The sequence below is a fragment of the Eucalyptus grandis genome, chromosome 9, assembly GCF_016545825.1.
Source record: "Eucalyptus grandis isolate ANBG69807.140 chromosome 9, ASM1654582v1, whole genome shotgun sequence".
NCBI classification, from domain to species: domain Eukaryota; kingdom Viridiplantae; phylum Streptophyta; class Magnoliopsida; order Myrtales; family Myrtaceae; genus Eucalyptus; species Eucalyptus grandis.
The window spans coordinates 13651359-13707792 of NC_052620.1; the positions used below are offsets into that span (position 1 = coordinate 13651359).

A 56434-nucleotide genomic window follows, 5' to 3' on the forward strand; every position below is an offset into this window, starting at 1 on the left:
CTAATAATTTTTTTTGTGGCTAACTTTGATTGCATAGCAATAGCAATAACTTGCTTGTTGTAGATCTTTAATGCACGGGTGGATTATATTTCAATTTATTTTAAACCAAAATCCGACCAAGTGACCTAGTTGCTCCTATGAACGACAGGCAAAATTTCCTTCCCACTTTCTAGTATTTTTGCGCCTTCAAAGTTACCAATTTAAAACCCTAATATCTCTCTTTATTTTTACAGTCTTGCCAAACCCACAATTACATGGACTACACTAAGCAGGGTGAAAACAATTCAACTTTTCGTTAATTATAAAAAACCTTAAAAACTATTTCTGCAGAATGTCCTCTTTCGTTCCTTTTAGAGAGCTCATTTGACAAATTAACGAAATTGCTCTTTAAAAAGCTATATAAAAAAAAAAAAGAAAAAGCCTTGCAGCGACCTTTTCTTTTTCATTCTCTTCTTTTTATTGAAAGATGAATTATTGTAAATTTTCTTTGAGTCTAGTCAGTTTTATTGATGTATAATTTCGTGTCAAAATGCCGTGTGCCCAAAACGCTCATGTGAGATTATTACTTTTTGAGAAGCTACAAAAGAAGGGCCCCTAAGCAATCTTTTTTTTTTCACTGGCGAAAGAAAAGTCATCTTCTTTTTATTCTTTTTTCGAACATTGAAAAGTTAAATTAGTGAATTATTTTCTTATGCTAGTCAGTATGATCCGTGTACAATGTTGTGTTAAAAATTCGTCACTCGAAATGCTTATTTGATAAATTAACAAAGTGATTATTTAAGAAGCTAGGAAAAGACCTGTGGTGATCCCTTTTTCTTTTTCTTTTTCTTTTTATGAAAATTCAATGGTCTTCATTTTTTTATTCTATTTAGTATAGTTCCTGTAAAATATCTTAGAGAATTATTCTAATTGTCTCTAATATCCTCCCAAAAATCGGATAAAAAATCCAAAAAAGCCTTGTGACCCTCGACGAACTCGCGACGGTCAACCCTCGGACCTGGGACCTCCCAAGCAGCCACGATCTCTCCTCAGATCTTGGCTTCGAGTGTCGGCCCAACCTTAAGCGAGGGCCACCGAGGTCCTGCGACCTCACGCGAGGCGAGGGGTCCCTGTTGGCTTCAATGCCAGCACCGGCTTGAAAGTAAGCAGTCCATTCCCTCCGCATGTTGGCATCCTTGGACAGAGACATGGTGTCGCAACAAGAAACACAATCGTCCTGAGAGCACCGCTACAAGGCCCACCCCACGTCACCTCCAACTGATCTATCAGCTCCATTGCCTTTACCCACATCGGGGAAACTATGTTTGATCAGACAAGGGGAGGGAGAGAGAGAGCAACTTCACAACCTTGGGTGCTTCACTGATAGTTCCAACGGGCAATGCAGATTGTAAGGCATCCCAACAAGTGAGCTGATCATCTAATTCACCTGTCACTTGCAACATCAAAATGCTATGCTGTTTGAAGAGTATGGAGATGATATGATTGGATAAACCAACAAGTTAGGCCGAGAATTGTTAAAGCTCGAAAACTGTCCCTATGACCTGCTCGAGTAAGTTAATTAATTCAACGTGGCAAATTTAGAAACAGACATTCTTGGTGACTGAACACTAGAATCAAGTGCTGCACTGTTAAAAGATCGAGATCACTTCTATGAAAAGGAAATCAAACATTCTTGATGATCGAACACTTGATGATTTGATAGGATAAACCCCCAAGTTAGGCTAAGAATTGTAAAAGCTCGAAAGCTGTCACTATAATCTACTCGAGTAAGTTATACTAATTCAACGAGCCAAATTTAGAAACAGATGTTCTTTATTATTTTATTTTTTTATAAATCAATTTTCAATTTTCAATTTTTTTCCTTTTCTTTTTTTCCTTTTCCATGGCCTTTTCTTTTTCTTTCTTTCTTTCTCTTTTCTTCTTCTTCTTCCTTGGCCTTGGCTAGTCATTGCTCTGCGATGGCTAACGACTTACCATTGGCGAGCTCCAACCTTGCCCTAGGCCGGCAAGGCTCAAGCTTGCTAGATTATGACGAGGTTGAGCCTTGCCTAATCAAGTGACACCTGAGCTCGTCGGCCTTGGGTGAGCTTGGCTTCGCTAGATTAGACAAGGCGGAGCCTCACCACAATATAGCGAAGCTCAATCTAGCCGCAATCTGATGAGCTCGAGCCTTGCCAGCCCGGGGCGAGGCCAGAGCTCATCAATGGCCAATTGTCATCTACCAGCCTCTGGCCAAGGCCAAGAAATAAGAAGAAAAAAAGAAAGAAAATAAAAAATATTAAAAATCAATTTTTAAAAAAGAAAACATTAAAATAAAAGAAAATTGTTTTTGAATAAAGAAAGTGAAGTAGAAGAAATTATGGAAAATGTTTTCCACTTTTTGAAAAGTGGACAACATTTTCCCACTTTAAGGTATTTTTTTCCAATAACTAAAAACATTTTCTTTAAACAGTTCATTTTCCATGAAATGAACGTCGGAAAATTTGAAAAATATTTTCTTGAAAGTTATTTTGCGTAAAATGAATAGAACCTTAATTTTTGAGGCCTAAGATTAGGTTTTTGGTTTTATTTGCTTCCAAAGTTGAGTTGATTGAATATCTTTGGCGATTTTATGCTCATTTTTTTGTTGATATTATGCTTATCTTAATTGATCGGAAATCTACTTAATCTCCAGCTCGTAGAAGTAAAGTGTTCTCCCACACTTTATTTGGGTCTCTAATTGACCCACCAAAAACTGGTTAGCGACGATTGCAAAATAAATTGATCTTGCATATTAAGAGTTTGAACCTAAGTAACAAATTAGTATGGGTTTGAAAGAGTCCAAGCTAGGTGTCGAAGTAGTATTTATTAGCCAAACCTAAGGTGATTAACCATTAGGGAGGTTGCGACAAAGACCAAGGAAGGCAACACTGTTGATTGTGTTGAAATCAACAAGCAAACGGCACTTGATTATCCACTATTAAAAACCACAAAATTCAAGTAATAAATCATCAATTTTCTCCTTTATGATATAAAGGAAGAAAGCCATGTTTGTTAAAATATTTTTATTTTGACCACCTTTTGGATAGCCCGAATTTACTCTCTATTAACTTTCATACTTCTTCAAAGGTTGACTCAGTAATGTTTGGATGGAGTGAACCTTGTCCTATTGGAATAATACCAATTTCTTGAATTAGAAACAAAGATTCGATTTGGGCAAAATCAATAGCCAAATATGCCATCTATGGAGGCTAAGGGCCTCTTTCATAATGGGAAAATTCTTTGGCTATTTATGTTCTATTGTTTCTAGAAACAAAAATAAAATAGAAATCTATTTGGTAACATTAGCTAATTTTTCTACTCCCAAGAATAAATTTGGAACAGAATCAAGAAGTCGAAAAAAATTACTTCTTTATTCCCGGGACCAATTCTAGAATCAAGCTATTTTCTCTTTTTTCTTCTTCTTCTTTCTCCTCTAGTTGATTGCCGAGCTTGGCGATGGTTGGCAATCGGCTAGAGATGAGGTTTGATGACCTCGTTGGCGGCTAGGTGAGGCTCCCCAGGGTTGGCAAGGTTGTCGATTCACATCTAGTTGGTTGCCGACCATCGTCAAGGCATGGCGACCTACTAGAGGAGGAAGAAGAGAAGGAAAAAAAGAAAAGAAAAGAAAGAAAAATCTCATAAAATTATTAAAAATTAAAAGGAACTCTATGTTGCAAAGAAAAGTCAAGGGTTGTACCAAACGTTTTCCAATGCTTGCTTTGAAACTTCTCCAGGAACAAAATCAGAAAAAAAATTTGAGTAGAAATTATTCTCAAGAACAAAATGGCTACCGAATATAGCTTAAGAGTCAAAATACTCTTTCCCAACACGTGATCTCTCTCTCTATCTCTCTCCGTCCCCTTAAACAATATTTATGTACAAAGATTGTATAAAGACTTTTTAACAGAAGATAACTTTTCAACCCCTTCGAAAACTAAATTCTCGATCCACATTGTATTTGTGATTTTGAAGCATAATTACCACTGCCCCAAAATAAAATGAGTCATAAGTAAACAAAAATTTGTTTGGCTTTTTTTTACCCTTGTATGACATAATGCCGGTAGTTTCTTGAAGAGTCAACAATATCAAATATGGAGGTCATGGGAGATCTAATGTCTACAATCTAACCAAAGCTCTTTACCAAGTTAGCTCACATAACATGTCGACTAAAACCGATTCTGTTGACCATATTATTATAATTGTTACGGGGTAGCACGAAGTTCAATATAGGGCGTATATAGATAAGGGGAAATTGTCAAAAAGTTCTAAACCTATTGCATTTTTATCATTTTAATCTTAACTTTTCAATTTTGCCAATTGAATACTAAACATTTTCACTTTTTGCCAATTGAGTCAATCTGCTAATTTTGACCGAAAATCGCTAACGTGAATGCCAGCGGTGCAATGTAGACTGTCAGCGCTAATGTTGACAATTTTTAATAATATATATATATTTTAATTTTTGTTATTTTTATGATTTTTTTGTCTTTTTCTTTTCTTTTCTTTTTTTGCTTCTTCTTTTTCCTTTTGCTGAGGGCTAGCCCATTGGCCCAATCGGCCATGTTAGGCGGATTGGCCTTGCCTGTGCTCGCCTCGCCTTGTCCTGGCCAAACTTGTCGAAGGTCGGCCTCCCAAGGCTAGGTCAGCCTTGCCGAGCGTCGGCCGCGAAGGCAATGACAGGTGAGGCCGACCCTCGCTAGGCCTCGCCTAGGCGGGCAAGTCCTAGCGAGGGCTCTATCAGTAGGTCCAGCAAGGCTGGCCATCGCCCAGGCTAAGGTGGCCTCGCTGAGCATTGCCTATGTTGGGTGATGACCAGCAAGGCTCCCCTGGCCTAAGCAAGGTTGGCGTTGCTTGGCCTGGGCAAGGTTGACCCTCGCCGGGTCTCGCCTGGAAGAAGGTTCTACCCACCGAGGCTCACCCGACCATGCCTCGCCTATGGCGGGAGAGGCCGCCGGCTCGGCATGGCTGGTGGCTGACCACTAATAAAAGCAAGAAGAAGAAGCAAAATAAAAAGAAATTAAAAAAAAAAAAATAGAAAAAAAAATAAGAGAAAATAATAAAAATTCAAAAATATTATTAAAATTTGTCCACGTTAGCACTAGCAATCTTACATGGCACCATCGACTTCCATGTTAGCAATTTCCAGCTAAAATTGGCTGGATTGATTCAATTGATAAAATGTGAAAAGATTTAGAATTGAATTAGCAAAATTGAAAGGTTTATAACTGGATTGGCAAAAATGCATTAGGTTTAGGATTTTTTGGACAATTTTTCTTATAGATAAGGTATTGAGATGAAAAATCTAATAGCCATCTAATATCTTTTGTCTTTACTAGGTTTCTCCATCACTATATGGCGATGCTTGTCCCTGATTTTTTTACATATTGGACAGTTAGTTTGAAGCCTTTTGATTGATTCTCCCAACGAATTTGGACTTTCCAATACTGATGTTGGAACTTACTAAAACTATGTTTGGCTAATGTTGTGGACTAAAAAATCATTCTTATAGGGTCATGGCTACCATGATGGATGTTACAACATACTATCTCCAGGTTGATAGGGGAGTAAGTCCCGATTATCGATTCAAGCATGCTTCCTTTAATGGTGAAGCTATGATGTCAATAGGCTCAAGTTGCAGGGCCATTTCCAGAGTAATGTCTTCAATTTGGATCGTTTCTACATTGATGTATTTACTAATATATAGAAATAATGCGATAAAATGTCATTTTACTAATGGTGTTTGTTTTGACAAACGAGGAGTTGTTGAAAGCACCACTACTTTTTCTTGACCGTGTTTAGAATAGAAAATGGATACAACCTCTGGCCAACAAACTTCATTTTTGACTTGAGGACTTGTATTTTTTTCAGTCTACACATCATGTTTCGGTTCGAAGTATAACTTTTACGATACCCCGAATGGGGTTCACGTTAATGAAAAGTCGTCAGTGACGGAAAAAGACAAATTGACAAGTTCTGTATTGACTTCTATCTGGCCAGAGACTCCGCTTGTTATGATTTTGATTTTATAAGCAGATGATGACTGAAGGCTGCAAGCCAATAACTGATTCGGTGTCCTGCATTTAATATACTTGAACAACTTGACCTGTATGGAAGAGTCCTTCACGTCACATGCTAAGATTCTACGATGTTTCTAGACGGCTCTCATTTGGGTATCCCATGGGAAATTGCGAAAATTTTTGACTAATAATAGCCATTCTCAACTAATTCTGAAGGAAATTGTTCAGATTTTATGCTTATTTAACTCATTATTTCATCAGAAAATGAGTCTTGAAACAAATTTTCCAACGTGTACCGGATTCAAGTTTGTTTTTCCTCGTTGACTGATTTTGATATTTTAAGTAGCCATCTTTGGTTGAGAATAATATGAGAGAACATCCCCATGTTCACATTGTTTTATCAAGATGTGAATATTTATGTTTTCTTTGCAGCTTTAACTTTGGCTGCATCGGTCAAGTGCATTCACATATCAGATTTGATTTCTTTTCTTATTTATTTTATTAATACTTTTGAAAAAACTAATAACCACCTGTGCTTTGTCTGTTACTTACACATAATATATATTGGAAGATTCTAGCCTAACTATCCTCTTGAGAATGAGGAAAGTCCTCAATAATTTCATACAAAATTCCATTTTTTCAGACATGCTGCGTCCCATGAAAATCATTTCATCTTTATTTTTTAAAGATGACATCAACAGCAGAAACTTTGGCTCCATTCACAAGTCCTTGTATAAAAGAGGAGATCCATGAGAGCAGAAAACAACTATCTACTTCAACCACGTAAAGATACTTCTCTGCTTTAGATTTGTACACGGCAAAGAATCATGGGCACCCAACACTCTTCAATTTTGAAATCAGCGCCAGGTATGTTCCATTCTATCCTTTGTTGTTCTGATTTGATCCAGGTATGTTTGACCACCGAATACATCTAATTGATTCATCTTCTTGGGTCCACGGTTTTAAAATCTAATGTTATAAACTCGTATCCTATATCAATTGTTACATATAAATTAATAGTATTAATTGAGATCAACGACAATGAGAAATAAAAACTCACTAAATTTCACATGGTCCAAGACATAAAGGTTAGAAAGTCCCACAAAACTAATTCATGATTCCTATCTTGGAAAAAAAAAAAAAACACATGATCTTCTTTAAGTTCAATGTTAATTTTCTTTTTTATAGAAAAAGTTCACCATCTAAGTTTAATTCAGAAATTTCAATGCAATGGATGAGCCTGATACTAGTCATTTGTCAATGATCTAAAGCATACAAAGTGTAATTAATTTGTCTAAGGTTATTTATGCTCATTTCTTTTTTATGTGACAAAGAGATTCACATAGTGATTAGTCCAGAAGGCATGGCAACTAATAAAGCTTCCCAAGACAATCGCGGACCAGCAGGTTTGTCACTTTGAACTTTTAATTTGTGTTCTTAGTAAATCTTGTATTTCATGCATTTGAACTTTTTTAATCGGAATAGATTTCACGGCATACGGATGTTTATATGTGAATTCAAATATAATCTTTTCATAATTTTTGAAATCTAAAAAAATCTTGAATTATAACTGAGATAGCCCAAGAATAATTCATTTTACTTCCAAAGAGTAAATGAATGCAACATAGAAGAAGAAATGCCGAGTAAACAGTAAACGCGCATAATGTATTATTACTCGAAGTCATGTTGATGATGATACAATTGCTTTTTCGCAATTCTAGTTTCATTATTTAAAGCACTCAGTGACCAGTTGATTAAATTAATTTCCGAAAAAATTTCTCTCATCAGAGAGTTTTGTCCAAATAATCACCTCGTGAGGACTGATCATTTTCTAGGTTTACTCAATAAGCTAATTGAATTTGCAGCTGATTATCCTACAAAGCAGTTTCATCAAAAGCAGAGGGCAAAATAAATGAGTTACGAATATTTAGTTACTGCTTATCACTAAGAGGCTGCATTAGACAAATGCTTTGGAGACATGATTCTCCAACTAGTCAATTTACTTTAGTGATCCCAAAAAGAAATCATGTAATGTTGTTCTAAGCCAAAACTAACTTATCAGTAGAAATGGTTATCACTATTATGACGGTGTAAAGATAATATTGTTGAAGAAAGCTCACTAACAAGCACAGTTTCTAAGATCCATGGATGGCGGAATCTTCTTACCACAAAAACAAAACATATACATATAGATATTTGTGTGTGTGTGTGTGTGTGTGTGTAGATTTTGTAAGAAAAATTACTTCTGTTATTTTTACGAACCGTGTCAATCAATAAATTTAAGTGATATAATTCCAAGTAATGCATCGGTACGATAATATTAAGAATGCTAACAAGCTGGTATCCTATATCAATTGTAACTTATAAATTAATGATATTGATTATTGAAAACATATGATTAAGTCGATTCATTTATTTTTATCTATGTATAGTTAAGGTATAATTATTACTTGAAATCGTAGAGATAGACAAAATTTTGTATAGGCTTAATTTACGAATGATGTCACAGAATGACAATGAGGAATAAAAACTCGCTAAGAAACACATTGTCCAAGTTGTGAAAGTGAGAAGGTCCCACAAAACTAATTCATCTGATATAATAGCTATCTCCGGGGGAAAAACTCATGAATTTCATTAAGTTTAAGGGTAAATTATTTATGATTTTTTTTACCATCTAAGTATAATTAAGAAAATTTCATCTATAGATGATCCAAAAGCTTATAGACTCTAATTTATGTTCATTAAAATAAATAAAATTCCATGTATAGATGATCCAAAAGCATACAGACTGTAATTTATGTTCATTCTCTTTTCGGTAACAAAGAGATTCACGAAGAATGGAGTTTAGAAGGCAAGCAAGTTGATCAAGCTTCCCAAAATGGTCACCTTTCAACTCAAGGTTTGTCACTTTGAACTTTTAATTTTCATTTTCCGTAAATCTGGTGCTTCGTGCATTTTGACTTCTTTTAATTTGAAACATTTTAAATTTCACAGCATACAGATGTCAATAATTTTAAATTTCACAGCATACAGATGTCAATATATAAATTCAAATATAATATTTTCATTATTTTGAACTCTCTTGAATTACAATTGCGACTAGTTTTTGACTTCCGAAGAGTGAAGGAGCGCGCTCATCGGAAAAGCTATGTTGATTAAGCAGTAAACACGCAAAATGTCTTACTCATAGTCAAATCTCCTAATTTGGTATGACTTGGCTCCACAAGTTACCTTATAGTTGCTCATTACAATTGATTTTTCCGATCCTAGTTTCATTACTTACAAGCACTCAAGGACCAGTTCATTAGAATTAATTACCAGAAAAATTTCTCTTATTATAGAGTTTTGTTGAAATAATCACCTCGTGAGGAATACTTATTTTCTATGTTTACGTGATATGCAAATGAATTTGCAGCTGATTCTTCACCCAAGCAATTTCATGAAGAGCAGGGGACAAAACAAATGGGTTCTCAATAGTTAGTTACTTATCATCAGGAAACTAATGAACTATTGCGTTGGGGCATGTTCCGTTATAATTACTGCATGACTAAGTCAATTCATCTGGGTTCATTTATGTATGGATCTCTTATATTTATTATGCGAAATTGTGGAGAGATAAATTTTTGTATAGACTTAATTAATGAATTAGATCGCGGATAACATCAATGACAGTGAGAAAAAGAAAAACTCACTAAAAGATACATTGTCCAAGATCTAGAAGGTAGAAGGTCCCACCAAACTAATTCATGAAGCATTACCCATCTCGAAAGAGTACTCATGATCTTCGTTAGGTTTAATGTTAAAGTATACATATATGTATAAATATTTTGTTTAAAAGTCCACCATTTAATTTTAATACAAAAAGTGCCATGCAATGAATGAGCCTCATACTAGTCATGTGTAAATAATCTAAAGCATACACAGGAGTATTGATTTTTCTGTGATATTTATGTTCGTTTTTCTTTTAGGTAATGAAGAGATTCGTGAAGAGGGGAGTTCAAATGGCACAGCAACTGATAAACCTTCCCAAGAAGGTCGTATCCCAACTAAAGGTTTGTTACTTCGAATTTTTAATTTTCATTTTCCATAAATTTTGTGTTTCATGTATTTTGACTTTTTTTTAATTCGAAACATTTTAGATTTCACAAAATACAAATGCTGTTATATAAATACAAATATAGTCTTTTCAAAATTTTAAGATCTGAATAATATATTGAATTATAATTGAGAATACCCCAAAACAAATATGTTCTTACTTTCAAAGAGCATACGAGTGCCCTCACAAGAAAGTATGTTGAGTAAACAACGGCCCCTTCCCCTGCATTTGCGTTTCATTGGAACTTCGAGTATGTGGCTACACTTGACCTAAACAACAAGAAGTGAGAAAGCCTGAGGATTTTTAATATGCAATTTTGGCAGTCAAGACATCAGTGAAGGTCAATGAAAAATATCGACCGCTGTTTGAAGCCGCATTGAAAGGTGATTGGAAAGCTGTCGAGGAAATCCTTAATAAAGATTGTGAAGCAATCACGGCCGAAGTTATGACCGTAGAAGATAAGCACATTACCGTGCTCGATGTAGCGGTTATGGCAGCACAAGATCAATTGGTCAAGAACCTAGTCAATCGCTTTTCTCTAGATCACGAAGATTTCATTTTGAAAAGTGCCCTCTACAATGCTGCTCGGAGAGGAAGAATAAAGATGGTGAAGGCATTAGTAGACAAAGTTGATGCGGAACCTGAAAGTGTAGCCCATGCTCTTTCATATGCTATTTCAGATGCTCCTATGCATAAGGAGGTTATCTGGTACCTAGCCAGGCATGTAAAATCTGCCCCAGATTATGATACCATGAGCAGCCTTATTATGGCTGGCCATTTTGGTAAGATTTCTTACTCACTTATCTTATCTCATTTTCTTCACTATTTACTTGAATTAATTGTTTTGTTCTTGCATCCCAAAAGACATAATCTTATATTTGGCTCAACGATACCCCGGCTTAGCGACAGACAGTAGCCCGTTGAGAGACTTTGCAATTACAAAGTCTTACTTCCGTAGTGGAGCTAGACTCAGTTTTTGGGAAAAAACTATCTACAAATGTAAGTACTTCTTGAGCTTCTTTTGTTAGCTATGTACAATTCAAGCAACTCTATCCACATGGTGTTCACTCTATCCGTTTCCATTTTAAGGTATCCCTCCACGCACGGTCGATACATCATTTGACAACTTCAAAGACATGAAGATGGCTCAAGGTATTTTTGTTAATCTGCTTAATGGATGGACAAACACAACAACAAAATATTATTTAGGGACCTTATTGACAAACAACACGTTTGTGTACAAATTAATATTTCATTAATGATGTATGACAAAATTGATATCCAAAAAAATTAAGGGACAAGGACTACACCTTTGTATTCAAATTAATATTTAAATAATGATGTATGACAAAATTGATATTTAATACAACATTTTTAGAGTTAATCGAGAAGTCTGAATGTCAAATTGCTAAGTCAAATTTTAGGGAACTCAAGCTGTGGAATTCGTGTCATAAAAGGTTGACTGATCCATGTTGTTCTCTAACATATTCAAGGATTATTAAATTTAATTACATATGTGATTTCAATTTCATAAGTGTGGTGTGGATCTCTTTCTTGGTCATCAATTTTTAGTTTGCTGACATGATTCTTCTTTCCTCTCATAGAGTTTTCACCGGCACTTAGGTGTTTCAAGACATCACTCCGGAACCTTGCCACAAAACCAGGTACACAAAATTGTCATGGCATTTACAAAGGGAAAATTGGCTAAAAAGTCGTAAACCTATTATACGACGGCCAATTCAGCTTCAAATCTTTCAATTTTGCCCATTTTGATCCTAAAATATTTTAATGATTTGCGAAAGGATCACAATGATGAATTGTTAAAGGATTTATGACTACATTGGAAAAATTGAATAGTTTAAAATTGAATTGACCACCATATAATAGGTTTAAGGACTTTTGGACAATTATCCCTATTTACCAAAAAAAAAAGGACCTTATTTCATCCATGGGTAGAGATCTCTTTATTCAAAGTGTAAATCGATATTTTTAGTATATTTTTTTGAGATCATAGTTATCAATATGCACTGACTCTCGTTTCATATATTAAGATCCCATTCAATGCATTTCCATTTAAATTCTAAACGACATGCATCCATGAGATGAATTAGTAGAAATTCTCGCTTGAAAATAGAAATATTGATCCACTGCTAAATCTACCCATTTTTCAAACAAACAAAAAAGAACTGTTATTTTCCTCATGACATTGTGTGCGTTCTTCGATAGAACCATATGTTCCCTGGTACATGCATTTTGATTTTCAAGCCAGATGAAGTTTATCCATGATTTTCTTCTATACTACTATATGAACATAAGAACGTAGTGCAAATGTAAAAGCCTCTTTAATCTTTTGACTCTTCATCATGGGGAAGAGTGCTTATCTTATGTTACATGCAGTCACTTTTATCAAACGGATTGGAGAAGCGAAGTTGAGGCACAAATGCTCACTTGAGTTTGCAAATCTAGCTCTTGCTGAGATTAAGTCTCGGAGGAAAACTCATGAAATAGTCGAGTTTTTATCGACTTCAGACATTGTCCTTGACGCTGCATCTTGTGGAATCTCAGAAATTGTGAACTTATGTCTTAAGCATTTTCCAGAGTTGATGTGGGAAAGAAATTTCACAGAAAGACTGATGAAAGAAGTTGTGAAGGGACGGCATGTTGAGTTGTTTAGACTAGTGAACGCACACAAAAGAATTCCGAAATTGAGCGAAGATGTTTATACGAACTGCGCCCTGATGGAAGCAGTAGTAGCAATGTCACCAAGTTGTGAGTACCCAGATGTTTTTGGAGCAGCTTTTCTTATGCAAAGAGAACTTCAGTGGTATAAGGTCGGTTCACCTTATTCACCACCATTTTTTCTCTTTAATTTATAGGTACATTGATAGGCATATTTTATTTTTCTCCAGGTAGTCGAAGATAGGAGCTCTCCTTTAAAAAGTCTGAAGTTGCTAGAAGATGAAAAAACATACCGGGAAGGCTTTGTTGATAAATGCCAAGATTTGCTCAAAGAGGCAAAGCAATGGATGAAGGATACATCATCATCTTGTAGTCTAGTTGCGACTCTCATTATTACAGTAGCTTTCGCTGCAGCTTTTACTGTACTTGGAGGCAACGATAACAATACGGGGATCCCGATCTTTTTCAAGAAGAACTCATTCATGGTATTCGCAGTTGCAGATGCTCTCGCTCTCTTCTCCTCTCTTAATGCCACCTTGATTTTCTTAGCTATCCTAACTTCACGCTATCCAATCGAAGATTTCCTCCACTCACTACCGAAAAAAATTATATTGGGCCTCACTTTTCTCTTCCTTTCTTTGGCCTTCATGCTGGTGGCCTTTAGTGCTGCTCTGACAATTGTCCTAAGCGAACGATGGAAGTGGATTTACATTCCCATTACTTTGCTGGCTATCTTCCCAGTTGTGTCGTTCACAATCCTACAACTTCCCTTGTATGTTGAAATGGTTGAATCCACCCTTTGGCCTCGACTTTACCGTCCCATGAAAATTTGGAAATGATTTATGCTATTATTGGACAAGGGCATTGTGAACTTATCTTTGTTTACACTTCTTACCGTGGGTAAAATGGGAATATCATGGTGTTTACTTATGTTTTAGGACTATTAAAGTGTGACCTCAGCCATGCTATACTAAAGATTAATGTATGTGTCAAGTGCACAAACCTTGTCTCAATGTGTTATTTGTATCGTTCATTGCTTATTGTTGTAATAAGGTGAACCCAATTTTCCAAAGAATTGGCAACATGGCCACCACTTTTCAATAGGGTTCATCCGTTCAAATAAAGCATACATCCGCACGAATTCTCTCTACTACACGAGATGGCCACCCAACCTGTGACCCAACACAAGGAATTTCTGATGAAGCGAGCCAAGTAAACAACAATTTCTGTTCATTGGAAGCTCAGCCTTCGAAATTAGTTCTCATCCGCTGACCGTACTTGCAGCTGATCCTCTCATCCAACTCTTCGGTTTTGACCTCCGCGATCTTAACCATGTGGACCATCGATTCCCCCTGCACTTTCACAATCCTCATGCTTGGCTTCTTCTCCCCCACGTCCCTCTCTGCGCCCATTCCTTCGTACTCCCTCACTCCCTCACACAGCAACTGGGCACGGTGCACGTCAGCGCCAACACTACCGACCTCATCAGCAACATAGCCATAAAAACCCGGCGCTCCAGCCTTACCATTTTAATCTCTTTCGGGTCTCTCTGTGATCTCAGCAGCGAAAGGCTTGACTTTTCTTTGGTGAATGGCGCCGTAAATTTTCTTCGAGTCTAGTCAGTTTTATCAATGTACAACACATCGTGTCAAAATGCCGTGTGCCCAGAATCCTCATATGATTATTACTTTTTGAGAAGCTACAAAAGAAGGGCCCCCAAGCAATCTTTTTTTTTTTTTCACTGGCGAAAGAAAAAGTCCTCTTTTTATTATTTTTGAACATTGAAAAGTTAAATTAGTCAATTATTTTTTTATGCTAGTCAAGATGATCCGTGTACAATGTCGTGTTAAAGTTTCATCACTTTTCAAATGCTTATTTGATAAATTAACAAAGTGATTATCTAAGAAGCTGGCAAAAGACCCGTGGTGATCCTTTTTTTTTTTTTTCATTTTCTTTTTATGAAGATTCAATAGTCTTCATTTTTTTTATTCTACTTAGTATAGTTTCAGTAAAATATCTTAGAGAATTATTCTAATTATCTTTAATATAGGAAAATATCCTAGATAATTACTCTAATTATCTCTAATATCCTCCCCAAAAATCGGATAAAAAATCCAAAAAACACTAAGGGTGGACAATCTGTCATGTAGTGTTAGTTTTATAATATGAGCAGCAAAGGTTATGAATCAAAGAAAAACAATAAGAGGTTGATACGACTGGCTTTGCTGACTAAAATAGTAACTAGACGAATGTAGCTGGCATTTTAATGATCAACATGAGAATCGGAGAGAAATGGCAAGCGGCTAATGCGGCTAGGCTTTGTTGATAAAAGTAAATTGCTTCCCAAGGTAAGAGGACCCTATAGACTCTATAACGATAGTACGATGTTGGCTGTCGGACAAGACAAACAATATTGAAATCAACTTGACTGGAGGATATTAAGACCTTATGGAAAAGAATGACAAGAAAAAAAATTAGCTCTAGATACGCCATAAACAATTAAGCAAAAGAGTTGAAAGGTAGAATTTATATATATTTTGATTACATCAGTCTATTTATAAGACTTATAAGATGACTATCAATGTAACATACATCAATTAAAATATGTTCAATCTCAAGAGATACAAAATCAACATAAATTTTTTAATTATCTCTAATATAGGAAAATATCCTAGAGAATTATCCAAATTATCTTTAATATTATCAAAAAATTTAATTGAGAGTGGATTTTTTATAGATTATGTGAGATGGAGTGGTACCCAGGTAATGAATAAAAGTACTTTTTATCAATAGTAAGTTATTTCTTGGAAATAAAAAGGAAAAACCAAAACCAAAAGAATAAAAGCAAAGGGAAATGAGGTGGCGACCCTCAAATGGCCCACTTGCTTGGATGATAATGCCTTGTGATTGGGAGTGAAATCGCGATTCATTATTCACAACTTCGAAGAGGAAGGAGCCCTGCCGTGTCTCGCGGAGAAAGGGCCACTATTCCCGATTTGCCATTGTATGGCTGGCCATTCATGTACAAATAGTGGTTACACTCTTCATCTCTCCATCTCTCAAACTGGCACCGGATTAGGGTAAGAGCAAGTTCATTCATGCCAAACCTGGATTATTTTGCTCCTTCGCTGGTTATAATGGATACGTGACAGGTCTTCTAGGTTCAAACAAGACTACCAAACAACTCTGAAATAGGAAATACCGATGAACTTGCAACACCTATAATTGTTAACTTGCATGTTCCGATTGTAGGGTTCAGTTATCACTCTCTGTTTGAAGTACTCTGATTTCGAAATACTCCAAAGTAAGTAAAATAAGAATTGACTTACCGTTTTCACAATCCACATCTTGGCATTTTGTCCACATGCATTTACAGTTCATATCCTTTGCAGTTAAAAATCACTTCAATGGAACTCTATTGGATTATATAATCTCAAGTAACTACCGATGGGATAATTACTTATGAACATATTTCAATATTTCAATCAAGATGAATTATGGAGCAAAAGAATCACACACAATTTTTCACTGTGCTCACGTCTTTTCAAAGTTAATATACAAAGGATCTCATATTGATCAATCCACTAAGGATTATCATAAGGTACTAAAGAGCAACTTAGGTCAAAATATCTTTGGTGGCGATGAGCACATATGGAAGCATCAGATCACATCAGATCACAGTAGAAGGCAAATAAGAGGTTTTTTTTTTCTTTCTTTTTTGGTCAGAAGACATGAGGTTCAATTATCAAGATTCCACTTATTGAAAGTTTCGCAGATTTGTGAGCAAGATCTTCGATCACATACTTAGTTATACCATCATCATCGTCGGCACTTCTTTTCTCCCCATTTTCGTAGTGGAAAGTCCAACCAGCAAAATCAGATTCTGAGAACAAAGACAAGGGACTTGCTTTATAAAATGCTAGGGGCACCTGTTTCACCCTTGATTTTGATTGACACATTGACAATATATTTCCTGGATAAACAGACTATCTTAGTGGAATGCAAAAGGCAGATTTAAACTCATTGAGCATTAAAACACACACACACACACACACACACACACACAATGTACTTGACATACAAACTCCTTCCTAACATATACAGAAGATGTAAAACAGCCACGAGTTGCAAATAACAAACATAAAAAGGGAAAAAAGCCTGCCCCAATAATAGAGTCCAATCTAGCTGTTCACCAATGCAATAAAGTTAAACTAGACCGTGTAGATGCCAATTTGTCTTCAATTGAATAAGTTACACTGAGCATAAGATGTAGAAAATTTCGCGTGGTTACTTATTGCATTAGTCTTCACAGTAACTTCATCATCCCGGAAATGATCAAAACCGGGTTTCTTAGACAAATCCATGCAAGTTGAGTCATTTTCATTGCCAACAGTTTGCTCTTCCATTTTCAGATGATCCTTGGCCTTGGACTCACCGTCTTCTTGCACATCTCCACAGATATGGGTGTGTGTAAGAGAGACAGTTTATTTCTTTGGCAGGTGGGGTGGGGTGGGGAGGGGCAACCAGTGGAACAGAAGTATCATTCCACTAAATTGAAGGTAAAACTTCCTTCAAAGAGTCCTGGTAGAAGCTCAGAAAAGATATTATGGTCCAAGCCTAAAAACTCATCCTTTTATATACATCGGTATGTTACCCAAACTAACAGAGCCACCATTTCACCAATATTAGAGTTAAATCTGCTTCTAAATATTAATCTAGCATATGCCTTCAATGCATTTTCTTTTTCCACAATATCAGAGAACATATATCAAAATAAAATAAAATAAAAATGGCCTCAGTAACGTGTTGATAATGTGCCATGGGGACAGATTTGGGATCGAGCAAACGCCACGTCGTTATTACTCATCAGTTGAATCCCAAAAATTAGATAAAACATGCCGAAGGAAGGAAACAATAGTGGTTCACATTTTCTTTCGCGTTTTATGCAGAAAGGGCTTGAAATTATGTGGACCAGCTAGGTGAGTTTCCATTATTTGAATTAGTAACTTTCAGTGCTGTCTAATCAAAATTTTCTCTTTTGTTTTTTGAGAATCACCAATAATGAGCACAATTGCGGTCAGTCCACAGTTGGCAGAAATGGTAGATGTGCAAAAGAATTGAACCGTCCACCGTGCGAAGTCATCGGGTTAAGTAAATCGGACGATCAAAGCCTCTTAGGTTGTGTTGAGGATTTGATTCGATGGGCGGATAGACAGGGCCGATGCAAGAGATTTTGAACGTTACTGGTCTTTGATGAAGAAGATACAAATAGTAGTGACAAGGCAAGGCATGTATCGATAAGGAGCTCCTATGTTATGTGATGAACGAACGACAGCTCAAATGATATGTAATTTCCGGCCCCGACTTATTAAAAGATAAAAATTCCTTCAAAGAGTCCTGAAGGAAGTACAGCAGCAAAGCCGAAATAACGTGTATTGAAATGGTGGCCTAAAACTCATCCTTTTTTATACATGGGTATGCTACCCAAACTAACAGTGTCACCGTTTCACCAAAAGTAGAGGCAAGTCCGCTTCTAAATATTTATCTAATTTTCGCCTTTAGCGTATTTGCTCTTTCCACAACATGTATTGAAAGATAAAATGGCATTGGCGACGTGCTTGTATAGTAATTATAGAGTGGAATAAAATTTGAATACATTAGGATTTAATACATACGATAAAGGGGACATGATGCAATGACGCAATGGCATGAATTAGGAGATAAATATTTTAAAACGTTTCATTATATCTTAATTCATGGGTGCATGATAAAATGAATTCGTCTATGCATGATTGACTCCGTTATTGGATTCATAGAACTAGAATATTTAAAAAGAGACCTTTTATAGTTATTTCCATCGATCCTCCCCAGTGTCTTTTCAGACGAGGGTCGTGCATGAATGTCCGAAGCAGCATGGAATTTTTCACGATCTGATTGACTATGGCTGCCTAGAAAAGCTTCTCGGCCGGAGACGAACCCTGCCAAAAACCAGAGAAAGGAGACAAGGACATGGCACCCTCGTTAATCTAACATGTTTTGTACTTGGATCATCTTCCTGTGCTGATTCTTTATGTCTTGCAGATGAGAGCTCTGTCTCCATGGAATCTAAGAAAGAGCCAGGAAGACTAGGTAAACTAAGCTCTGGTTGGTCGTGAGAGAGAGAGAGATTTGCTAAAAAAGAGAAAGCATATTGCATGCACCTCAAAATGATGACGAAAAAGCTTTCATTTAAATGTTCTAAATCACTTGACGGGGGCCAGGATTCACTGATGAATCACGGGTTGGAGAACGGCATGGGAAAACTGGGTGGAGTGGAGTGGAGTGGAGTGGAGTGGAGTAGTCGCTCCTTCGTATTGATGACGATGACAATCAACCAATCTCTATCCCCCTCGATCTGCACTGTCTCTGCACGATATAAACATGAAAAGGGAAAGAAGCCTGCCCCCTAGAACAGATCCAATCTAAGCTGTTCACCAATGCAATAGAGAAGACCAAACAGGCCGAGACGAAAAAAAGTATAGAAGCAAGGCAAAAATAATGGAGGCGGATAGGAGTATGGATTACATCTTAAGCGCAGCGCCACAGAAAATGAGATGAGTTTTTTGAATTTGTAGACTTCAAAATAACTTTACATCTCTTCCCCAAGCATTTTTCCATATGAAACAGAACTAGAAATGTTAATTGCTGACTTCCTGTTGTTTTAGCCCGGACAAAGTGGAACCTAATATGCACGGGGAAAGAGTAGAGTTAAAAGCAAGACATAAAGTGCACTAGAATATGACAACATGACGTGGATCCCGTTCCTTGAAACTGGAGGACAGTCATGGTGTGGTAACGTATCAATTTCCCGAAGCGTAACCTCCTGCAATGAGAAATGTCATCACTCGTCGACATGTTAAGAAACGACAAAGAAATGTTATCCTGCCATGTAAATTGCCAATTTCTCTTCGATTGAATGAGTTTGACTAAGCATAAGATGTAGAGAATATGGCACGCTTACTCATTGCATTAGTCTTCACAGGATTAGCTTTGTAATCCCGGAAATGATCAAAACCGGGTTTCCTTAGAAAACTCTGTGCCAGTCGAGTCTTCTTCATTGCCAGCAGTCTGCTCTTCCACTTTTCAGATGATCCTTGGCCTTGGACTCGCCGTCTTCCTGCACATCTCCACAAATACGTGAGCATGAGAGAATTTATTCCTTTGGCGGGTAACCGGTCGAACAGAAGTGTCATTCCCTAAATTAATGATAAAAACTTGCTTCAAAGAGTCCTGGTAGAAGCTCAGAGAAAATATTTGAGTTCCATGTCTTGTGTACAGAAAATGAGCTCCTTAGGCTTATATCAAGATCTGCTCCTTGATATTGACTTGGGGAGGAAAAAAGAAGGTAAAAGGAAAAGAACTAGTGTTCCTTCATTCGAAATGAAATGCCTCGCACAATCTCATCAACGGACCTCTCTATCTTTGTCCAAAGCCAGAGATTCATTCGAATTTTGTGGCGCGACCAAGACATCCACTTCCCAAACGCCTCATCCAACTTGTCTGACAGAGGCAGGTAAATTCTAATCCATGTGTCATTTACTAAGTCACAGTATTGCATACACAAGAAAACTTTACGAACAAACTTCCATAAGACTAAATAACCATAGGACAGAGCAAAGAAACTGAAAATCCTCTGTATGCTATCGAAACAATAGCTTCTGCTTATATTGTCACAACTCTGTATATACAATGATATAATGTAGAGGCCTATCAACTCTTCATCTTATTCGAGTACATAACACATGCTAGAGCCCTCTTCCCTAGGCTGCGCAATACCACAGAATAAACCTCAGCAGCTGAACTTAATCACTGCGATGAATGCAGCAGATAATCCATGATGGAACCACCTCCAGTAAACTTAAATGACAGATAAAGGCTGAAAGCTTAGTAATTAATTATACTTGGAAATCACATGACTACCATAACTACGAGCTGCTGTCACTTTTTTCCGTAGAATTTGAACATGTACCTTGTCTACAAGGTGAAAACTTTCTAGATCGTTAATGTGCTCGTGCAGATGCCATTGACACCTTGACGCATATATCCACATGGGATATGGCAGAGTTGATGTATATTGCTTAGAAAATATGCAGCTGAACCGAGATTAATCATTAGAAGAGCACAGGGAGAAGCTCCTGCATTTGACTTAATAATACAAAGGGGAAATAAAATCTAGACAGAGCTCTAAATAGCTCTAAATTGCAAGGTTTCATCTCTCTATCCATAAAAACTTCTTGTCCAGAAAGGGGAAGACCAAGCGAAGAATAATTCTCCACAGAAGCAGCTGCACTTTGAAAAAAAGCAAAAGAGTCCCTAGAGTCCTCCAAACCAGTCCCCACAATGCAAACAGCAAGTGGAATAAGTAGAATTTAAATCGCTGATATGATCCCTTGTAGGTAATCTGTCCAAGATAGCATGCACATCAATTTTCTGCCATCTTAATTTCATGCTTCTACACTTGATTTGGTGAAAGCACTACGGATATGACTAGAAGAGGACCAAAATCTCGTCCTGTTGTGAATTAAATGGGAATGTCACCCGCCAAACACCAGCTTCAATGGCAGCTACAGGTCGCTTCTGGTTGCAGGCCATTGCAAACAACTACAAACAACAGAGCAAAAGTGGGATCTAGACTGAGTACTGCAACCAGAGACATTAGAATGTAAATATTGTCCACAATAACATTCAATAGATCATCTAGATCGAAAAATCTTTCGGGGTTTTTGACAATGGAAAAGCCCAAAGGTGTAAAAGAAATGACACATTCCAAGCTCTATGCCATAAGTACTTTGATGCAGGAGTGGGGGGAGAAGGAAAGAGACGATATCAGCCCTCGAATCAGATGTTGAGTGCAACAAGGGGATTTACTCGTTTGCAATAAGTGAGATCACTTCTACTTGTTGATAAACCGAAACACCAGGATCAAATATGCAACTCATCGGTTTAAGATATGGACCATTCATGTGAGTGGATGCGAAGTATAATCTGATTTGTGTAGCTGCCCCAGAAAACAATTTTCAGAAATTTTACGAACCATCCTTCATCTCATATTCAATTTAATTCACCAGGAATTTCATCTGTTGGCCACCAAAGGCAGCGGGAAATTTCTCTTCGTGGACTAGAATTCACGTCTCGGCCAATTGCCATTTGCATCCTGCATCAGTGATAATGAGAACTGTAGAAAGATGTGCACTGGTTGCATCCGGGGCAGTCGCCTACGATCTGAACCTGGGAACAGTTGACAATATCTTGAAAATGGAAACTCGATTCAGGAAGTACGAACTAGACCCTAAGCACGCATTTCTGAAGCACTTTCGTTCCCCCTGATTGATCTCCTCAAAACTGGCACCATTTGACACGAGACTTTATCATTCCACAAATGCGCTATCTTCCTCCTTTTCTGCTAAGAAATGCACCGCTAAAGCAGGGAATGAGAGGGCCGTAGAACCCAACACGCCGCAATTCTTGTTGTTTACACACGCTTGTGACGGCATGAAAATTCGCGCGGGTTTAATTTCTGTGAAACTCATGAACATATATTCCACCGTTCTTCGAGTTTACCATCCATCGCCCGAACACTATTCGCATCATTGCATTATACTAATTCTTCGTACAGGAAGGTCGTTGCTTCAGGTAAGGGCCATGCATTACCAGAGGCATGTAAAAGTGAATTTCATTCTGAAAGGATTACGGATGCTCCAGATGTTAAGAACTTCTAACTCTAGATGCACCGAGCACTCGAAAGCAAAATAAGAGCGGAAGCTTATTTCATGCCCTAAATCAATGAAATGTGACAAGATTAAAAGAGCGTTAGAGAGAGACATGCCCTTGAGAGAAGCACTTTGTGCTTCATACTTACATAGTAAAGTAAATTCTTCTATGCACGCAACACAATAAAATCCATTAGTGTATTCATAAATTAGGATAATTTAAAAGTAATATGGGTTATTAACAAACACTTAAAATAATTAAAGAAAAGACCTATGCAAATATAGTTCAATGGTATAAGACAAGTTGAAGAATAAAATATTTTTACACAAAATATAGATTTATTTGTCATTTTATATGCCGGAGGCAGAAATTTTACTAAAGATACGTGTCTAGAAAACTCGTCAGTAATTTTCACGGTAGGTTAATGACTAAAGGATCTAATTACATAAATTAAAAGTTTGTAGACTCAATCATAAATTGATAAGAGTTAGGGACCAAAATAGAATTAAATAGAAAAAGAAACCAGACGGACTCTTCTCTCTCGCGGAACAGAGTCGCACCGTTTGCTTAGCGCTGCTGCTGTTCGGGAGACGGAATCGAAGCTCTTGCTCGGTACGCGCTGAAGCGTCGGAGCTCGCATTCGGCTCTCGAATTCGTCCGCGATCGAGCTCGTTCAACCACCTTGTGATCTGTGCTGAATCGATTGGCGTCTCGCGAACATGATGTCGCCGAAGCAAACCTCGGAAGATCGAGGATCGCCTCAGTTCGGGTAAGCCTCGAATTTATGCTTTTTCGCTGCACGAATCCTGCAAAATGCTCGTTTGGTTTGCCGAGGGAAGTAATTTGATGTCTTGGGTTGACTCCGTTTGCTGTCTCCGAGGTCGCCGACGAATTGTTAACCCTTGTGCTGAAATGTAGGTTTGAAAGCGATTAGGAATGGTTTTTTTGTTTTTTTTGTTTTTTTTTTTTTTGAATTTTTTCCAACCTTTTGATTTCTGGGTTTGAGTCCCGCCGGGGCTGAGATTGCGGAAATGGGGATGGCTACTTGAATTGGTAGCGAGCGAATGGCGAGATTGATGGGATTCGTGCGGCTGCGTGTAGTGAATTCGCAATGCCGGTGCTTGTTTTGTTCGGTTAAACCGTCTCTTGGGTGCGATTCATACGGCCGCGTACTTATGTTTTTGATAATTATAAGTGATGCGCATGACCACTTCCTGTTTGATTGGTATGTTGCTGCACACATTGCTCGTGCAGTGGTTGGCTTTTTAGGAGTAAGCTAAGCTTGCTTCTAAAGTGCATAGGCATCTCATGGATTAGTTACTTGACATATATGGTATGATAGAGCTGGCAAAGACCAATGACTAGCGGTCGCATTCTTTCTGTAGGCACACACCCTTCCAGATAATTCATATATTGGGCAACTTTTTGAGAATATGGTCGGTCTACTCAATGTACCGTTACTTGACTCAGACGGGAGCATCAGTTGTGCTCTTCATCTTCTGTTGTCTGGTCCCTGCAACAATCCTGTTTTTGTTCCTGCAGAAGCCTTGGAAGGGTAGACCACTCTCTAATACTCAGGTAAAGCAATGAGGCTTTCCTCCTCATCCACTCTTGCCAAAAGAAAATGTGAACCTTTGTTGTTTCATTCTTGTGACCTGTTTTATCTAATCTTTGGGTTTCAGGTCGTACCTTCGGTGATAAATGGTGCCATAACGGCTTTCTACTTTGTTTTGTGGGGAAAGGGCTTGAAACTATGTGGACCGCTTAGGTAGGTTTCCAGAGTCTATGAATTTGTAATTCGCATTTAAAAAATTTACTGTTACTCCTTTTTTTTTGGGGAGCCGGGGGGGAGGGGAATCGCCAATAAATAGTACTGTTGCAGTCAGTCCACAGTTGGATGAAGTGGTAGATGTGAAAGGATTGATACTTATTTTTGGTTTTGATCTCAATCTGTGAAACTTGTATTTAATCTGACAAATTATTAAATGAACAGCTATTGATGTAAATTGACAATTTCAGGACGCTTTCTTTATAAGAAAACATTTTTAGTATTTCCTCTGTTTAATATTGCTTGAAAGTTCAGTACTCATGAAGTCTTTGTCTATAGACAAGTTTGCCTTTCGTGTCTCTAATGCTGCTGCCATTGTTGTTAATGAAAAAGTTGAAACCATTTTCCAAAGAAGGGTCCTTTATTTTGAAAATCTTTTATAGGTTAAAGGAAATGTTAGGAACTTCTGCAATCACGTTGCTTGTCTCAATTTTCTATTTTGTTGCTTTTTTCTTACATATTTAACTGTGTAGATCTTATGTTAAATTTTGTCACAGAAATTATTCATCAACTTCACCTTTTGTTCTTTCACTCAAATAGAGCTTTAATGGCGGAGTATTCTGGTGCTGTTCTTGGGGTCTTATCTGCTGTACTCTATGGACAAAGACAGCATGTATGGAAAAAGGTACCCTTTTCCCTTGAATGCTTGGATTTTTTAAGAGGATCCAATAGAGCGCAATGATATGAGAGATTTCATCCATTCATTGGCCCAGTGGAAAACTGCTTTGTTTGTTTTCACCATTGTTGTCAAGTGATAGAAGCATGTGATAAGCGAGTCAATAGTGAAAACAAACAATGCACAGTCTTATTCCATATATGTTAGAGAAGTCTCAGCGCATATCTATTATGTCTACAATTACTTGGAATGCCTATGCATTTGACCAGTCATAGTTCCTATCCTTCTTTTTTATTCATTATTGTGAATCTAGAAGATGGTCAAATAGTGATTTACTGCATCAAGAAAAGGAGAAGGATGAATGTTAATAGATTATTCTCTCTAGCAGGATAGACCGATAGACCTATCTGGCATGCACTGAAGTTCATTTTTAAGCTAATTGGGTGTCATAAATTTGTTAGTATGACCGTCTTGCACTATTCTTTTATAGGTTGGCCATTTGATAGTGACAAAAAAGATCTCTCAATATTGTACTCATGTTTTCTTCCTCCAATCAGTGAATATTTCTTCCTCCACAGGTTGGCGGGTTGATGGCAATGGTGGCGTCTTTCTACCTGTTGTCGCAAGGATGGGCTATGGCCTCATATTTTCCAATAAATATCCTGTAACTAATGGAATAGTATTTCATATTTTAACAGCAGGAAACTCATAGTCTTAAAGTTTACAAGCATTAGTTCTGCTCTTATTCTGCCGAAATTATCAGATCTTTATTTGTCATGTCTACCTTTTTGTTGTTAGTCCACCCGTTCAATGTGATAAATACTTCTGGCATATGAATGTGGACTTAACTTTAACATACAGTTTGGAGAAAGTCCCGATACTGGCGATCAGACAGAACACAATCTGGGTATGAAAGAAATGATACTTCCAATCTTTGCGGAATCCTGTCGGCATTGAGGAGAGTGATTGCACGACGTGTCTCACTCAAGGTTTAGGCATTTACTTGTCCGGGAATTATTTCTGTAATTTGGGATTATTCTATCTTACAAAAGCATTTTCCCAAATAAGAAACTAGCAAGTAACTACTTAAAATCTAACTGCATTGTGCCTTTTGTTCTTGTACACGTCAGAATCAATATAAAAGAAGACTTCATGCACAACAGTTGCTTCCGCGACATGCTTTCTGTTTCCTGTGGCAATGTGGGATATGATCATAGTAAGTTCTTTAGTGTGTTATATGGTGTTATGCTGGTGCTGCATGAAGCATTCATTTATTTATACTCGTGCTTAGGTTTTACAAATACTCATCTGGCTTCCCTTTATTGATGGATCATTCAGGGATCAGAGTCTGCTGATAGCAAGGATTTACCATTTTCAACATGGGCTTTTATAAGCACCATTGCTTTTGGGATTATCTTGATATTTTACATTGACAATATTGCGGAGGAGAGGTACCTTAATAAGGATTTGGTCATCTGAGATTAATATCCTGTGGGTTCTCATGGCATGTGAATTAATGGTTGTCTTTCAAAAATATGATCGTATCTCTCTGGAAAGTTGTACTTGGTGGTAGACAAACTCTTGGAGAGCACGCTTCATAGCAGATAAAAAAACCTTTCATGACCAGACTTCTACCCTTTAAACGAAAATCTGCTCATTATTTTAGGCCACATTCCCTCCTTAATCTGCCATTTCGGCATAAAGTAATCAAGCTCTTGAGTCTAGTAGCATAGAGCTGACCTTTACGAGTATCAACATTGGGCAATGCCATTTCAACTTTCAAGTGACGTAATTGTTCTCTTATCAATGTTCTTCTAACTAGACAGACCTATTCAGCCTTGTTTAATAGAATCACCATTCACATAGTAGGATCTGACAATTTTTAAAACAAGGAAAAACATGTAGGATTATATAGGATTCCTATTGAATCAGTTTATGTATTAATCTACTTTATTCAAAATTGAAATTTGCATAATTTGGTATTTTAGTTATGGAATATCTTCTGTTCTTTCTCTTTTGACTTTTTGGAGTTTTAATCTCACACAATATCATAGCTGGTAAATTTTGATGACAATTCTAGTTGATTTCTTGTTAGAAACTTATTCAGTCTTACAATGCAATCCATCAAGCATCCCCATTGATTCTAAGCAGAATGAGATTTTATCAACCTTGAGTTCAACTCTAGATGGAGGAACCTGGTCTTGTTTGGTTTTCTTTCATATTCCATCTTGGTACGGACAAAATCAAAGAACAATGGCAGGCCAAGGATCCAAGCTCCTGCCCTCTCGGAACGAGTGCCCCTTACTTAGCAGTCAGTGCAAAGAAATGTTTAGATCTGTGGTATCAAGTAATTTAAATTATAAAGCTTCACTTCTGGGGATAACTGCTGACCTGTGCCGAAGAGTCTTGAAGCACAGCCTTAAACATTGGAGGGTGCACACTGACTACTTTGCAAGACTAAAATTTGTGTCCATGGTATAATTACTTTATATAGGTTACCCACCTTATGAAATCAATTTAACCAACCAGCGAGTTCGACTATTCCAACCATTTAAATTGTTGATCAGTAAAGTACAAGCTGACTGGCTCTTACACCAGTGCAAAAGCCTTGCAAGACGATATTTTGTCATATTCTCACCATTTTGATGTTTTCACCTATCTGCGTTTGCACTTACTAAGGCGACTTTTTATGGTCTGCTCAATGATTGTCTCTTCTGAGGTTCTTTAGGCTCCAAATGCCTAGAGTTCAAACCCTGATGATGTAGTTTGTCTGGCAAGTTCTTGAGTTATATGAAGATCTGATGTTTGTTAATGTGGATTACCTTGTTGACAACTCTTACAATTTGTCTCCCTGCAGATTGCACATGGTTTTTTCTTCTCCACGTCATCTGATGGTAGCTGGTGGATGTATCATAATCATGGAGATTGTTTACCAAGTGGACTTTTCTCTTCTGGGGTTTCTAATTTGTGCCTTAATACTGGGCTTTGGTAAGCTTGGAAACTCTTGATTAACAATGAAGCAACACCAAAAAATATCATCTTAAAAGGAACCAATGTTTAGTTTGTACTGCCAAACCAATACGAAATACATGTGAAAAAGGTAAGTTTTTTGTGTAACTTAAATGGTCACTGCTCATTCATATGCTAGATGAGAAACTAATGGGCATCAAGGCCAGTATATGAGCAATAAAGTTGCAATTTACCATGGCTCAATCTTCTTAAGAAAAATAATATGTTAAATCTGGTGTATTAAGCAGAAAGTTTCAGTCAAAAGATTGTGCGAGCTATAAGCTTTTTAAAATTCTGGTTATTTTTTACCCAAAAATAAAATAAAAATCTAGTTAATTTTCTTCTTATGCATTTTCCATCTTTGATTCATCTTAACTATGAGGGAAAGTTTAATCAAGTAATGGAATTGGAGAAGCATTTTTTGCTCCTTGGTTTTTAGTTGTCAAATACATTTGAGAGATATAATAGCTTGCTGTGATCTCTAGGTTGGTTTCAAACATTGGTATTTTTACTAGATTATTTGATGTGGTGAACTAACATCTTGTCAATCTAAAGAAAGTTTAACATTCCGGGTTTCCATTTATGGGATACCTGGAGATTTCAACTAGTCAAAGCTGCTCTTCTAAGAAGAAATGTCCAGTTATTTTCTTCTGTTTCTAAACTTCTTTCTGCATTCGTAGAAATGAGGAGGTATTTTATGCTTGTAATATAGCTTTAAGCCCATTAGAAGATGGTGGGAAATGGGAGTGCCCAATTGATTATATATACACAGATGTAAACAAGCTTCTTTTTGTTAACAAACTAGCGTTTGGCATCATTGTTACTTTGCAAACTACTTCCCACACTCTGCCTGGCGTATTCCATCTAAATGGGTTTAACATCATCATTATGCACCTTTTATGGCCACAGCTGATATGTGAATAATGAATTTTGTAGGGATACATGCAGCAACTTCTTTACAGCGTCCTAGAGGAGATTCTCTCCAAAAATCAAGCCTTTCTGATGACATTTTTGGGGACCAAGTACAGATGTCCCCACTTCCAACTTGAAAGTTCTTTATGAGGTTTGAATGAATGTTGGATGAACCCATAGTTGCTCACATAGCTTTGTCTTATTGATTCCTGTGTTCTGATATAAGTTGGGACTCTATCGACAGTTGATGTGACATCCGCAATACCTTCTCTGCGAGCGTAATTGAGGTAATAGTTCTAGTGGCGTTTAATATTGAATTATTTAGAAATTATTTTCATAGGCCATAGATTGGTTGCCCCTTTGGAATGAAGTTCAACTGAAGAGAAACAATCCTATTAAGGTCACATATCGACATTGTAAGCCCTTGAAGTAACATCCATTTGACTTCATATTTCCAAATAAGTATCCGTCCTAAATTCTAACAAATTCAGACGCATCAAGCTGAGGGTCTGATCACATCTTATATCTTTCTATAACTAAAACTCTTCCTTATCTTTTTGAACATATTTTACCCAAGAATGTCATGCAGACATTCTCATTTAAGAATTTTTTAACGGTCACCGTAATTGTTTCTATTTCATTGAATAACTTGGCTGTTTTCTCTGCTGACAGTTCCATTCTTTATGCAGTGCCATTCTCGAGTTTTTTTTCCATCTGGCCTGAAATTCTGTTGGAAGATATAAGCTGCTAACTTCTCACATCAGTTGTCATGGTTGGTTCGTGATATGACCTTGCAAGACAAAGATGAATAAGTTGTCTTCTTTACCCGGTAATGAGAAGAAACTTCCTGGCATATTACTCTGACCTAGACTTAATCTTAACAGGAGCCAATTTTTGTTTTGCCGCTTTGCATCACATGGGGTAGCCTAACTTTTAGTATCTGAGACATGACGCCTGTATAGATTTATATCAAAAGGAGTTACTTTGTAGGTTGCGCCTTGTCAATGATGACCTTATTCTTCGCCTTTGGCAATTTATACAAGTGTGCACGTGCTGATCATTTGAATGAAAATGTATGAACCTTTATTAAGTAAAACTCCCGTCCATATTTTCCAAGGAAAAGAACAGCAACATCTGTGTGTTACAAGGTCTGCTTTTACTCTGGTGTAACAATGTCGTAGTACTTTTTATTAATATATTTTTAAACATCAAATGATAAGCAGTTCTCTCGTCTTTATGTCGCAATTTTTCTATAGGGACAATGAATATTGTCTACAAACTTCTATCAGATAGTAAATCTCAATTTTATAAGGTTCAATGTATGAAAATTATCCCAAGCTTTCTGCAATCCTTTTGCATTGTCCTTCCTTTATTACCCGGCGATTGTTTCTTTTTCCTTTTTGGTGTTTTGTTGTAGTTGGCTTAATTGAACTAATTAAGTGATCTGTACATGGTATGTAGCAACCAATGGAAGAAGGAGCCCAATAAAAATTTGAAGTGGCACATGAGATTCACATGAGATTCACTTGAACCCAGTTCAATTTTTATCTCAAATCAATACCATTTGAAGAATGACCAGTAAAGTACTTCTCTCGTTGTCTTATAAGGGCTTGCACGGCCACATTTGGGTATTAGGAAATACTGTAAAACGAGCGGAAGAAAAGAGCTAAGAAGCTTAGAAAGCAACGATGTGAAGGAGTCATCCAGAATTAGAACCAAAGGTGTAAATGTGTTGGATTTGCTGGGTGTCCTGTTTCCAAATCATACTCGTTTGGGGCAAATTTTGGTGACAACTTAATTAAATCCTTTATGGAAACCATGCAATCAATCTGTTCCGAAAGAATTCGAATGTAGACCTGCCGAGTCTATGCTACTGCAAGCTAGCGTACGACAAATTTGCCATGCTCGAGTTTGCCATGGTCGAATCCGACGGTCCATGTTTGACAAGCTGATAAAAAATGCCTGGAACTAATGGTTAACATGACTGTCGGCAATTTCCCTATGCACCTGGTCACGAGAGGGTAGAGCTATGGCTGATCTAATCAGCACCATCCTATGGCCCATGCAAGCTTAATGGCATTAGAAGCACATGGATATGTACGAACGACTTTTAGGTAAAAGCTTAACCATGTCAGGGAACATTTTGGGATTATCAAACGCATCCTACATGCTTCGGGAGGATGACATCATTTGTGTATCCACTAATGACGGAACACCAAATGTTCTCGTTATTTTCTACCTATAAATATTATTCATCTAATGCATTTTAATATATGATCGGCTCTTTGAAAGGTCCTCAAAACTTCTCCCGCAAGCATAGTGCATCGAGTCAATTTTCTTTTCAAATAAAGCTTCTCACTTTTTTAGGTAAAAAAATAGATAGATTTTGTCCCGTTTCAAAATCTGTTAGCCCCACATTCTGTAGCAACATATCAACCTTTTCTATTAAATAATTTGATATAAGGGCTTTTACAAGTCCGACTCAGCAAAAACCACCGATGGCCCAAATCTTTCTTTTTTCAAAGAAAAAAGTCGACAAATTGAAATGAATAGAATGTATTTGATGCTGTAAAATAGCTTATCTATTTTTGGGAAAAGGATACATCGATAGAAGATCCGATCGTTAAGATTGAACAAGACTTATGGCCCGTGCTATACGCCGGAGAACAACATATTTTTATATTGTAGTACATATAGTACATAACAAATTTGGAGATAGATAAATTAAATAAGGATCATAAAATAATTTAATATCAAATCATGCAAAAAAAAAAAAAATGTAACATGACATGACGTAAAGGAAGTGAAAGAAATTGTTTTCGAGTTGGACGACATGGTAAACAGAAGCCAAACATATGATCAACAATCAGTTTACTTTTCCTATCTTGATGCTACAACGGACGGAGTTATCATTTCATGTAGTTGGGTCATCACGAAACTTATTTATTTATTTTTGTATATTTTAAAAATGATCTTATAAATTTTCACATGTCACCTCGTAAAATCTGTTCGAATAAAATGACACCAATGCAGAAAAAATATGTTTATACATCTGAAATCATAGGATAAGTGATTTTCGGTTAATACTGTATATATCAACTTATTTGATTAACTTATTGGTATTAATTTAATATTTCAATACAAATGATAAAAGGAAAATAGATGGTACATTCACGCGTCATTTTGAAAATTTTCATGCAAGGCAACCATTTCAGTGCTATCTAGATATTTCTTATGTTTTTTCATTTTAGTCAATGTACTTTTTTCGAATGGATAACTCTTCATAGATTGCGTGAGGTGGAGTGGCGTCCAGATATTAGATAAAAGTATTTTTAATTAATAAATAATTATTTCTTCGAAATGAAAAGGCCAAGAAAAAGTACAAAGGATGGAAGCAGAGGGAAGTGAGGTGGCAACCACTAAATGAGCCACGTTTCAGCCCCCTTTATGGAGCACCGAACTACCATAATAGTGTTAGATGAGATGAGTAACATGTGACCAAATAAAATAGTTAAGAATTATTGGAAAATCTCATCTCACTTTGCTTAAGAACTACTATAAGCATAAATATAAATCATGCACTCCAATATATTGGCATTGAATCAATTGTAATCATTATACACATTAAAGAATCAGCACACAAAAAAAAAAAGTATTTCTATGTTTCCAAATGCCTTCATTATAGCTCAACAATTACAGTACCATTAATAATTTTACAATGTCATTTCCCGTGTCGTATTATCATCATCTCAATCAAAATTTAATTATTTCAATACATAATTAAAGTTCTTGAAAACGGATGGTATAGTCATTATAGTAATTGTTATATAAATCACTTTCTCGTACCTTTCACAAATGAAATAAACATCATGCACAATGGAGTAATCAGAACATCATGATTATGAAACATGAATTCCATAAAATAAAAAAAATGTGATTGGTTCGGTTCAAATTTCAATAGGCTGAAAATCATGTTACCTCGGTAGCCGCCTCGTATCCCCGGTGTCCTATTCCAACCGCCACCTTCATTTGTCGGCGTTGAAATGAAAGCCGAGAGCAGAGATTCCTGGAATAAACCGCGCCGCAATCGTTGACTTTTCTCCCGACATCCTCCGCCACCCACAAGCAATCGAGGACTCCAGTAGAACGCCGCCACGTGTCGCTCCCGCGTTCCTCCGCGTCCCCGGCGGCAGGCCCCCACCACCGGGCAACCGGGTTGACCTCGGGGTCGCCAGCACGCAAACGCTCGCGCAGCGCACGCATTCTTGTTTTCCTCGTCGCTCAGAAGAAGAAAGATTCCAACTTTTGCTCAGTTAAGGTATGCGCTCTCGCTTGGGTCTTCTTGGGTCCGGAATCGTATTCACTCCTCTGTGGAGCGAAAGGCTTCTTTCGAAGGCAGAATCGTTCAAAAGATTTTGGGTAGGATTCGGGGCGTTCAGGTTGCCAGAAAGCAACGGCAAGCATATAATTCGCGGGTGCCCACCAATCATTTTCTTTCTTACTGGATTTTGCGCCTTTTCTTGTTTTCTCGTTTTCCTTGTTTCCCCGTCTCTTCCTGCATAATTTATCATCTTTTTCACAGTGGAGCATATGCGTGTTTCATGTGCTTTGAGTTTGGAGGGGTATGTTTCCTAACGACTCTTTCAGGGTTGGTGGTTTGGTGATTTGTGCATATGAGTTTTAGCTACTCTTGTTCTTGTGGGTTTGGAGTTGTGTGGTCTTCTTGCTTCATTGGATTGGTGGGGATATGAGTTTTCGGGAACTTTAGGTTCCGGTCTGATTTTCGGGTTCTCTACATTGGGGAAGAAGTTTGAATGGTTTTCTGGGGTTGGAAGTATTTGTGTCTGAATTCTTTACTCTTGCCCAGGTCTGTCGTCACATGTTCAAGGATTCGTCGCTGGGAAGAGGCTGATATTGCAGATAGACCTGGTACAAGCCAGTTGGGTTGGGGGTTTTGCTATTGCAATTGCACCGTTTGTTTGTCTGCCTAAGACAAAGAGACTTGTTTTAAAACCTTTCATCCGTGAGAGTGAGTTCTTGTTTTGAGGAGAATATGGCTCCAGAGAGCAATCACCCATGTCCACCTTCATCGTTTGAAGCTAATTGTGGAAAGGGGAATTTGGCGGCTACAGATGATGAAAAGGGGAAGTTCTGATGAACCAGAATCAACTGAGGATAGGAAGGCCCCCAAGACACCACATGAGCTCCTCTCAGTTGTCTTCCGCTGTTGAATTGGTTAGAACGTCTTTTTTGTTGCTGCTCATGAACATCTTTAATTACCGGTTTTTTGACAATGTGCCTATATATGATTGTTTTGCTTAGTCGCCTGCAGAATTTGGTTGGCAACTGATATCATCTTGTTTATTCTCCCTAATTAGGAATTGAGACTGGAGTAGTTACTGTAAAGCCATCATCAGATGAACATCCTCGTTTTGTACCGGTGTTCCGCTCTGGAAGCTGTTCTAACATTGGGCAAAAGAAATATATGGAGGATGAGTACATCTGCATAGACAACCTTCTCGGACAATTAGGTGCAGCAGCAGAATCTTCTTGTCCTGGAGCTTTCTATGGGGTGTGTAATCTGACTGTTATGATTGTGGATGAGGATTTGTTATTACTGGTTTCATGAACAGTTTAGTTTGGCCTATCACGTCAACAGTTGGTTTATTTTATGGAATGCAACCAGATGTTTTATTCTACTGTTTCTCCATCACTTCAGGTGTTTGATGGCCATGGTGGCACTGATGCAGCTTTATTTGTCCAAAAGAACATTCTGAGGTTTATAGTTGAGGACACCCATTTCCCGGTCTGTGCGAAGAAGGCTATGAAGAGTGCTTTCTTGAAAGCTGATAGCGCATTTGCCAAAGCAGATTCTCTCGACAAGACCTCTGGTACCACCGTTTTGACAGCCCTTATTCGTGGAAGGTGAAAGGGTTGAACTTTATCCATTCTGTTTCACTTTAAATAAAATCATGGTGCATTAGTGGTTCTTGTAACTTCATTGCCAGCAGTTGATGATTCAAGCATTTATGCTTTGACCAGGGAGCAATTGCTCTTAGAAGTTCATAAGACTATTTTAGTAGGATTTGAGCATCCTCTACAGTGAATTTTGTATGATTCTGTGGATCAATTGTTCTTAAAGAACTTAGAAAATAAGATTTGCCTGGCAAACTGTATCTGTCTATACTGATCTGAGGTTCCTGAGCGAGCTTTTACTGTAAAACTGTTTCATTGAAAGATTTTAATAATGATCATTCTTTCTATCTGCTTGCTCATAATTGGAGTAACTCCTGAAACGTGCTGCTCCTTTTCTTTTTTCAGGACAATGCTGATAGCTAATGCAGGGGACTCTAGGGCGGTATTGGGGAAGCGTGGAAAGGCAATTGAACTGTCCACAGACCATAAGCCTGATTCTACATCAGAGCGACCCAGAATCGAGAAACTGGGTGGTGCTGTTTATGATGGTTATCTAAATGGTGAAATATCTGTTGCACGGGCCATTGGAGACTGGCACATGAAACGCCCTGAAGGCTCACCCTGTCCTTTGACTGCGGAGCCGGAGCTGCGGGAGAAGGTGCTCTGTGAAGAGGATGAATTCCTAATTCTTGCCTGTGATGGCTTGTGGGATGTGATGAGTAGCCAATCTGCTGTTACAATTGTGAGGAAGGAGCTAATGAATCACAACGATCCTGAGAAGTGCTCGAGGGAATTAGTTCGACTGGCACTTAATCAGAACACGCTTGACAATCTGACAGTAGTAGTTGTATGTTTTTCATCAGATCCACCTCGGCTCGAGACACCGAAGTTAAAGAGAAGCATATCCGTCGAAGGTATGTGTCTTATTCGGGATGCGATGGACAATAATTCGTGATTGGGAGTAAAATCATAATTCATTCTTCATAACTTAGAAGAGGAAGGAGCCTTACTGTGTCTTACGGACAAAAGGGCCATCATTCGCCGTCATGCCATTGTGTAGCGGGCCATTGATGTCGGGGGAAAATAACAAATGTTTGCCAGTCATATTTAGCTGAGTACATCTTAACATAAGATTTTGTTCATCTTAGATCTGCTGTACAAGTAATGGTTAATTTCTCTCTCTCTCTCAACCTAGCACTGAATTAGTGTTATGTGAACAAGTATATTCATACCAAATCTGGATTGCTTTGATCCTTCGCTGATTATAATGGATATGTAACAGGTCTTCTTTGTTCAAACAAGACTACCTAAGCACTGCTGAAATAGCAAATACTGACAAACTTGCGGCACGTATAACTGTTAACTTGCAGGTTCCATTTGCTGGGCTGAGTTATCATACTCTGTTTCAAGTACCAGGATCCCGAAATACTCCAAACTAAGTAAAACAAGACTTACTTGCAGCTTTCACAATGCACATCTTGGCATCTCGTCCAGATGCATGCAAAGATCGTATCCTTCATAGCAGGATAATGATCTCAAGTAACAAGTGGCAGGAGAATCTACAGAGTGCACGAACATATTTCAAAATTTCAATCAAGATAAATTATTGAGCAGAAGAATTGCACGAACAATTTTTTAATGTGCTCACGTCTTTTCGAAGTTAATTTACAACAAGATTTGGATAAAATATTTCTGTAAAATTGCTATAAGGTACTAAACTGCAACTTAGGTCAAAAAATCTTTGGCAGTGATGACCAGGTATGCCTGCATGAGATCACAGCGAAGGCAGATGAGAGCTTTTAGTCATCAGGTTATTCCATTCACTCGCTGACGTTTCAGAGATTTGTCAGCGTGATCTTCAGTCATATTTGTAGTTATATCATCATCGTTGGAATCCATTTTCTCCCCATTTTCATAATGGAAAGTCCAACCAGGAAAATCAGATTCTGAGAACAAAGACGAGGGCGTTGCTTTATAAAATGCAAGGGGCACCTGTTTTACCCTTCGTCTCATCTGCGGAGGGGTACAAGAAATGGTTATGGAGAGAGCTGATATCACATAATACAATTAAAGCGACAGAAAATATAACATATGATTTTGATTGATACATCAACAGCATATTTCCTGAATAAAACAGACTACATTAGTGGAATGCGAAAGGCAAATTTGAAAATCATTGAAAAGCAAAAGACCCAATGTACTTGACACACAAGCTCCTTCCTCAACGTATGCAGGACATGTAAATCAGCCATGAGTTGCAAAGAACAAACATAAAAAGCAAAAAAGCCTGCCCCCAGAACAGATTCCAATCTAGCTGTTCGCCAAAGAAATAGAGAAGACAAAACAGACCGAGACAAGAAGTACAAAAGTGAAGCAAAATAATGGAGGCGGATAGTAGTATGAATTATATCTTAAGCAACATCACCACAGATAGATGAATTATGGAATTTGGAGACTTGAAAGTAACTTTACCTCCTCTGCAAATATAGTTCCATATGAACCAGAACTAAAATCTTTAATGGCGACTTCTGTTGTCTTAGCCCGGACTGTCAAATCATTCTCCAATGATAAGACGAACCTAATATTCACAGGAAAAGGAGTAAAGTTAAAAGCAGGAGGTAGAGTGCACTAAATTATAAGAGGACGTGGCTCCCATACCTTGATACTGGAGGACAGTAATGGTGTCGTAACGTATCAATTTCCCAAAGTGAACTTCCTGCAATGCGAAATGTCATCACTCATCAGCAAGTTACAAAACAAAGAATGTTATTCTGCCATGTAAATGCCAATTTTTCTTCAATTAAATAAGTTAAATTAAGCATAAGATGTAGAAAAATTTAGCATGCTTACTCATTGCATGAGTCTTTACAGGATTAACTTCAGTATCCCGGAAATGATCAAAACTGCGTTTTTTAGACAAAAGCATGCCAGTTGAGTCATTTCCATTGCCAGCAGTCTGCTCTTCCAATTTCAGATGATCCTTGGCCTCAGACTCACCATCTTCCTGCATATCTCAACAAATATGTGTGTGTGAGAGAGAGTCTATTTCTTTGGCGGGTGGGGTGGGGATAGGCAACCACAGAAGCATCATTCCACTAAACTTAAAGGTAAAGCTTCCTTCAAAGAGTCCTGGTAGAAGCTCAGGAAAAAAAAATTAAGTTCCAAGCCTACAACTCCTGTTCTTATACATCGGTATGTTACCCAAACTAAAAGAGACACCATTTCACCAAAATTAAAGGTCAATCTGCTTTTAAGAATCAGCTCAGACAAAAATTTTAAGCTGCAACCATACAATCCATCCTTCCCACAAGACAGTACAAAATTCTCAGAAGTCAATTATTTAGAGGAGATATGTCCATCAATGGCGAACATAATGTAAGTTATCAAACCATCATGATGGAGATGCCTGTAATGTGAAAAATAACTGCATTTTTTCAAAAGAGAGCCTACAAGCCACTAAAACATGGGTCCCACACATATTGGCCTCCAATGCAGTAAAATGCCACAAATCACATTTGGGAATATTTAACAAACATGGAAGCTTTTTCCCAATCCTTCAGGTGCTCAAATAGCATGAAATACCACTCTGAATGCACCCTACGATATGCCATTAGCTAGACACCAACATCATCAATAAGTCATTACTTTCTTCCTCTATACAAAGAACCAAAAATCCAGGTTGATATAAGGCGTTGCTAAATGCAATGGCCCTTCTTTATTGACAAGCACAAATTGCCAAAGCAAGCAAGTTGAGAGGCATGCAACATTCTCTTTCAATTACATTGAGTATCCTTAAGTTCGTAAAAATCAGAATATTTTCTTTCAAGTGAGATCCATAGAATATATAGTTTTCAAGTTAGGACACTGCCCAAAAACAGGTCTACTTCATTTCAAAAACAGTATATGAATCATTAGCGTTTCACATAATGTAATAATACTACTATATTACTACTTTGACCAGTCAAATTACAAATATCAACCTTTTTCCTAAAAGTTTAGATGCATCTTATAAAATATTCCAGCCCACTTAGGAGGGGACATGGTTACATTGTGGTTTTATAGAGAGTTAAAAAGAGTTCCAGAATAGACATCCCAGGGAATTGTAAGACCACATCCACCACATAGATGGTGAGATATATGAATAGCACATATCAGATGAAATATTACTTGAATTTCCAGAAATTATTTTTAAAAAAAAAAAAGGCTAAAGAAAAATCATGAATAATATTATATGCGAATCTAAGTGCCGACACTTGAGTATTGTGAAAGTTTCAGGAGTTGTATTTGAAAAATTCAGAGTGCATGAGCCTTGAGATTTATATTAAGTAAAAGAAAAAGTAAATTGAGGCAGGCCTTAAGGTAGTGGAATTAAAAAATAATAATAATAATTAAAGCCAGGCTCAAAGCCAAGTAAATACCCTGTGCACCAAACAGTTGATTGAAGGATGCCGTCGCAAGAGATTGTGGATAAGAGCAACAATAACCAGTGCCCCAGCTGGAGGCACAGAAAGTGCTAGTCGACTAAGTTTCTTAGCAAAAGCAGCAGCCAGATATGCTGGAAGGAGGGGTGATTTTAAGCAGGAATCAAGCAACTGCAGTAAACAATTAATGTATGGTCAGAAAGCAGTCCAAAGGTTCAGAAAAGCATGAATGCTAGATAGATTGTCTCCAATTTCAAGTTCATCCTCTTAGACATTCATATATTTCTCGACAATATGAGCTAGTCAACATAAATGAAGCCAGTAAAGCATCCAGAAAATGTCAGCTTCATTTCAGGAAAGGTCCAAATCACTTTATTGGATAGCTCTACCACCTATATTAATGCACAGGCCAACGTGAACTTGCATATCAGTCATCTGAAGAACTTACCATTATCGAAGCTGGTGAAAGTAATGGTTCACATATTGCATCAACATATTCAAAGCAAACACAAATTAATAACCCTCGATCATTGCTATCTTCATGCCTCTATAACAATTTAGGGTATTCTAGGTCCCATATAAACATAAATCACATATTCAGACGAAAATTGATGTCATGCAGGACTGCTTGGAGAAATGATAGAGTCAGATACTATGATAGACATGATCAGTGAAAGATTACTTCGAAAAATTTTGCCCTGTGCTTTGCAATGAAGATGGAGGGTTGCAAAAGTGCATAAAGCTTTTCATAGAAGTTGGGATATTCTAAGCCATGTTGCGTCATTAGGATGAAGAGACTGCTGAGAGCCATGACACTGACAACTCCACCAATGTCGTACGATCTAGTTAAGAAATCACTGCAAAATTTCAGTCAACAAATTAATTGCATATCTCGAGCATGAAAGATGTCGAATTGACAAGCAAAAATAAAATATTCTAGAAGCAAACTCACCATAACATGATGGGATTAGATAGGTGAGGAATTACTGCCTGAGGGAGAGAGACTAGAACCTGCGTGTCCAAAAAGCATGTCATCTAGTTTTAAATAGAACTCTGGACGTACAGTCAATACACACTCCCATCCATCAAGAAACCATAGAAGGATAATATGAACACAAGCAATAGATTATCTAATGTCACTACTAGAGACGAAGGAGACATGGTTTTGCTAGCAATTCCACCAATCCAAGCAAGGTCATACTAAAACATTTATTCCTTACACCAAACTACTATCAAACATGGACCATAATATGAGGTTCAGGAGCCAAAGTAAATAATAGCTTAAAAGAGACAAGATTTTCCATATTTTTACATGGCAGACAACTGGTAATGAAGAATAATCGATGGCAAAGGCTCTTTCAAATTAGTTGCATCAGTCAACAGGCACACGAAACTTGTTCCAACGTTGATGTACAAAGATGCAAAGATAAATCCATCATCTTATACTCCATTTGGATGGTCAAACCATCATAAGAAGCACCATGATTCATTGAACAGTGCTACCAGGGACACCACGGAAAGTCATGCTCTGGAAACTTTTCCAGGCATGATTACAGAGGAGTTCCCAGACATACCTCTTTATATATATCAAGTGGAAGTGGCAACCTCAAAAATGAAATCCAGGCTTTCGTGAACTTCAATTTTATCTTCTTAGCTATTTTGGTGGCAGACAGTACCTGAAGAGAGAATAGATAGTGGCAAATGCCCATTTTCTATAAGTAGAAAGTAAGAAGACAGCTGAATTTGAATACTCAAAAGGAAAGGTGGAAGTGGCATATCAGAAAAATTTTAAAGGGCAGTAGATTAACCAGCAATACGTACAGAAGACTCGTGCTTTTCACTTTTAGGCTTTTCAACTTCTGGTTTTAAAGACTCGGATGTTCCACTAGCATCACCTGTTTTTTGAACCAGAGAAATTTTGAGTATAGCAACAAGAAAGTATGAACATACAGTCGAACATGCAGCAATTACCTGAACCACTCCACATCTCGCAATCAGACTTTTCATCCAGGCTGTTCAGAGAAGGGACATGTGATATGATGTAATGGATCGTACTAATTGAGCGCTTGATGCTGCAACAAGTGGTAGATTGATTACAAAGGCAGGCTAATTGCTGCTAGACACTAATCATCATTCAGTTATTAAATTCTAAGCATTTATCTGGCATGTCATAAAGTTATCAACAGTTTGATGCTCAGTTAATTACTGAAGAACCCTTTACCAGTAATTAATCTAGAAATATCCACCTGTGAACAACTACTACGACAGTCAGTTTACTCTATACTTTCTATATAAATCAAACAATTGTGGTTAATCACTGATGTGTTAAAACTTGAAACCGAAGAGCAATCACAAGATAGAAGATCATGAAGCCATGAGAAAAAGAAAATATCAAGATAGGAAGCTCTTCATTTAAGTAAGAAAAAAAGAAAAGGATGTCAACCACCAAAAAAAATAAAAAAAATAAAATCATAAAACCTTTTTCTTTTCTAATTAGGTCATGTTTTCACTGGAGACAATTTGTAATGAAGCATGACATTATGGAGAGGTCCATAAATGCTATTAATACCTCTAACATCAAGATGAATATCAGATAAATGTCACTATAAGCTAAACAGACACCAGTCCAACCACAATAAGATACCGTGAGACTTCTGGCTCAAAAGGGAAATAAAGAAAGAAACTATTGGAAAATTTCATTCTCAACAAGAAGTAATATACTGACCTAGCTTTCAAATCCCTCCCATCCTCGCCATCAGCAACACTTCTGTCATCTGATAGGAAGAGTATAAAATAATGAAGAAAAGACCAAAAGTAGCACTGGTCCCACAGATTTAGAGGACAAGTACCAAGTACCTCTCATATCTTTAGTCTCCAAATTCCTGGAAAGCTTTTCTAGTGTAATGTATGTAAAGTAGCTGCACCAAGAACATAACAAAAAGTTAACAGAATGCAATTGACTACATGAAAAAATGACACTGAAAAATAACGTTTCCAATTTAGCAAAATTTGTGGTACTGTTCCACCAAAAATTTTATTACTTGGTTGCCGTTAACCAAGGAGGGAATGAAAGTTAAACTGTTAAAGCATATATGTGTCACTGGCAATACAATGCCTCTTTCGAAAAGTAGAGAGCAACTGGGATGCCATTCTCTCTTTTGCCATCATTGGCAATATGGCGCCTTTCTTAACAATCAGAAAATAACTGCGATTTCACTTAAAGGTGGATACAACAAAATGAATGGCACAAAATGAGAAATCTATCTCCAACTCCAAGCATGGCAAAGAAGACGGATATGAGCAGCTTATCAGTGTATCATACCGAATGTCAATGTACTTTAAGTACTTGGATGAAAGCAATTCCAACAAAAACTCAACTTCTGTAGAAGAATAGACCTGGAAAAGGAAGCGGTTGAGTACCATTACGAATCGAGTTACAGAAAGATGGACTGCCGGAACACAAACATAGAGAGATCAAAGATTAGCTTACAATGCTATGCAGAAGCTGGTGGTAAATGGCTGATTGAAACCTGCCCCCTTTTCCCATCTTCACGAACTCCATTATCGCATCCAACACAATTTCCTACACAAACCACAATCCTCACAATGTAGAAGAGAAAAAAAAAAGAAAAAAAAAAAAAGGTACGCAACCAAGGAAGGTAACACCGACAATATCGACTGTATAAATCTAAAACAGCTAAAGCAGAATCCCAAGAAAGAAACGACAAGAAATTCAATTGGAAAAGGAAACCAATCATAATCTTCGAAGGCCTCGCCGAAGCTATGACAAACCAAACTAATCACACCAAACTCCACATTTTCTTCCCAGCAGCATATCAAAATACAAATAGCAGTTTCAAAAGCACTCAAATTTAAAGATTAAAAGAACCACTGAAGCTCAAACCCGCCACATTGGTCCTTCAGATTCCAGAACATCACAATTCCATTCACCAGTCACAGGAAAAACCAAAGGCACTCCAACTCAAAAACTCAAACTTTCCACGCAAACAGGAAAAAAAAACTCTCACAAGAAGAACGCCCGGGAGAAAAGCACTCACTTTGAGAGTCTCCTCGGCCTGCGCCGACACCGCGACCTCGATGAGCGAGCGGACGAACTCGTCGAACTTCGACCGGAGCCACGTCCTGTAGATCACCTCGGGGTCCGCCTGGGCGCCCGCCCCGAGGCTCGAGGCGGCGGACGGGGGGAGGTCGGGGACGAGCGGGGTGAAGAAGGACTGGAGGGAGAGGAGGGACTCGAGGGCGTGGGGCGGCGGCGAGGCGGGGGAGACGAAGGAGAGGAGGAGGGGGAGGTTGTTGACGTGGGCGCGGGAGGAGAGGAGCTGGTGGCCGAGGGCCTTGAGGTCCTTCAGCTTGTACTTGTTGTCTCTCTTCTTCCGGGTCTTGGGGAGAGCCGAGGTTGAGGACGCCATTGTTGCAGGGGTTTGGGAGGCGGGATGGTAGAGAGAGAGAGAGAGAGGGTTTTGCGGTTGCAAAGAGGAGGAGGGTTTATGAATATTTCGAGATTGCCATGGGTGAATTTTTAGAACTACTTTTTCCACCAAAAAAAAAAAAAAAACAGAGAGGGATATGTTGACTAAAAATCCTAAAATTTGTCATTAAAAAATTAATTGAATATCAAAATAAAGTGCAATAAAGTCTTTGAATTTATCAAATTTATGCAATTAAGCTTTAAAATTTGTTAAATTTATGCAATCTAATTCTTTCATTTGCCTCATTCAATTTGACTAATATAAAATATTGACATTACAAAATAAGAAAGATAACCCTATAACAAGATCATTTTGGTCTAAGTTTAATTTTCAATATTAATATTAATCAAATTAATTTTTTTAAAACAAATGTAGCAAACTAGCAAGGACATGCATGGCCCTTGCTGCCACTAGCCCATCATCATTAGAAATGGTTGACAATGGTGGGTGAGGTCGGTTGGGGTCGTTGGGCATTGGTTAGTGGCTGATGACCCTAGTCGACCACAAGTGAGAGTCATTAGCTCTTGCCTAGATTAGGCTAAGGGCGACATTGGCTATGGTGGGGTTGAGTGGCGACCTTGCCCTAACCAGTGATGGCCCTCGGCCTAGGGCCATCCAATGTGACATGCCTAAGGTTGGCAATCCTCAACGACTCACTCAAAGCCATCGCGGTCCTCTCTAGGCCGATGAATGCCGTGACACCCTTGTTGGTCCTAAGTTCAAGCAAAAAAAGAAAAAAAGTAAAGAAAAGAAAAAAAAAATATTAAAAAATTCAAAAATATAAAAATATGTCAATGTTAGTGCCGAATGTGCCACATAAGATTGTCGATGTCCACGTCAGCAATTTCAAGCCAAAATTGGTTAGATTGATTCAATTGACAAAACTAAAATGTTTAGGACTCAATTGACGCAATCAAAAGTTTAGGACTAAATTGATACAATTTTAATATGTTTAAGACTTTTTTTTTTTTTGTAATTATCCCTTTAGATATGTTGGATGCAATTCTATATCAGGTTTACATGTGGAGATTTTGTTTCAAACGGATGTGTATAACGCTTACTTGGTGTTGCTTTTGTGCTGACTTGTTGGTTCGAATTACATCGTACCTACAAAATTAGAAGCATATATGTGGGAGCATTAATAAGCCTGAAAATCGTGGACCCGTGAAAAAGCAATCAAATATATATTGGAATTTTTTTATTCAAATGCCAAATTTACTCCAGACTTCCTTGAGTAAAAATGAACATTCATTCCGACATTGGAAACCCGAACATTGGTCAACAAGTTTCCCATTTTGTTGGTAAGAAAATGACTAATGAAAATATGGTTTTTTTTTTTTAACCTTAGGCTAGGCACAATTGATTGAAGTCTCAAAAGATTTCCAATCAGCAAATGAGAGGTCGACTTTTTTTTTTTGTCAAAAAAATTGTATTTATTACTCAAAAGAATAATACATAGTCTTCATGATAAAACAAATTGAAACAGAGTATGGATACTAAAAAAGAAAAGCAAATCTAGAAAATAAGAGGGATTAATGGAGTACCAACAAAGTTAAGCACAAATTTGTTTCACAAGAACGGATCTATCAAACCAAATTGGTTGTTGATCATTGGATCTTGTGTTTTTGTCAATGATGAGCACATGTTGGAAAGTCTTTCTCCAATAGTTATGACGTTGCTAGTTGGTGGTGCGTATCTAAGTTCGGCTTCCTCTACACTATTGTCATATGGAGACAACCAAAATAGGTTAGACAAAGATAGATTTAACATGTGAAGAAGCAAATTTTTATAATTTAACGAGATGCTATTGAGGATGGAGGTAGAGAACCTGTACACAAATAGAGCAAATGGGCATTGTATCCCCAAAAGCATATTTATTAAATTCCCAAATTTAGATAAGGAGAGAATAACACCTAAATTTAGAACTAGATTGGAAAAATTCAAACCTCAAATCGAAAAATAAACCAGGAGAAAAGAGCTCCCAAATTTAAATGAGGAGAAAAGAAAAAGCAACAAAAGAACACTAAAACAAAATCAACAAAAGAGAGAGGGGAGGGCGAGACTAGCTCAAACCCTCCCACATGGCTGAAGGTTGAAGAAGACAATGAATAAAGAGAGACAAGAGAGGGAAAGACTTTTCAAATTCCTTATACATTTTGAGGTTACCTAATTGAATCCTATTAATTGAGTGCAGATTATTTTAAGGTGGATGACCCTTAAGTTAGATCATACTAGGAGGTTAAACTATTTTGATAAACAAAAATTGATCTAGTATGCAATATAAATATATAATATTCATTTTGCACTTAATTATGCTTAGTTCAGACTCTTTCAATTTATATAATTGATTAATGCCGATACTTAAATTTTATCAAGCATGCATTTTAATAGAAATAAATAAATTATAGGAAGAACAAAAAAATATAAATAGCGAGCCCATATAAAAAAACATCAAATCAAAATAAAAGATCAATCAAAGCTTCAGTCCATTTTACCCATTAATCGGCCTAGTCCAATACGCTTTCAACGCGTGTTTGGACTCGCTTTTTCGGCCCAAAAACTTGAAATAGATCAACTCAGCCCAAAGCTTTAGCCAATGGGATATCCCCTGCTCTTTGGCGAAAGACGCTGGCGGATTTCGTTCCCAACTGACGCTCCATCGCTAATCCGTATCCTGGCTGGCGACGTAGTCCGTAGCTATCTCAGGAACACTTGGTCATTAGCTGCCACCGGAGCGCGACTTCGGCATGTATGAATAGATGTGTTGAAATCCAAGCCTTGTTTGAATGAAAAGGAAACCGAACTTGGTGTAAACTGATGGTTATTAGCATATTTACACGTCGGTTCTTAATCTGGAGGTCGGCTTCCGGTCTGTTTTCAACGCATGAACACCCCCACGAGGTCTCTCATAACGTGTTTGATGAAACGCCCAAGTCAGTCCAGCATGAGCATGTTACCGATTTCGGTCATTTTGTATTGACACCCAAAATATGACTCGTCTAGTGTAAGCAGGTGAGCGTCATATGAGACTGGTATAGAAGGTCATGTGCATACCATGTGAGTCCTAGCGCAAGCGAAAAGTGTGAAGATTGACATATATTGATTACCTATGAACACCGTAGATTTAGTTGTTAAAATACAATGGAGAATCACGAATAGTTACTGATATGAATGCTAGCAATATTCATTAAGGGAATGTCAACAAGCGGTTTCCAAACGTGAGACCAAAGGCATAGAGTTTTTGAGGGAACAATTATTATTTAAAGACCAAGTCATCTGATGCTTTCAATTGGGACTAGTAGCACAATTTTGGAGGGAACAGTTGTGGTTTGAATATCAAGTTGTCTAATGGGACGGTTGAAATCAAAAACACCTTTTGAGAGGAGAAGCTATTGCTTTCAAGAAAGATTGTGGAATGAAACTAATGGAGCATTTTGTACCCATGGAATCTACAAACATGGAAATAACTGGTAGGAGTTACTCGAGAGATTGTAAATGCTAGAACCACTGAAAAGTAGTTACCACTAATCATTATAAATACCGTTGGTCGTCCATCAAGATGCCCCACACAAATTAAACAAAATGTTATCTTTTAATAACCTTTCCAGCACTGTATATTGAATTTCCTTAGCCATAACTTTTTGATTCGTGTCGTCATTTAGATTTCAGCGTGTATCTTTATTTTGGTGCTGCGTCATCAATTAAATTCCGATGCTGTGCTCTTATGTTCTCAAGCTGTGTCATTGATTAAATACTAGCACAGTTTGTTTCCATATTGTTATGTCATCAAATTTGTAATTTCTGAATCTTGCCATCAATTACATTCCGGCTCGGTTTGGAATTGTACAATGTTGCTTGAATCGAAGAAATCGATCTCCTTTCATGAGATATATCCTTTGACCAGAGTTAGCACAAAACCTTGGTTTCCTTAAATAAAAGCCGAAAAAGTACTTTTGGTGAAAGATATTTTGTAGCGGGAGCAATTTCGACGAAACAATTTGTAGATGTACATTAGCTGGATTAGCACTACTGAGAAACCCTTGCTGTTTGAGTGTTGCTACCATCCTTGTGATATTTGTCCAACGAGGAAATGGGCTTACAGCCAAAGCGTCCATACTTCAAGAGGTCCATCTTGGTTTGTCTCCAATACGTGCTCTCCATAAACTTGTTTAATGATTGTGAATGCGAAACATTAGTGGCTGGTGATGATTAATGGTGTTGGTGTTGGAGTGAACGGTAGCCTGTAGTGGTTTTTCCCCATGTAGTGGTGGTCACTGTTGCGACCTAACCTCGGGAGAACCATTTAAGATTTGGCTAATGAATTACTAAAATTAAATTTAATTCAGGCTCTCCCAAACCCATACCACTTCATGACTTAAGTTCAAGTTTTTAACATATAAATGATTTTTCAATTAAGAGTCACCACTAATCAGTTTGTAGTAGGTCAATTAGGCATCTAAGTCAAATAATTGGAGAATTATGGTTTTATGCTAAAAGGCTGTCCCTAAAGGGCTTGAACATGAGTTATTTACCCACTGTGTGAAGGCATATCTATAGGAAATTGATTCCGTCCTCCTTGGTTCTAAGTTTAGGTTCATTCATGGTATTAGAGCCATGGTTTCGTTTGTAATCTTATCTGTTCCATGCGCTTAATAGGTGAATCCAGTGCTGAGAAGACCTCATTACATCATGTCCACATAACCAGAAATTCTTGAAACACCCGTTTCTCTTGCTGCATCTCCGTCTTCTTCAACCCTTTCAGATTTTTGTGTTTCCAATGCTTCTAAGATAGACTATCTCTATAAAGTCTCTCTTAGTGATGAAATAAAAATCTCTGAAACCCAACTTCCTTTCATGAACACTTATTCTGCTTTTGCTAAACCCACTTCATCATTTTCACCCATATGCTCTATTCGGTAACTCATTCACCAAACTCCAAAGGAAGTAAAGGAGTACGTTCAATCCTCCAAGTTCGACCAACATCCCATTCTTGCCACTAAAAAGGAGTACTTTGTTACTCTTTAGATTCCTCCAGAGTTTCCCAGATAATGGATTCAACAAGGATATCCCCATGTCCATTATGGAGTTGTTCGTCTTGCTTTTACCTTTCATGGTCACAAGGGCTTGCTAGTTGTGGCAAGAATTGCGTTGTTGGGTACATGATTCCTAGAGTACCAGCATGCTTGTATTGGTGCAGTCCAAACAACTTTAAATGCTGGAACAATCTTTTGTGACTCTGTATCCAAACTTCAATATCGCTCCCTCAGATCCCCAGTTACTTTCATTTCTAAAAGTCCAGATCCAGCTCATTGGAGCTCCTTAAACTGCTAAGGGGGTGCATGACAAATGCCTATTTTTATTCCAGAAACAATTTTTCTATTCCGCACTGCTTCAGAATAGAAATCCGTTTGATAAACTTATTCCGTTTTTCTATTTCTGGAATAGATTTCTATTCCAGAAATGGGTTTGGAATAGAAATCAGAAGTAGAAATTTTTCTACTTCTTTATTTTTGGAACAAAAATGAGAAATAAACATTTTTCTCATCGTTCGTCAACCGGTCATTCATCTCATTGCTGCCGACCACCGTTTGTCAGTCGCTAGCCGCCCACCGGCCGTTGCCACCGGTCGCCGGCCATCGCCGCCGATCTCGGCCGCTGTCATCGGCCACCGCCGTCCATCACCGCTATCCGCCATTCCGCCGCTGTCCAAAAGGAAGAAATTTTGTGTCGTTATCAAACAAATTTCTATTTTTAAAGTAGAAATTTTGTGTCGTTATCAAACGATTATTTTTGCTTAGAAACTCTTCTAGAAATAGAAATAGAAAAATCTATTTTGTTCTAGAAACTATTTTTGGAACAGAATGGTTGTCATGCACAACTTAACTCTGTTGCTTCAACACTGCATTATTAGATAGTTTATCGCGTACAGAACCATGCTCTTGATCTAAATTTCTACAATAGAAATGAAGATGCTTTATTCATCTCCATGCAAAATGTTCAAGCTTCCTGCATTCATGTTTCTAGACAGATCCCGAAGGAAAAGTTGGCCAAGCTCCTTCCAGAGACTTGGATCACTAACTATGAAAAGTTTCATCAGAATAACAAGCATTTCCAGTCGTCAGACTTCGAGTTCGTTAGAAAGAATGATGGAACTGTTTCTATCAAATTTGGCAAGGAAAATGAAGAAAGTCTTTCTATCTTCCAGACCCTTTTCATGATTGAACCATGTGTTCCAGAGTCAATTTTTGAGCCATATCTAAAGAAACTTGTTCGACATTTCAACAGTGATGGACACCCTGTCCATTACTACAAAGACCAATATGATCACTGTTTTTGGGATCCTTTTTGCCAATACTTTTATTGCACAAACTTGCTTGACAAGGTAGACCCATTTGCAAAACCTCCACCTCGCCGAAAGCATAAGAAGCTAAAAGATCTTATGTACCAAAGGTACTTAAACGGAGATCCCTCTGTTGATACTTTTGGTGAGTGCGATAAATTCCGGTTTATGGTTTTTTACGCATCAACTCTACCACCAGAGTTCATCACTCCACCCCCAGTCTCACCAACTCCACCACCATCACCTCCTCCATCTCCTCCTCAGAAAAAACCGGCTCTTTCGCCATTCTATAAACCAATCCTAAAGTAGGCTAAGAAGCATTCCTACCCACTTAAGGCTCCAGCAGAAACACCACCCACTTCTTCTATTGTCATGTTCCATGAGACAGACTTTCCCCTTCTTATCCAAGAAAGTTCCAAACTTTCGTTCCCTGCTCCAGAAAAATTCATTGATCCACAAGGTAGATATCGGCATACTCCTAAAATACCCGCCTCCACTGATGTGGATGAACATGAGAGACAAAGAAGGACTCCTACTACTGAAGTTGTCCTAAATTAGCAATCGGAGATTCTTTTAACATAAAACAATGCATTTAAAGCAATTGATTCCAAGATTGGAAATGTGCAACAAGATCTTTGAAAATACAATGAAACCACCAAGAAGATGCTTTCCGACTTCCAAAAGAGACTTCATGCCTTGGAATCAGGACAATATCTGGGGTATCATCATCTCGAGAGCCCTAAATCAGAGATAGAAAAGCTCAAAATGCAGATTCAACTCCTTGAAGAAGGAGGATTTAATCCTTTCACTCCTTTTCCGACAACTGTACGAACATAGTATTTGCCTCCACCACCTCATACGTCTATCTTTGCTGCCATCACAGACGATCCTTTCAGAAAGAGCGAGAAATATGTGGTAGAAATGCGAAATCGCCTTAAAGAACTGAATCAAATACGGAAGGAAAAAGGAAAGGAGAAAGTACTTGCAGAATCCTCCATTGTTATAAAGGAAAAGCTAGATGAGATGATGTTGTCCAATTCATCGGAATCTTTCCTAAAGGATTTGGGCAATCAGGAACAACAGCCTGACCCTATCATTCAACAGCATGATCCTACTATTCCAAATGATCAGATTCTATTTCCAGTAGAACAAACTTTTCCTAATATCTTTGATACTGAATCAGATTTGGTATCCCTTTCCTCCTCTTCATCCTTTTCAATCCCAACTGTTGATTCTTTACTATAGCACCAGTCACCTCATCAATATTCATGGTTGATCCTCCAAATCAGGATATGGAATCCAACCTTTCTGAGCCAGAGCTTGTTCAGACAAGCAATCCCACACAGAATGTGTCCACGGCATCAAAATAGTTTTTTTTACCATTGATAATATTCCTTATCACAAATGGCCGGAGAGACTCGAAGAATTTCATACTTGGTTGAATACTCAGGCTATTACCAACCATGACAAGTATGATGTCCTTTTTAATTTTGTCACAAGATTTACAAGCAACCTCAAACTTTGGTGGAAATCCGTGATGGAATAAGACCAACTTCATTTTCTACTCTCACTTGACTTCGGTCATGCTATCACCCTTTTATATCACTTCTTTGTTGGAAAACCTTCCGACCTCCAAGAGCTCAAAAGGAGAGAATTTTTCGAAAGAAAATGCTGCTCCCTTCAGAGAAAATATCTTGATAAGCATTATCGAGAAATGCTTAAGCTTTTTTATGGTATTGGAGCCGATCCAAACCTGAAGCATATTTTCCTGATTTCCATCCCCAAAGAATTATCCCAAATGGTTGAGAGATCCTTTCTCAACAGACAAAGAAGAGTTCAGGATATTCCATTGGGAGAAATTCAATAAGAGATCTATTTGTGTCTTGAAGAATTGTGTTTGAAACGCCAGATGGTCTAGACTTACATCACAGATAACAGAGAACTTGAAATGGCTTGTTCTCGACAAAAGTAAAAAATCAAATGCTCCAAACGAGATTGTGATGGTACTTGTTGAAAAGCACTTCAAGAAGTTTTGCATAAAGAAATCCAGACATGGCCGTAAGAACTTCCGAAGAAAGAAGAAATGACGATACTTACGCAAAAGGAAAGATCGCATAGGCCACAAGAAATCAAATCGATGCTTCATCTGCAATTAGAAATGACATTTTGCCAAAAATTGTCCCCAAGAAAGAAAATGTTAGAATTATTTGATACATCATATAGAGAATGAAACTGGTATTTCTTTTGAAAATGATGATATCGAATTTTTATTCTCTGCTGATGAAGAACCATCCGAACAAACTCATTGTGTTATCCCTTGTTACCAAACTCTTAGTGAAACTGATTCGGATTTAGATTCTGAATATATTTTTCACATATCTCTCACATCTTCAGAACAAAGCCCTGACATATTTTCAAGCCAAATTCATTGTTCCCATTGTCCAGTGAAAATCTTCACTTCAAAGTTTGCCAAGCCAATCACTGTCATTGCTCTTATGGATACTGGAGCAAGTTGTTCAATTTTGAATACTAAAGTGCTATGAAGAATATTGGACTCCTTATGTCCGATATTTCAACTCTACCTTAGGAGGTATTTTTTCCACAAATGTGAGAACTACTCCTGTAACCATTCAATTCTTTCCCATTGTTCCATAACCACAAAAATCTTCGGATCCAGTCTCCCTAACAAAGATTTAATCATTGGTCGAGACATCATGACTCAGATTTCTCAGCTTCAAATTATTCCCGGAAAAGGTCTTAAGTATAAAGACCAATTCTCTAAATTTGTCATTTTCAAAGACTTTTTTCTATCCAAATGAGCCTGTTAGATTTGATCATGCAAAAGTTGTTGGAATCCTATTCAGAATCTCATTCTGAATTTGCCCAAAAGTGTACTTATCCTTTATGGGAAAATCCAGAGTTTGTTGTCTGCCTTCCATTCAAGAAAAATGAAGATATCAATCCAATTAAGGCGAATCATATGGGAATGAAGCTAGACACATAGTTTTAGCTCAAAGGGAATGCTCACTCTTGCAACAAGGCCTTATTGAGATCTTCAACTCTCAATGGGCTTATGAAGCCTTTTATGTCAATAAGCGAGTCGAGCAAAATAGAGGGAAAATGAGACTGGTAATCAATTATCAGCCTCTTAACTTTTTTCTCCAAGATGATAAATTCCCCTTACCCTCCAAAGATTCCCTATTTACTGGATTAACTAAGGCCCACATCTACTTCAAATTCGATCTCAAAGTCGGATTTTGGCAATTGGGCATCCATCCTAAAGAGAGATCCAACACATAATTTTGTATTTCAAACCAACACTTCTAGTGGAAAGTTCTTCCTTTTGGCTTAAAGGTAGCACCATCTCTTTTCCAAAATGCCATGTGTTGAATTTTCCAACCAATCTTATCAAGTGCAGCAGTATACATCGATGATATCCTACTCTACAATCCTGATGAGCAGTCGCGCTCCCAACTTCTTGAGCAGTTTGCAAAAATTGTGAAAAAGCATGGGGCATTATACTTTCTCAAAGAAAGATGAATATTGCCTAGACAGAAATTGAATTTTTTGGAATGCACTTCAACAAAGGTACATATTAGCCAGGGCCACATATTGCTCAGGAACTATTAAAGTTTCATGAAGAAAACTTCACGACAAAGCAAGTTCAGCAATTTCTTGGGATAATTTATTATCTCAGGGATTTTGTCCCAAACATTGCAAAGCTGCTGATTCCACTCCAATCAATGCTAAAGAAGAATCCCCCACCTTGGGGAAAATCTCAAACTAAAGTAGTCGAGCTTAAGGAGATTATGTAGAATCTTCCACCATTGAAAATACTATCAATAGGGAAGAGAATTCTCCAAACTGACGTCGGTGATGAATACTGGGCGGTCATCCTACTTGAAGAAATTGATGGTAAGAGAAACCTCTGTGCCTATAAAAGTGGAAAGTTTTCTTAGGCTAAAATGCATTATCACTCCACTTTCAAAGAAATCTTGGCAGTGAAAAATGGAATAAAGAAGTTCGAATTCCATCTCATCGGCCATCACTTTCTAGTAGATCTAGACATGGCATTTTTTCCTCAGATGACAAAGTTCAAACAGAAGCAAATCCTAAATTCTCAACTGCTTCCATGGGCTGAATGGTTTTTGAAATACTCTTTTGAAATCAAATATATTGCCGGGAAGAAGAATGTACTTACCGACTTCTTGTCAAGACCAAAAGCACCAGCAGAAATCAACATGTACATCATGAGGCATGCTTTTCATATGCTTCATCATGGTGAGAAGTATAAGATTGAGAAGATCAAAGATTGGCCAAGTTGGCAATATCCTCAGGAGATTGTTGAACAAATCCAGAATGATAGCCTCACTGAGAATCTCGATAATCTCATGTGGCAATGCCACACAAACCTGTTCAAACTCAATGGAGGTTCGATTCTTTATCATTTTGGATTAAATTCATATTATCCGTTCATACATCCTCTAATCTAGAAGGAATATGATTTCATTGATCAATTTAGATGGTTATTATGGTACTTAACCAATAAGTACTTAATAGCTATTGAAATTCCAACTAGAAGATTCATTGCCAATCTCATAAGGATATTCAAACTCGGCAGAGGAAACGTTGAGAAAGAAAGTGACAAAAATCTCTTACATTTTCTCAACTGGTTTTATCCTCCTACTCACTGGAAATATCTGTTTTTTTTTTTTAAGGATTTAATTATGAGCTCTTTCACATTTTCTTCATGAGAGAATCTCGATGAAGTATGGCGATGTGGACTCAGCCTTAATTGATCGTTCACCCACATAAAAATATGTTAGGACTATAGTGGAAGTAGTTAAAATGCAAAGGAAACCATGGACGATGCACATAATCGTTGACACTTAATTTTTAGTCAGCACATAAAGGTAAAAACTCAAGATTAGAGTTTTTTATTGTGACAAATCTTGTTTCTCGAACCATTTTTCGTTTTATTTTATTTGACCTATCATTTGTAGGTAATTTTGTACTCATTTCTAACGAAAATCCAAAGGTCAAAATTTGGCTTTTTGCACAAAAAGTTCCTAATTATTCCTAATGTCACTTTGTCTACAAAATTTTTGAAAAAATTAAAAGTTTTGATCATAAAATCAACCTTTTAGTAAAAGTACTTTTGGTTAATCCTTTGATCAAAAAATTGAAAAATGTTCAAATTCTCAAATCATCTCATTATAGCTTCAATTTGATTTTGACACCAAAAATTTTGTGAAAATTGATTAAAAACTTCATTTTAAATTTTTCAAAATTAGGTTGAGAGTCGACAAAAAATAAACTTACTTCCTCTCTAGTTGTATTTTGACTTGGTTACTTTTATAATATTTGATCAAGAGACTATTCAAAGATCACTCACGTGACCATTTTGTTTTGTTTTTTTTTTTTTTACCCGAGAACTGCCGTCGGCCGGCGGCCTAGAAGTAAATCTGGGGCGGACTAAGCCACCACCACAGACCTAGTCGCGTTTGAGTCGCGCGAATGCGACGCCTCTGGGATTCGAACCCTTCCCCTTCGTGAGGGGGAGAGGGCCCGAAGCCAACTGCGCCACCGACGAGCGGTGGTCCATTTTGTTGATTTAGCATGTCGGGATAAAACTTGTCTTTTTTAGTGCTAATTAGTAGTCTGAATCAATTCTTCATGAGTTGTGCGTTTGCACTTAAAACCAATTCATTTTCTTAAACTAAACCCAATTCGGGGTCAATTTTAGCAAATTCAATGTGGAACTTTCAAATTTGATGGATTTAACTTATTTGAACTTTGAAAATCCATGTTAATGAGCTTCAATTAGTGCAATTTAAGTAAGCTATTCTAAACGAAGGTTTAATTTGAAAGATTAAGGTTCAATTTCATCATTAACCTTCAATTCAATTTTGACATGGAATTTGTACCATCATTTTAGTGTCAATTTGGATGCATCAAGTTATTGTGAGCATATATGTGACATTATGAATTTTCGACTTGTCCCGATAAAACAAAATGGGCTTTTTATCGGTGTGCCTATAGTTCTTTTTTTCTGAGCTGATTGCTTACGAATGAACCAATCTATTGGGTGAAGCCGTTAAGGGGTATAATTGCGGTAAAATTCCTAAAATCTATCTGGTAGGTCGGATTGGACTAAAATTGCGTCCGGTCGATTTTAACCACGAAATAGAGTTCGGTTTTGGGAATCGGATGTTCCAAGTGTATCACGATTCATTTTTAGGATATTGTCTCATCTTTCGGAGAAATTTCGTCGAGCCCGGAATTTTGCGGAAAAATCGATTTCGGACAAGTTGGAAAATGAGAGTGAAATTAGGATGG

The 56434-nt window shown here is 37.5% G+C and overlaps 4 protein-coding genes across 4 annotated transcripts; 3 read left to right on the top strand and 1 right to left on the bottom strand.

The window, feature by feature from the left end:
* The first annotated feature begins 7401 nt into the window (after positions 1-7401).
* LOC104455547 lies at positions 7402-19153 on the top strand. The gene is made up of 9 exons (XM_039302367.1): positions 7402-7444; positions 10007-10090; positions 10458-10916; positions 11224-11286; positions 12532-12965; positions 13044-13298; positions 16066-16117; positions 18895-18957; positions 19074-19153. Exons 1-9 carry the CDS (start codon positions 7402-7404, stop codon positions 19151-19153), a joined length of 1533 nt encoding a protein of 510 aa, XP_039158301.1.
* A 3959-nt stretch (positions 19154-23112) lies between these two features.
* LOC104417871 (zinc transporter 5) lies at positions 23113-30024 on the top strand. Its single transcript, XM_039302687.1, is given in 13 exon segments — positions 23113-23332; positions 23949-24141; positions 24246-24331; positions 24932-25016; positions 25586-25664; positions 25867-25941; positions 25944-25996; positions 26138-26162; positions 26165-26223; positions 26346-26458; positions 27865-27995; positions 28953-29215; positions 29618-30024. Coding segments are annotated over 12 exon segments (1062 nt in total). The 5' UTR covers positions 23113-23282; the 3' UTR covers positions 29066-29215; positions 29618-30024.
* A 4197-nt stretch (positions 30025-34221) lies between these two features.
* LOC120288405 (probable protein phosphatase 2C 27) lies at positions 34222-36142 on the top strand. Its single transcript, XM_039302368.1, has 4 exons — positions 34222-34249; positions 34307-34500; positions 34648-34853; positions 35250-36142. Exons 1-4 carry the CDS (start codon positions 34222-34224, stop codon positions 35797-35799), a joined length of 978 nt encoding a protein of 325 aa, XP_039158302.1. The 3' UTR covers positions 35800-36142.
* Positions 36143-36421: 279 nt separating this feature from the next.
* On the bottom strand, positions 36422-43745 carry LOC104417872 (protein NUCLEOLAR COMPLEX ASSOCIATED 4). The gene is made up of 14 exons (XM_039301343.1): positions 43324-43745; positions 42756-42848; positions 42588-42661; positions 42122-42183; positions 41991-42039; positions 41237-41337; positions 41087-41160; positions 40840-40941; positions 40218-40276; positions 39948-40122; positions 39263-39436; positions 37695-37848; positions 37503-37560; positions 36422-37422 (listed from the first exon to the last, which is right to left on the bottom strand). The coding sequence occupies exons 1-14, from the start codon at positions 43693-43695 to the stop codon at positions 37284-37286; spliced, it is 1686 nt and encodes a 561-aa protein (XP_039157277.1). The 5' UTR covers positions 43696-43745; the 3' UTR covers positions 36422-37283.
* Between the last annotated feature and the right edge of the window lie 12689 nt (positions 43746-56434).

What these genes read in the sequence shown, in the direction of transcription:
- LOC104455547 (XM_039302367.1), top strand. Translation starts at nt 7,402, where the DNA reads ATGGCAACTAATAAAGCTTCCCAAGACAATCGCGGACCAGCAG. An exon ending in AGACAATCGCGGACCAGCAG is followed by an intron (nt 7,445 to 10,006) that starts GTTTGTCACTTT and finishes TTTTTCTTTTAG; the next exon opens with GTAATGAAGAGATTCGTGAA. An exon ending in AGACATGAAGATGGCTCAAG is followed by an intron (nt 11,287 to 12,531) that starts GTATTTTTGTTA and finishes TGTTACATGCAG; the next exon opens with TCACTTTTATCAAACGGATT.
- LOC120288405 (XM_039302368.1), top strand. Translation starts at nt 34,222, where the DNA reads ATGTGCCTATATATGATTGTTTTGCTTA. An exon ending in ATATATGATTGTTTTGCTTA is followed by an intron (nt 34,250 to 34,306) that starts GTCGCCTGCAGA and finishes CTCCCTAATTAG; the next exon opens with GAATTGAGACTGGAGTAGTT. An exon ending in ACAGCCCTTATTCGTGGAAG is followed by an intron (nt 34,854 to 35,249) that starts GTGAAAGGGTTG and finishes TTCTTTTTTCAG; the next exon opens with GACAATGCTGATAGCTAATG.
- LOC104417872 (XM_039301343.1), bottom strand. Translation starts at nt 43,695, where the DNA reads ATGGCGTCCTCAACCTCGGCTCTCCCCAAGACCCGGAAGAAGAGAGAC. An exon ending in GTGAAAAGCACGAGTCTTCT is followed by an intron (nt 40,942 to 41,086) that starts GTACGTATTGCT and finishes TTCTCTCTTCAG; the next exon opens with GTACTGTCTGCCACCAAAAT. An exon ending in TCAACTGTTTGGTGCACAGG is followed by an intron (nt 37,849 to 39,262) that starts GTATTTACTTGG and finishes TGAGATATGCAG; the next exon opens with GAAGATGGTGAGTCTGAGGC.